The sequence below is a fragment of the Sceloporus occidentalis genome, unplaced genomic scaffold (genome assembly GCF_023333645.1).
Source record: "Sceloporus occidentalis isolate IW3139 unplaced genomic scaffold, rSceOcc1.0.p SCAF_28, whole genome shotgun sequence".
Taxonomy (NCBI): domain Eukaryota; kingdom Metazoa; phylum Chordata; class Lepidosauria; order Squamata; family Phrynosomatidae; genus Sceloporus; species Sceloporus occidentalis.
This window is the reverse complement of record NW_028317008.1, coordinates 4,589,140-4,661,228: the sequence shown is the minus strand read 5'-3', so window position 1 is coordinate 4,661,228 and position 72,089 is coordinate 4,589,140. Positions and strand designations below refer to the sequence as shown.

At 39.0% G+C, this 72,089-nt stretch overlaps 2 protein-coding genes across 2 annotated transcripts; both read right to left on the bottom strand.

Moving 5' to 3' along the window:
* Nucleotides 1-12,398: 12,398 nt before the first annotated feature.
* LOC149299703 (GAS2-like protein 3) lies at nucleotides 12,399-20,691 on the bottom strand. Its single transcript, XM_089486014.1, has 8 exons — nucleotides 20,674-20,691; nucleotides 19,887-20,055; nucleotides 19,220-19,338; nucleotides 18,389-18,530; nucleotides 15,214-15,277; nucleotides 14,753-14,888; nucleotides 13,988-14,095; nucleotides 12,399-13,712 (listed from the first exon to the last, which is right to left on the bottom strand). Exons 1-8 carry the CDS (start codon nucleotides 20,689-20,691, stop codon nucleotides 12,399-12,401), a joined length of 2,070 nt encoding a protein of 689 aa, XP_089342140.1.
* Nucleotides 20,692-37,088: 16,397 nt separating this feature from the next.
* LOC149299702 (bile acid receptor-like) lies at nucleotides 37,089-69,871 on the bottom strand. Its single transcript, XM_089486013.1, has 9 exons — nucleotides 69,853-69,871; nucleotides 66,833-67,201; nucleotides 55,355-55,495; nucleotides 49,453-49,586; nucleotides 47,631-47,732; nucleotides 44,964-45,060; nucleotides 44,728-44,874; nucleotides 39,069-39,182; nucleotides 37,089-37,324 (listed from the first exon to the last, which is right to left on the bottom strand). Exons 1-9 carry the CDS (start codon nucleotides 69,869-69,871, stop codon nucleotides 37,089-37,091), a joined length of 1,359 nt encoding a protein of 452 aa, XP_089342139.1.
* Nucleotides 69,872-72,089: the final 2,218 nt, after the last annotated feature.

The window sequence follows — 72,089 nt, the reverse complement described above, 5'->3', positions numbered from 1 at the left end:
TGTGTTATTAAATACTGGAAACAAAAAAATAAAGATATATTTCTGTAAGGGGACATCCTTGGCGCATATTAAAAAGACAAATAAAGCAAACTCCAAACATTCTTAGTTTTCTAAAGCTTACATTAACAAGTATGTCTAAACCTCAGGGTGCTCTATACACTCATCCTCTTCACCCCATGCTTTCTTTCCAATTCCACTTTGTCCTTAACCCTTTCACTCTATCAGTCTGGTCTCAAGCAGAAGATCAGTGTCACTCTCATTGTCACTGGTGGAACAAAGGTAAAATCATACATGGGGCAATATTGTCATACCCCTGAGGCTCTGGCAATGATTATTCTAAACAAGTAATGAGATGCAAACCAAGAACAACAGACACTTCATAGCCTCTCCTATGGCCAGTGAAAAGGTGCCTCAAGGCATTGACCTCCTTGCTCTCTTGTACTTAAAGGGCAGGAGTGTGCTGGTTAGGTGGTCTTCATGAAGAGCTGGTCTGACCTGTATTGGACCATGGCCTTTGTGAGCAATTTTGGACTGGCCAGGGAGGCATGAATGCAGTGTGGTCAAGTAACATAAGGTTGCATGACCGAGAGTAAAAACACTGATGAGGCCCATGAAGGCCTAAATATACATCTAGGGTTGTTGGTTCTCTCATGCAGAGGAAATGTGCCCTTCCTTGTGGCAGACTGATATGTTGAACAATATTTTTCCTCTGTAATGAGAAAAATAAGAGCTAAAACTCAGGGATGCACGTAGTACAGGTTATGAAGTGGCTGTCCACTCTTGGTGAGCATCTCAAACTTGTTGTCAGGCCCAGACCCACACGTCTACATTCCCTTACCTGATGCTCCCTCAGGCAGACTCCATCGCGGGTATCCCGGAACGTTGCAGTTGTGCGATAGACCGAATCCCCCGCCTCGATTTGTGCACGCAGCCCACGTACCGTGAACAGCGCTCGCGAAGGCCTTCATTAATGCTGGGGGGGGCGGGACAGGGTACCCCAGCCACATCCTACCACTGGAGGAGGTACCCATATGGAGGTAGGAGAGGAGAGGCCTGCCTTACACATGAGTGTGAACATGTGTCTTTGATTTGGTAACATGTGTGTGTCTGGTTGTGTTAGTTTGAGTATCTAAGTACCTTAGCAAGGTAAGTGATGGGAAGAAAGGGAAAAGATAGTAAGAAAATTGACAGATAAAGAGAAAGATTTAGGGGAGGGTTAATGATAAAGAAGAGAGATAGGAATAAAGGGACAGAATGAGAATTAAAGAAGGGAAAAAGTTGCAGAGAAAACAAGAAAGGGGAGAGATAATGAATAAGTGGATATATAATGTGAAGGAGGAGAGATCTGGACAGGTAAAGTGAAAGGATATAGAGCAGGGGAACAGATGAGAGATAAAGAGGAAAGGGAGATATGAAATAATGAGAGATGGGGAAAAGTGGTTAATGGGAAAAGGGAGAGATAAAGAGAGATAGGAGGTGAGATGAAGAGAAATGGGAGAGCTGAGTTAAAAAAAAGAGGAGAGCTAATGAGAAAGAGGGGATCAAAGAAAAGGGGGAGAGATAAAAGAGAAAGGAGTAAGGTAGGGTGAAAAGAGAGAGGAGGCAAAATAAAGAGAATGAGCAGTAAAGATAAACAGAAAAAGGAGCGAACGATGAGAGATAGAGAAAAAGGTTGAAGTAAAGGTGGAGAAATAAAGAGAAAGATGAGGAGTGATAAAGAGAAAGTGGCGAGATAAAGAAAAAAAGAGTAGAAGAAGAGATAATGAGAAGGGATTAAAGAAAAAGGGAGAAATAAAGAAAAAGAGGAAAGGGGGAGAAAAGCGAGGGACAAAGAGAGATAAGAGGAGATCTTTTTGCTGACAAAAGTCCTATGTGGGCAATATGTGTACTAGTGCTGGCCTTTGCGTTGTGCTACCTGTGATCTATGCCTGCAATGTAGGTTCTGTCAACGTGGGGGGTCACGTGTGTGATGCACCCATATGATTCATTTGGCTCATATACAAGGGGCAGAGCCAACGGGGCAGCAACATGAGTTTTTGCCTAGGGTGACAAAAATCCTTACACTAGCCCTTGCAATCACAGACAATAACCAAACCTATAGGGTGTGAAAACATACTGTTTCTCTCCTACCTGACTTTGTAAATGCCTAAATTACTTGAACTAGAGTGTTTTATGTGAAACCTGTATATTGTGTCTTCCCAGAAAAGCTGATGTTGGCAATGGATTTGTTTATTTGGAAGACTTCAAAAACATAATTAAGAAAACAATAGAGATTCAACTAACATCTGATGAAGTGGAAAATCTTGCCATGATTCATGGAGACAAAGATTTATCAAACTCCTTATCTTACAGGAAATTCATTGCACTCATTCAAGACAGGTAACAATTTCAAAGCATTAAACTGTATAAAAACCAATTTGTGACAGCAACAAAAACTAATTGTTTTTTTACATAATAACATTCAGTATAAATTTTTAGGAATTAAAAGTTAGAGCCACATCAAATGTCATCGCAACATGTTCTGGGTGGTTGCATATTACCATATAGGAGTGATAAGGGGCATATAAAATATGTTTTTACTTATTTGATATTATTAACCATAAGAAAAAATGATAAATCTACACATAACAAATTTGTGTCTAAGGACTAATATGTTTTTGGGGTTTTTGCTGAAAGAAGTAATAAACAAAAATGATTATAATATGAGCTTCTGGTTTTGTAATAAACCTTAAAATTAACAAGTGCCACAATTGTAAATACCATGATATAGAGGAGTAACAAATGTTACAAACAACATTAAAAGACAACCTATAACAATTATTATTTCAGCATTATGAAATACGGTAATAATTTTACACGTGTCAAATTTAAACATTTTTGTCTTGATAGTATACATTACTGTAGGTACTGGACACCAGAAGTCAATCCTAAAAGTTTATTCACAATGGAACGTTGTGCTTTGAGTAGATGCAGGCGATATATATTTAATTTGTTTTTTTTTGTTTTTTTTAACTTTTCTATGAATATTTAAGACCTACAAGTTACGAACTTACAGAAGAGGTAGAACGATTGTCTTTTTTAGTTAAAGTTCACCACCGTGCAGATAAAATCCGATATAAAAAAACTTTGGAAATGGACTTGTCAAGATACACTCATGCACAAGTCCCGAGGCCTCTGCAAGAGGTAAGCAGAATACCCCCATTTGATAAATTAGGTCAAATTATACTTTAAGGATGCAATGTTTTTTGTTTGTCTAGACCTCTGCACTTACTGGCAAAATGAGAATAAGGAAAGTTAAACATTCCATACATAATATTCTGAACAATTTTAATCATAAGCCATAGAAGAATAACGACAACCTATATAATGAGCAGACCCTAGCCTTGAACCTCCTCTTTAGTAGTATCTCGCTAAATGCCACTGTAACCCCAACTGGTGGGTTGGGCACTACCCACCAAATTTCACAACTGTAGTCCCTCAGCATAGTGCTTTGAGCCAATCAACAACCCAAAGTGGATTAACCCGACACCCAAACCTACATCCGTCAAAGGCAGGAACACAATGCTAACAGCTGATCGAAAAATAACATAATTACAGAAAGAGTTTGTGAGTAAATAATACCAAAGGGAAGTAGCCTCTGCCTAAAAGGTCTTTTAAACGGCTCCACGCCCAACAATCCAACTCCCTTATTCCCATTTTCATCACCTCCATGTTCAGTCATGCCCTGTTTGCTTAATCGGCTCCATGGGAACTCTTTAAAAAGGTATTAAGCACCAGATAAACCTTGCTCAACTTCAAGTGGGTTTTTTTGCTGTACACTTCAACAGCATAAAAAATAAATCCTTGACCTTTCCAATTAACTTATCTCAATAGTTGAGTGGCTTCCCTACTTACCAACTTTATATGTTCTCTGTGTAGCAAAACATTATTAGTCATTGTCTTTAGCAGCTCATCAAGTGGGAGAACTGGACCAATCTGGTCCTTTTAAAACTGCAAATGTAGCCCAGGTGATCAGCAACTAGCTTCACTGCCCAGTGCAAATTCTGGTCTGGACCTTTGAAGTTGTTGGAGTTCTGGTCCATCCTATTCTCCAGGAACTCTCCCTTTGAACCGACAAAACAATCTGCATATCTCACTCATAATGCCTGTACTCAATTTGCAATATTCTTCCCTGGTGCTTTTTAACTTTCTTAGGGCGGGCAAATAGATTTTGCGAAAGCAGATCTTATATGTTCTATTCACCACTATACCACACCTCCTGCCACACATTTATCTTAAGGTAGGATAGATCCTGTAGAGTTTGTAAAGCAGTAAAGTTGATCTTTGAAGGTTTTACAGGTTCAAAACGCCAACTTCGTTATACATAAAAAGAGCCAAACATTGCAAGTTTTCTTGTGTAAGGAGGACTGAATTGGAGCTGTATTACAAATAGTTCAATCTGTGAGGTGACTACGGTAATCTCTTCACATTGATTAATCACTACACAGAGCCAGCTCAGCCCTTCCTGTAGGAGATGCTCACTAGGTTTTTCTCTTTGCAATACACAGCAATGTCAGTGAGCGGAAAGCACTTGTGACCTGTAAGATCCCATATATTGGTGAATAAGTCACTGAAAGTTTCCTCATTCTGCTATCCATTATGATGGGACAACATTGGCAAGTTTCTCCAGGAAGAAGGGTTGGCCCAGTACAATAAATAATTCAACGGCTGAGAAGACTTTGTAGTAATCATACTGATTTAACCATTCATAATACAGGATCAGACAAGCTCCTCTGGTAGGATAAGCTTATTGGGAATTGGGGATTAATAATGTATAATGAGTAAGGAGTTAAAACCACTACTCTCCTGCCAGCTCCACCTTTAGTCAATAAACCCTTCATCATGAATGTCACTGAAGAAAAAAAGATTCCCACCTGAAACAAAAGTATCAACGATTCCACCTTCAATTTTTTGTAAATATGTATGTATAATTATTTGTTTACACGTGGTAAAAATTGTTTTGGAAAAACAGGATTTCACAGACAGATTACATTTCTAAAATTGTAAATGTCAGCTAAACTTGTAATAGCCGTTTTATAAGAACTAATATATATATATATATAATATTATCTTCATGAAACATGAGATTGCTAACATGTTAAGGAATACACTGATTAGTCAAACATAATACAAAGTGTAACATTCTGAAAAAACTATGTTCATCAATACAAAATATTTCAATGTTTCATTACAGCTGCAGTCAATTGTCTGGGACCTTCTACAGAATAGATTTTGGAATTTCTGCAAAGTTTTTATCAGCATTTGTAGAAATGATGACTGCTCTGCAGACAAGGAGAAACTGGATGCTGTATTTGTACGGTAGTTGTTCACACTTGCTTATATCCTTGATCATTTTTACTGTCTCTTGCTCTCTAGAGAGGATTTTAATGTCAGCTCGGTCAAGGAGACTGTACAAACATATGCTGGTGTATGTGGATCTGAGATGCAATGAGAGGCGAAATAGACAGGGTAGGAAGATTAGGGGCAGTTCAGCTGTTACGAATCATGGTTCTTACGCTCCTTTACCATTATCAGACCATGATGCAAACTTAGTGGAAACTGGTTCCGTTTAGAATATTTTACCTTTAATGATTACTGAGTACAATAGTTACTTTGTAAAGACAGGGTGGGGATGCACTCAGAACCAAGGTTTTAAAAGTAATGTTATATTCTGGCCACTAGAGGTCAGTAGCATCTAAAATATTCTGACTATTTTAAAACGGTACATGTCATAACGGATCAGCATAGTCAATGTTCTTTTATTTTTTATTAAGGATGAATATTATTCTTCTTCCGGAGGAACTGGAAAATCTGTGGCATAATTTGCCAATTTCTTCCCCTGTTGAATCAATTTCCTTACGAAAGCTGCTGTCGTATTTTGTCAGCATGAAAAAGCCAAAGAATCGTGGTAAGGTTTTGCGGGCAATGTTGCTGTGTTGATACCATTAATTATTAGTTAGCCTGTGTTTTAGCCTGTTGGCACCTTGCTGGAATATCTGACACACTTAAATCTTTAAGATGCACTTTACTTTCCCTCACCAAAGAAAATAGCATATTAAAGCACAAATGAAGACTGGAGCGGTAATTTAATTTTTTACCAACAGCAGTAAGCAAAATTATGTTTGTTTACTAACACGGGACTCGATTTGGTTACCTGACTAAGCCTTAATTGGCCTATATAGTGGAAAAAAACCTTATGGAACGATCATTTTACTGTACATGAATATGGTACATTGAAACCATATAAAAACCCTGCGAGTGAAGCTATTTAATAAGGTGTGCAGGGTGTACAAGCACCTAAAATAAATACATTTTTGCCTGTGGCTTTCAGACCATCAAAATCTTTTGTCTAACCCCACTTGACCGAACTGAAATAAATGTACACAAAGTACAGGAACCCAAGACTGCCAAGGATGTTTAACCTGTTCAATGTTGACATATCAACCCCACCGCTACCCTTGCACTACTTACACATTAATAAGCATGCTTAAGCCTCACTTACAAGTCCCATCATGAATGTAAAATTCATTGCCACTCGTTTGCACATACATATTTCACACCCATGGCTGTTTTCATTTCATTTTCATCACCCTAGGCAAAAACTAATTTTGCTGCTCTCTTGGGACTGAGTCATATGAGTGTATCATACACATGGGCCCCTCATGTTGATGGCACCTACATTGCAGGCATAGATCACAGGGCGCACACCCTAAAGGCCAGACTGCACACATAGGACTTGCCCCAGCACAGAGATTGCGGCCACAGAACAGCCCAGCACCAATAGGACTGGCTCAGCACCCACATTGCACACACAGAACTTGCCCCAGCACCCAGATCTCCTCCTATTTCTCCCTCTTCTCTTTATCTTATCTATCCTCTTTACCCAACCCTTTTTCATTTTCGGTTTATCTATCCTTTTTCTCTCTCTTTTCTCCCTACCTTCCTCCTTTATCTTATCCACTCATTTTCTTAGATCCACTTTCTCATTAGCTCTTTTTCTTTACCTCCTTTCACTTTATCTCCCCATTTGTTCACATATCTCCTCTATTCCTTATCTCTTCTCTGCAATTTATCCCCACCTAATTCCCATTCTCTCCATTTCCTCCCATCTCTCTTCTTTATCATTATCTCTCCTACTCTTCCTTTTTTCTCCTCATTATTACTTCCCTACTCTTCCTTTTCTTTCTCCTCATTATTACTTCCCTATTTCTTTCTCTTTATCTCTCCATTTTCTTACTATCGCTCCACTCCCCCCCCCCCCCCCCCCCATTACTTACCTTGCGGAGGTCCTGTTGTAGGAGTGAGGCTTCTTTCTCACTGCTCCATCACGGTGCACGTGGCTTCACTGATGATCCAGAGCCTGACCTATCAGGCGCACTCACGCTAACACACAACCAGACACACACATCCAGACACTCACACCAACACAAATAGACACTCTACACTAACATACACATGCAGACTCTCAGCACTAACAAACACAGACACTCGACACCAACACCCACACAAGCATACTCAAACACAACCACGTACATATTAACATACCCAAAGGCACATGTTCACACGCTAACATACCCAGACACACATACTAATGTACTCTGGCACACACCTACATGCACACACACATACATACACTGGGAGAAACACAAATACATACCCAAGCATACATTAATATACAGCCACACACACTAACATACCCAACCACCCAGCCCAACACACATTAAAGTACCCAGGCAGACACACACCAACATGCCTACCCAGACAGGCAGACACTGACATGCATACCCAGGCAACCTGCTGCACAATCCTCGTGGCGTCAGCAGAACCATAAAGGAGCAGTGAGAGCTGGGTGCAGGGAGATCCATGATCTCTGCTTCCAGCGCTGCTCCATCAGTGGAACTGCGTTGAGGTGCCACACATAGATCTGCTTCCCTTGGCCGATGCTTACCTTGCCTATATGTAGCGCTGACACCTTTAACACCACCAATCACAGTGTTTAAATAAAAGTTTAAGATGTGTAATATGCTAACAATTGTGGGGTTTACAGGCGTTTATATAGAAACGCTGTTGCTATGCTTCGAAAGTTTTGTATTTTTGCACAGATTGCTGTGTGATTAGGTGATAATGTTGTTTACCGGTTATGTGCATTTTGGCTAAGAACGGTCATTCATTTGCATTTAGTCAGGTCCATTGAATAAAGGCCATTGTGTCTCACTTTAGTGCCAATAGTTTCTGTTTTGCACCTTTCACACCTTTATAATAAATCACCCCTACTTTTAATAAATAAAACGATTTAGAAAATGTGTGTTGTCAGCCCATAAGGACACAGATAGACAATGTCTCACCTGTATATTATTTCACATCAATTTGTAATTTGTCTTTTTAATGTGTTTTATAAACATAGAAAAGTATAAATCATTATCTGAAGAAATGCTCATATATTTCTGTGTGTATTTCTGAAGGTTCCAAAAAAGCTAGTCCTGTGGAGAATATTCAGAACAAGATTGCCAAAGATATCATCAAGTACTGGAGTGAAATAAAAATGATCATGAAAAACAGAGATCCATCTGGCACAGGTTGTGTTTCATTCACGGAAATCTGTGCAGTGTTCCAAGCACTAAAGTTAAGTGTGAGCCCAATGGAATTTGACGCTTTGTGCCAAGCATTTGATTTGAATCAAGATGGCAACTTCCATTACATTCCTTTTCTAAAATTCTATGTTCGGAAAAATAAAACCTAATCCACTTGACTTTTAGTTATTTTTCGCAAACAGCATAAAATTGAAGAAGTCATTCAAGAGGAAAATAAAAAAAAGTTAATGAAACATTGGAGAAACTATGGATATCACATTTTGACAGTTTAAATGTATTTATCTATTTTTTAAATGGATTCAGGTAAAGACGAGTTTTGGTTTTTTCCTCCAAACATTTTATTATTATTAAAGTGCAATTTACAAATGTTACAAACACCAATGCAACGTAAACAGTCGGGACTCAATAACCCACACCAATAAAACAAGATAAAAATGCAAAACTTGTAGTGTATGTACAATATTGTAAACCAGACAAGAACAAAAGGAAACACATTAAGAAATTATATATATATTTCAAAAGAAAATACATTTGAAACTATTGTTATTCAGTCTTCGCACAGTTATTAGACTAAACATATCTTTCTAAAAATGGATAAAAGATATGATGGAAAGTCAGGACAGCATAAAATGTCAGTTTTGATTCCCAATATAGTGACAGCTTAAAACAATTGCTCTGGTAGATTATATATCAAAGACAGCCATGTGAAATCACCAAAGTCACCTTTATATCCCAAGCAGCTGGTAGTACACATCTCATTTAAAAACTTCTCACCTTCTTGTTTGAAACACGGCAATGTAGGTCTAATCAGAGGCAATCTTTGTGCTAGGTGATTAAGGCAACTGCCTGGAGCAGGAAGAGGGCGCTGCTTGCTACCCCCACAAAGTCTCCAGCACGTGAAGGTAGACCTGGCGCCTGCATTGGAACATGCATTGGAAGCCTCTGCAATGTATGGTGGTGGGACATAAGAGGTAGTAGTTTGGGACAAAGATACCATTTGTCTGCTGTGCTATTTGGTATAGCACTGGCCCAAGGCAAAATGTAATTGATAGATGGAGGAAAAGATTACATGTTTAAGGCACAGTAGCAAACCTGCCGCTCTTCAGTTGTTATGGAACTACAACTCTCACAATGCTAAGTTTTAGGATCATGGGTGCAGTTTGTAAATAACAGATGGACAGTGTTGTAAGGCACCATTAACATAGCATTTTCTGGATAAAAAAAAACCCAACATATTAGAAATGTCTCAACAGTTCCTAGTCTCTGCCCATTGACAGAAATGCTAAGCTTTAGACTAGATAAGCACTATTTTAATCGAATCACCCAAAAAATAAGGCAATAAACATTTTTTAAACCCATACATAGGCAAAGCAATAAAACAAATGCATAGCCTGCCTAGATCTCAGTCCTGACAACCTGGGATGTCACTTGTGGCAGCTGACTTTAGATCGGACGCTTGTATGTATGACCATATATAACATTAGTGCAAAGACACAAATGGGCATTACGGTTAATGTAGATACAGAACAGCTACAGGAAAACACTGCATTAAGTATAATATATACATATACACATATTTTACACACTTTCTGTAATTTGTTTAGTGCAGCTTTCTTAATAACAGCATTACCATACCTCTGTAAATTAACTCTTTGGTTTTCAAGCACAAAAAATAAATATTTCTTAATCAGGCATGTATTACTTCGCACATCTGTGTTCAATACACATTGTTTTGAAAATAGCACATGCACGGATTGTTCCTCACCAATAACAACTTTGAAAACAATTACAAAAACTAATTGTGACATTACCACACATTTCTGGTTAACTACTGTAAGTAACTAACACCACCATATTCTTTAACTACATTCAATAATATTTAAAAATTTTGAGAACACAGTTCCAGTCCTGGCTTAAAAAGACCATCCAAGCAGTTTAATGATTACCAAAGAGAACATTTTGACTTAAAATATAGAAAAGATTCTTTAAAACTAATCTGGAACAACTCACGACATTTGACTAAAGTCCAAGGCTCTGAATTCTATTCCCTCAAGGTTGGGTATGGTCAAAGATTGTCTCACTCGGGATATTAAGGGCAATGGAAACTCAATACTTGGTTACTCAGTGGATGTCTGGTGTCATTTGGTGAATGGCAAATGTGAATTCTAGGTTAAACCAAGCAAAATGCATGAATTATAATGAAAGTGACCATATGGAGCTCCTCAATTAGAGGTTTAGTGTACAAACTCCTATACAACTTATAAATGATCACATAATAAACTTTACATTTGGGGTTATAACACGTTAAGTGCATGCCCTGCTATTAGTTATGAAGGTGTAATCATGTATGTGTTAGCTGTGCACACACATCTAGCTTAAGTATGATGGCAAGAACACATGACAAACCAACAGATTGTTATTTGCATGTATATGTTAAAATGTTCTTTACAGCCTTACTTGCACTTAAGAGGAATACAGTGTCCGGCTGTTAAATGAAAATATTATTGTTTCAATTATATTTTACTACATTAAAACCTGACAGGGGATATGGAGTAATTTATGCAGCCTCTATATATACAGATTAATGACAAATTGATTATATCAAAGAACTTGTATGTACACAACACCATCAACTGAAAGACACAAATTTTAGCTGAAAAAACACTGCATTATTTGTTAAAATCAGTAAGGCTATAAGGGAAAATGTTTTTTTAAGATTCCAGAGAAAATAGGATAAGAAACAAATGGGTGAACCTTTTAGTCGATACTAGATGATGTATAGATCTGCGTATACATGCTCTCCACCTGGCCATTTTCTCTATGTGGCCAAATTCTGTGAACCATGAAATTATGTGAACATTAAAACAAAACTATGCACTATGCATTATGTAGTTCTCTAGCAGGAAGGGCACAGCTGGTCCTGTATAATTTAAGGAGAGTTGTAGTTTCAAATTCCTCACTTCACTTTTCATTTTGTAGGGTCATCACAGGGCAAGTTTCTCCAACAGGAAGGGCTGAGCTGGTTCTGAATAATTCATTGGGTGAGGAGACTTTGTATAAATGTCACTGATCTAACTATACATTATACAGGACCAGCCAAGCTCTTGCTACAACAGAAATTCACTGGGGTTGGACCATCATAAGGAGTTAAAACCACAACTCTCCCTTCATTGAAGAGAGCAAACATGCGTAACACAATTTCATGTGATATGCCATCAGGCAAATACAAGAATAGAGCAAGGACATCTAGAAACATTTAGTTAAACTGAACTTCAATAAGGCATATCAAGCCACAGTGATCCCTACATTCCGAAAAGGCTCCTACTGCAGGTTATGATCTATTTGGTTAAAAGTAAGGTTTGTTCAATATTTCCATTACACAAAAATCTTTGGGTAGTGTTCCAGTTTAAAAGTTGCAAAATGGCATGCGTGTAAAAACATGACTGCCTGCTTAGCAGCTTGGTTTAAGAAGATAATCCCAGCCAATCTCCAATAAGATCAAATAGGAACCAATATACAAAAAAAAAATAAAAAAAGCAGGTGAGCATAACCTTCTTATGAACGTATAAAAGCTATTGCACTTCCCTGGGAAGCACCCCTAACGTCTGCTCCCAGACAGATACTATAAGAGCACATCAAGAATTAAAATTAAGCAGCAGCAGGACAGCCACCACTTTTCAGTCACCAAACACAGACTTGTGTAGTAGTAGTGTCCCATATGCAAAACTGAGTGTTTGATCTGTACAGTTTTTGTTTTTAATACCTTCACTACTTTTCTTTACCCTTCGCAGGTTGATCTTGCTTTTTCACTTTGGAAACTTTTTCTTTTGCAAAACCAAGAGGCGCCTTATTTGATGCCAATTTGGTCTTTGAAACCATAGTCTTAGAAGCTTCATTGGCCTGTGCATTGTCATTTTTTAGCTCCCTGCCTCCAAAAGGCTGTGATTTTGTGGGTTGCTTTGCCCTTGGCTTAGCCTGCGTTTTAATTGCAGACTGAGGAACCCTGACCACTGCCAAAGGAGTACGTCCAGAAACAGTCGTTTTATCAGCTGCCACCTTTTTCAGGTCACTTTTCCCATTTTGAACATCTTTAACATTACTCTTAGATGAGTTGTTTGGTCGAGGAGGTGGCAAGTTCATTGCAGATTGAGAAGCATAAGGGAATGTTGGCATTTTTGTAGGCAAACGAGAAGATACAACAAATGGCTTCCTATCCATTATCTTGGTGTTGGGCATCTCGGATTTCTTATTTGTTTTCAGGTCTTTAGAGGACTGTGAAGCTGCTGGAGAAGTTTGAGTTCTGGTTTGATATTTTGAATTTGGTTCATTTTCTTTTCTTTTGGCACTTAAATGGCCAGTTTTAGTATGTGTAGTAGTATTTGGCTTCTGTGAGTTTGTAGTTCCTTTTAATTGCAGTTGAGAACCAGAGCCATTTTTTGGCTGTGTTTTGTGATGTGTCACTTGTGTGGATGTTTTAGGGGGCTGAACCTGCATAGCTGTAACTTTACGCTGTAACAAGTTTGCTGAAGAATATTGTGACACTATATTTTTCTTCCCAGGAACAGAAACTTCAGTTCTAGATTGACTAGATGTGCTGGAGTTTTTAGCAGAGTGATTATTTTGTGAAATTTTGCTCTCAAGCGAGGAATTGCCCGTTTGCGTGGGAGAACTTGACTTTTTTGCAACCTTTCTTTGAGGCTCCACAAACAATGGAGAACCTTTTCTCGGAGTAGTTTGGCCTTTAGAATGCATCACTGTAGTTGGGGTTGCGGTCTGTTTCATTCCCCTTTGAGGCAGCAAAGCAGGTGATGGTCTATTAGAAGAGATTATTGGAGTAGCAGGTCTGGAGTTTGGCTTTCCAGGAGCACTGATTGCCGATAAAGGGTTCATCACAGGTGGCTGTGGAGTTCGGCTGGATGGCAAGGGCATATTTTCACTTTGTCCTCCTTTCTGGAATTGTAAAATTTTTTGCTCTAGGGTTGTAAACTGCAAAACTCGGCAAGGGTCAAATTTCAGTAAGAAACCTTGAAGAGTATCCCAACCTCCACCAACACGGACCATAACATGTTTTCCATGCAACATCTGAAAAATAAAGGGTTAAAGGATTCAGAAATAGTTATCGAATATAAGAGTGTTTCTATCTAAAGATATTTTTCATGTTATGTTTCTGGTTTTAAGGTTGTAGAATGCCACTTTGTTAAGAAAATAGGAATTTCCGATGTTAACCCCATAAAACCCACCAACGCACCAAAAACTTTCACCAATTTTATGCCTGTATTTTTTTATACTCATCAATGAGTGGGATCGTAAACATATCATTTCTTGTGCATACTAGCAATGCCCTGCAGTACACTTACCCTGATGAAAAGAATTTTATCACCCAACCGATATCGACCTTCAGATAAATACTCTATTGAGAATCTATTTGAGCAGTTACAGGGCAGGTCTTCTGCAATGTGTTTCACCTGAAAGTGAAATAGAAGAAAACACAAAACAGGGTTGATAAGGCTTGTCGCAAATGGTTCCACATGCATCAAAGCAACACTGAAGCAATCAGCAGCAACATTTCACTGGCTACTATTCAATTTCATTTCAAGTTTAGCACTTAGTCTTCTCTGATATGTCTCTCTCACATAGCAGTAGTTCACATAGCTGCAATATTCATTTGACCTTAGTGAGTTTATGTGGCATTGAACATTGAGTTTGGGTTTGCATGTTGGTTTTCTTATTACAAGGTGAAAATGGCTACTGGTGACACTTCCAGTTGGATGCCATTTGTATTTCTGGGCAAGTCAGATGTCCAGGTCAGTACCCATACTATCACAAAAGTACCTCAGTTAGTGCTATACATTGCAATAGACTTTCAGTGTGTTTAAAAGTAGAAACACTGGCTCAGCTCAATGGTAGGTACACATGTTTCTACAAAAATTGGGGTACTTTGGCAAAGCTGTATATGTGACCAAGTCCCCAATGATGTTGTCTGAGTTAAGGGTTTTAAATAGTATTGATATGATTTGCAGTAGACATTAAAAAGGCATACATTGATACTATGATATTGTGTCATAGCTGACTGACTGGAAAATTAACAGAGAATTTAACAGAGTTAAATGAGAGTTTCTCACAGCCTCATGGAGCTCACGGTGACAACACGATTTCGGGATATCTACAGGGGTTAAAGGTCCAGACTCCATTATTAAGGTTTCTTCCAGTTCAATTTCCTTTTCTAATTTTACCAGCACTGGAGGCTCAACGCCATACCTGGAAAAGAAAAAAAAAATGACCAGAATGTAAGATTTCAATTTATTTCTGCCAACTGCCAGTTCACTTAAAAACATTGTAATCATTAGATAGAGGTATACACACTATTTACCAATTGCTGAAATGTGTGAAGACAGCAACAAACACAATTAAAAATATCATAACTCATGGAAGAGCCATGTTAATATACTAGACGTGTTTGCTTTAAAAAGCACAGATATGGTATGTTACCATAGAAAATAATATATACAATAATCCCTCCTTTAAACAGACAAAACCAATCTTCAGTTTTGACTAAGAAACTCAATGCTTCTAAATCACACACCTGGATACTATCCGGCCAACATCTAGAAGACACAGGCACACCTGTCGGGGATCTTTATGTAAAACTATAAATAAAAAAAGAAAAGCATTTAAATTAATTTAACAATGCATATGTTAGTTATAAGAAGAGAAAAAAATACTGAGCTGATATACACGGCACTCCAACTAACTTATCCCTCCTCTAAAAAATAAAACAAGGGATTGACACCCCTACTATAAAAGAATACCTATCAATTACTATGAGAGTATAAAAATTAAAGCAATAATCCGACACATCCTTTTTACAGTCATGCTGTAAAATATGCTTCCTCCATAATCCGAGATGTCTTGCCACTGATTGACAAGTTAAGTAGCCAATCAGTGGCAGTAAAATACTTCCAATGGAAGCAATGGGAGTACATTCAGTTTAAGCAGCCAGTCTGTGGCAGGGGACCACCCATCTACCAAATGTGTTAAAGTGTATATTATGACTGGCTTGTTCCTTTTACTATAAATATCTTGTCAGATAACAACCATATTAAATACATTCACATGCTATTTGAGATTTACTTTAGACACAGAAGCAGACGCATATTAATAAGAATTCTGTATTCATCTACAACAACACTACCAAAGGAAAAATGATGAAGCTGAAAATGTTAAGTGAAGCATTCAATTTTAATTGTCAAGAATGTAGAATTTACACTAATAATGAGCTGTCAAATTTCATCCATCCGAACACTGAAAACGGCATCTGTTGGTTATAAGCTTAGCCAGGAGCTTGTAGCCATGTCCAGCAGACACCATCATTTGCTGCGCACACAAAGGCTATCACGGCTTAACTGAAACTAATTGAAGAAAACTGGGAAGCCTTTATTAGAACAGTTTTTTTCCCCAGTCACACATCTTATCTATATCAAGAAGACTTTCCTTCACCAGCAGTTTAGTTCAATGGGATCCTCTGTTACAAGATATTTTTAGTTTATCATCATTCCTCGTTTGGTCATCAAAAACCACATTAAACAAGGAAAGCACTGAATCTACAAAACCAGGTCCCCATATAAGATTTATTGTAACACAGTGTTCTAAAAAGATGACTGCAAAATATAAATATGTTTCTGTATACATATTTACCTCATGTTATTGAGAGCAATATCTAACTAGGTCTAAGTTTGTTAACTTCCAGTCTCTCTCCCATCCCCTGATTAACCTGCTCCCAACCTTGCAGTCTGCAAATTAAATAAACTTCCTCCCTCCCACCCTTCGGTCTGTGTAATGTGTTGTGTAATGTTAATTTAAAGTTTACATTTTTTAATTCTGCAGTGTGTAACACGCCGTTTGTTCATTAGTTTATTTTAAATAAATAAAATGCATATTTTTTATACAATAATCAAAAAATAATTGGCCAAATTAATCGATCGCAGCCCTACGAGGATTTACCCTATTGGGGTACTTTGACAAAGTGGTGGACTGATAAACATATAGCTGTATATGTGTGACTAAATCCCCAATAGTTTAATCTGAATTAAAGGGATTAAATAGCATGTATAGGATCTGCAGTAGGCAAATAACGGTTGTGTACTGATTCTGTGACGATATGTGTCAACCTTATTCATATTCTGGCTGTAGGCAAAAAATACAGACAAATGTTCTCATAGTATCATGGGGCTCTTACCGACCGTATGATTTCTTGACAATTTACACAAAAGTTGATTCACTTGAGTCCAGATCCGACTTTAAATATGTTCAATGTATCATTGTAAGAACTAGGATGATCGGACCATTCCATTGATTACTACAGTCATAATACCGTATTTGCTCGATTATAAGACGAGGTTTTTTCCAGAGCAAATGCTCTGAAAAATACCCCTCGTCTTATAATCAGGGTCGTCTTATAATCAGACCTCAAATAGGTCTGATTATGAGACTAAGATCCAGATCCCCCGCAGCGATGCAGAGGACCTGGATCCTCCTGTGTTAATCCCCCCCCCCCCAATTTACCGGTGCTTCTGAGTCCCCGGTGCTTAGTCCGGGCTGCGTGTAGAGCTCTACGCGATACAATCGCGTAGAGCTCTACACGCTTCCCGGACTAAGCACTGGGGACCCAGATGCAGGGGACCTGGATCCTCCTGTGTTAACCCCCGACCCAACTTACCGGTGCATCTGAGTCCCCGGTGCTTAGTCCGGGCTGCGTGTAGAGCTCTACGCGATTGTATCGTGTAGAGCTCTACGCTCTACACGATACAATCGCGTAGAGCTCTAAACGCTGCCCGGACTAAGCACCGGGGACTCAGAAGCACCGGTAAGTTGGAGGGGGGGCATAACACAGGAGGATGCAGGGGACCTGCATCCTCCTGTGTTATGCCCCCTCCAACGTACCGGTGCTTCTGAGTCCCCGGTGCTTAGAGCTCTACGCGATTCGCGTGGAGCTCTACATGCTGCCCGGACTAAGCACCTGGGGCTCAGATGCAGGGGACCTGGACCCTCCTGTGTTATGCGCCCCCCCCCAACTCAGAAGCACCGGTAAGTTTGGAGGAGGGAGGGGGAGTGTTAAATGTGGGTTTGAGGCATTTCTGGAGGCAGAGTGCTCTGTGAAATGCCTTTTAACCCCTTTAATGCCACTCTGCCTCCTGAAATGCCTTAAACCTCCCTATATGCCACTCTTCCCCATAATATGCCTTTTAACCCTCTAAGTGCCAGAGTGGCATATAGGGTTAAAAGGCATATCATGGGGCACAGTGGCATATAGGGTTAAAAGGCATATTATGGGGCACTGTGGCATTTAGAGGGTTAAAAGGCATATCATGGGGCACAGTGGCATATAGGGGGTATAAGGCACTTCTGGGGCAGATGTGCATAACTGGGGGACAGGTTGGAAAATAGAAGGAAATAAAACCAAAATATTTTTCTCAAGCATAGCTTTTATTAAAAAAAGTGTTTAAATGAATTAACATTTACTGGTAAAACTTTTTTCCTATAGGGTCGTCTTATATTCAGGCTTTTTCTTTTTTTCCTAAATTAATATTAAGATTTGGGGGGTCGTCTTATAATCAGGGTCGTCTTATAATCGAGCAAATACGGTAATACTTTTCAAACTTTCCACAATAATTCCTTTTCATACATAAACCCGACTGTTTCTTATAAATAGTGCTAGATTTTTATTCGTTTTAGTGAATACAAATACATAATTTCATTACCTAAACCTTCAGATTCAAAAAGGTACGCATGATCCACCCCAATGTTCCTACACCAGCGTAGAAAGTTTGCTGTATTGTCACGGGCAAAGAAAGACCCTGAAGGAGCGTCTTTTCTACAAGGAACCCGCCTCATTGGGAAACCCTGGATTCAAAAAGAAGGCAGAAGTAATAAAACTGAAGATCTACTTTGAGTGAAAGGACAGTAGCCAAACTGAAAAGGAAAATAAATGATTAGGCAGGACATCATGTGCCCCTTCTTGAAAATGCATGAAGGGATTTGGCAGAATCCTCAAATTTGCCTCTTTCCATGCTATTTTGCCTACAGACCACCCATGTGCATATATATATACAGAAAGTACACCCATTGTTTTCACTAGAAGTGCTTTCCTGACCATGACTGCCTTCGTCAGGCAGCCAAACAGCAGTGTGGAGCATCAGATTACAGAGGGCTCCTTGCACTGCATGTTTTTTCTAAACATTACATTTTAAGGGATGCACATTATAATACTCACAACATACTTTAATATGCATTCTTTGTTAGACAGGATAAACAAACAAGTGTATAGACTACTAATTTAAGCATCTTTCCTTGTTTGTTTTGGAGTAATTAACAAAGGTTTTCTTAAATAAATAAAAAAAGGAACCCCAAGTAATTTCAGTAAAAGGCTTGACAGCATATTTCTTCAAATGCTTTATAAAATATTAAGATGAAGTGACCACAGAATAAGTAATTTGGAGGGCAATATAACAGATGCAAACATTTCTCATATGGAATCGTCTCATCATGAAAGAGCAATATTCTATTTTTATAGATGCATGCAAACATCTCACCTTTAGTTCCTCTGCTGTGCAGCACTGTCTCATTGTGTTTTGGACGACATGGGTCAGCTGACAGAGCAGCACACCATTGTCAAGATCCTTCATAAAACGTTCACCTTTAACTTCTACTCCTAAAAAGGTAATTACACAGATTATTAGTATTTCCACAACCAGACACCATGTTCATGACCATCCAACAAGAGGCAAAACCAGCAGCTGCCCTGGGTCCTAACTTAACTTAGTGGCTCAGAGCACCTGTCCCTTGGGCCTCCTCAAAAAGCTACCATGGTCTGAAGGGAGATGTCTGTGCAACTGGTGGCAAAGCTCTATCCAAAATCTATCTTCATTATGATTTGCACACCTTCTGAAAGCGCAGGGCACCAGGATAGGAAGTATATCCCTGCACCTAGAAGCAGGTGGTATACAGTCTACAAAGTCAGAAGACGAATGGGAGAGGTCTATGCTGGTAGCTACACAGACCTCTGCTTCCCCTACACTCACGTATGATCGGCTGCGGTGGGGGCATGGAGGGGACGGTTGCCAATTAAACAAAAATGCCTACCAAAGGGGCAATAAACTAACCAATATGTGCAATGTGACTGCTGTCTATTTGATTACAATTCGTTAAACGCGCTGTTCTAGGTTAACAAACGAAAGTTAACGATAACAGCAAACAAACCTATCAAGCCAGTTAGCCAGATTGCAAGGTCTTCCTGCATAGGTATCAAAGTGGCTTCATGGCGCACAGACAACCATTGATCATACTGGGAAACATCAGCAAGACCTGGCCCGTGTCTTGGCATAAGCGGGATTCTTGAACTTAATGGGAGATCATCTCCAAACCACACCTGCGAAACAAGATATAAGTTTAGGTATTAGTGCAAATTTCAGTTATTTCAGATGATATAATCAACATAGGCATTGTTGTGCAGTTAAATTATGTAGTAAAGAATAAGGGATACAAGAGGCTTAGATGTACTGTAAGCGTTTTACATATTAAGGAAATTTCAGCATACATGGGTTTGTATAGGTGCCTTTCTGTGCCTTACTACAATGAACTTCATTCATTGTATTTTATACTATATTTCTTAAATCCTAAAAAGTAAAGAACTGATTTAAAATGTATCATCTACTGGATTAATGTAAATGTCTGATATGATACAGCTTCTCCTTCTCTTTAAAATCATGTAAATAATCCACATCAGCCTCCATCTCCTGAGCACCTCTACACGGTTTAGGCATGAATGTGAGACCGGGCACATTGGCTCAGTTTAGTGGCACAGAAAGAGAGGAGGAATCTGCCTGACCGGAGTGTAAACACTGCTACCCCTAAAGGTAAATATTTTTTTTCGACTGCTAAAAACTGCATTTTAGGTACTTAAATACGCATTTGCCTGGTGACGCTGCCCATGACGGTAAATTGCCTCTTGCAATAAATCTTTCCGTTAAAAATATAAACAAATTACCTTAACTGCGTGATGCATTTTTCAAGGAACAAAAAATGAGTATCCTCTCTAGAAGAAGAAAAAATTAATCAATTAATAAACACGAGATTGCCGTGCTCTCAGCCTTATGTCACACACAGGACATCACTTTTTTTTTTGGGGGGGGGGTTCAATACTCTTTATTGTGTATCAAGCGGTTTCACAAACATATAGTATAGTGACATTTCATTATAACAGCCACTTTGGTGGCAAAAGAGAGAAAAGCATGCTGTCAGAAGACATAGATATTTCACTTGATATATAAATCTCATGTAGACCTATTATTAATCATTAATAAATGTGCATTTATGCAATCCCTCTCTTGTGCCAATATTGAGTAAAAACCATTAGACCAAAAAGGGATTGATTTTAAGGCAATCCTACCAGATATGTAACATCAACCCTGGGGCATCATTGTTTTATGTAAAGAAAACCGATTTAAGACTCACAAACACAATACAGCGAACATTCTGGTCTTAATCTCTACGTCAAAGTAAACTTTGCTATTTCTCCAACATAATATTACCAATCTTATTAATTATTTGTATATTTTCGTACACTGGTAAACTGTAAAATGAGCAATAACACTATACACTCGGTATAACTATGTGTAACGGCACCCTTAATACCCAATGTATGCACATGTATGAACATCACACCTTAAGGAACACTGGGGTAAAGAACTTTCTGATATGTTTTCTGGAAGGGCCATACCACAAAATTGTATTGTTTTGATTAAAAGTAAATCAGGGTGTTAAAATCAAAACATATTAAACAATACTATTTTAACACTTATCACTGCAAGCACTATTTTAATAAGAGGGTCTGCAATGGCAGCTTTCAGGACAAACACGACAAGGTTATCAAAGTGTTTTGATCTCCATTGCATATACTTACAGGTAAAGCAGTGGGGTCCTCCCAAGTCACTCCTAGGGCTGCACTAAGCTCGGCTCGTCATGTTCTTCAGCAAGGAAAGCTGTGACACAAAGACAAATGGTAATAATCCAATCCATACTTTGTTTTAACGTAAACATACAAATACCTGTCCCCTTCACATATAGCAAATTGATGCTACAAATGACTTGCTTTACAAGTAGGGCTAAACCACCAGGTAAGCTGTAGCTGTTCCTAAAACGCAATGCCTTTCATCAGCTGCCAGTGGCTAGCAAAGGGTAAACTGGCTCATAGGTAAACATAAAGGAGAGCTACGTGTTACTAGTATATATGTTTAATGAAAAGGCCTTTAGAGCAAAGACCACCACCGTTTAGCAGTTCAGTACCATGTTGCTTTGTATTCCTAAGGAAAAGGGGGGTCCTTACAAAAAAAAAAGAAAAAAAATAAAAAAAAAAATCAGTGGAAATTTAGTGAATAATCCTATCATTGTTTTGGAAAATGTCAAACAGTTCATTCATACATCTGAAATTCATAGCATAATACCAGTGAAAATCTGTTCCAGACTCAGGACAGAAACACCAAGAACACAAAATCTTTCATAAAATATCCTATACGAGCAACTGACTAACAGAGGGATAGCCATAACAACCGTTTCATTAGTCTCAATCCTGATTGTATATACAAAATCAAGACCCAGCACTTGTCTGCAGATGTATAAAACAGATGAATATTCACACTCCTATACAAACAGTATTTTCTCACTAACAGGCTTATCATGTAATCACGTGTAGTGTCCTTGTACGGTTTGCATTCCTTTACAGAATAGATACAGTCATGTGTAGATTTCAGAACAGATTTATTTAATTGGATGAACGGAGAGGGAAGCAATATCATAAGATCATTTTGTAATTCCGGGGGTTGCGGTTTTTGGTGCGTTATCATATAACAGGTAGAAATGTTAACATTGTGTGTGAGGAGTGTGAGTTACAAATCAGTTGCTGTACCAAACTCAGCATTTTTTAGGCATTTAAAAGGCTAACAATAGAGCCATTGATCAGTGGTGAGCTAAGGCCAGAGCGATGTATTTTTAAGTACATCACTGCATGAAAATAATTAGAATCTGTCACGCTCTCAGTTACTGCAAGTGAACATGAGGTCGGAGATATCTTAAATCCAGGTCTGCAGTAAGACCCTTGTAATGTTATTAACTTTTAATTATATAGCGCCAACAGTTTATCCAAAGGCTATGACAAAACCTTAATGCATATGACAGCGGAGTGGTTCCTTTATGGTTTTGTGCAGTGCAAAATTCTTGTAAATTCTTTATATATATAAACATAATATATTCAGATTGGTTAACTTCCCTTGTCCTGTAATTAGTTAACATATGTATTTAAAGGGCAACCGTCACGTTCCAGAGTATTCCCAATAATAATGATGAGACAAAAGTTGGCAGGGGGTGAGAAAATGAGGACAGATGGCTTGAAACATTATGCACTCTGGCTGCCCTTCAACAACAGAATAATTTGAGTATTACATACAAAGCCACACACTGTTAAATTTTATTCTTGATTCCTTCTTATGCACGGCTACTTCTTCACGCCACACACAGTTGCCTCTGCTATGTATCATCGATTGCAGACTTATGTCTTAAGTGGTACGTTAATGCTTGAATATTTCTCAAATGACTGCAATCCTGCCTGTAAGAATAAATTCAATTTATTGATGCTTTAATCTACACTTGTATATTAATAGGGGTACATTCATCCAACAAAGCTGTTTTTGGGAGATTTATGCATTCAAGTATAGAAGTCCACCAGTTACTGTGTCTGTGTTTGAAATGGAAGACTGCTTCGGTTAAAAAAGGCCAAAGAACTTTTCGCATCAAAAATTATCGACAGAGCTCAGGTCATCTTTCCATGACTTTCAAAAGACATTTGGTAAATGGTAGAAGGTGTTGGTTAAAAACGACTTTCCCCAAGATGATTTCTCATCACGGTATATGCTTGATACATCAAACCAGGTTGTGAGTCCTACCAAAAAATCAAGTACCACGCAAAAAAAAGTAGTCAATCGAACTAGGCGTTTAAAATGTTCTCATTGAAGTGTTCCTTTAATAATGTAAGAAAAGAGAATCTGTGGACAATGCTTCTGTTCAAGCACTAGTAGGACTTGAAATGAATGAAACTTTTTATATCTTGAAGATCACATCCAGAAATTGTTGTGTAACTCTGCCAAAGAATTCTTCCTTTGGATGACTCTTTGTTATGTGACATTTTGAAACAAGACTTTCTTTATGTTAAATCATAAATATATCTTAATTGAAATATATCAGGAAAAAAAAAAGTGCGTTAAATGCTACTAAACTTTGCATGTACAGTGGTAAACATTCATTTTAAGTACTTGTTCCTGTATGCATGATATTTAATTGTATAGTTCTATGCAGCAAACAAAACCCTGGTAAATTTGTATGTAGATTAATTATATATATATATATATATATATATATATATATATATATATATATATATATCATATACATTTTTCAGTGTCTACATGATCACTACTCAATCATGTTACACTATATGGACAAAAGCATGCAGGCACCCCTTCTAATTAGTAGATTTGGCCATTTCAGTTGTATTAAATCAAGCACATAACAATGTAATCTCTGTAGACAAAGACTAGCAGAAGAATGACATGTACTGCAGAGTCAGTGACATTCCAACTAAGTTTATCAAATTTCTGCCTCGCTCAGGATGGCCCAATCAGTTGTAAGTGATGTTATAGTGAAGCAGAAATGTCTAGGAACAACAAAAGTTCATCTGCGTAGTAACAAAAATTGCTAACTTCCATACTGCCTCTGAAAACAACATTAGCAAAATTGTCAGAAGCGTAATGAAATGGTTTTCATGGCTGAGCAGTCCCACAAAATGGCAAGTGGTGGGTAGAATGACGTAAGGATCATCATCATTGAACTCTAAAGCAGTGGAAAATGCATTTTCTGCATTAAGAATCACACTTCATCATCTGGCAGTCTAATTGACAACTCCATATTTGACAGATGCAAGGAAAACACTACTTCATAGGGAAATGTAAAGTTTGGTAGAAGAGGAATAATCATGGTTCAGCATAATAATGTCCGCATGCACAAAGCAAAGTTCTCACAGGGATTGTTTATCGAGATCGGTGTAGATCTTGACAGTACTGCACAGATCCATGATCTCAAGCTCATCAAACGCCTTTGAGATCTGGAAGAAGAGCCAAGCCTAATGACCCAACATCAGTGACTAACCTCACGAATGCTCTTGTTTGGAAGCAAATCCAGTAGCAATGTCCCAATATCTAGTGGAAAGCCTTCTCAGAAAAGTGGCTACTGTTATAGCATATAAAGAATGGATCAACGTCCTATTGCCGTCATGAGTTTGGAATAAGATATTATATACATTTATAGTCTTAGCCATATATTTTATTGCTCCCCTGTTATAGATTGTCGCAGATTCAAGGAGAAGGGAGAGATCTTCAGGAAAGGCATGTTAGATGATTTGTGGGCTCAGTAAAGGGTTTGTAATTTATGTCTCATAGCAAAGGTTCTTTATACCTGAACAAGAAAACCCACAAAACACAAAATATCATCATAATTTGTCTCAACCACTTAAGCCTTTATAATGGCCATGTATTTTGATGTAATAAAGAATGAAAAGGTGAACATCTGTTCTCTGGATACAATTACAGACACTTAAGTACAATCTATTGATTTCTGGAAAACCAAGATCATCTATCCATGAATATTTTAGGATTTTACATATATTGTCACCACATCTCTAAACTATCTCACTTGGGTGAACCTTATTACTGTCAAAGTTGTACACAAGTAATATAACAATGCTGACTATAGAGTCTACAGGTCATTTCATCGCAGAGGTCAGATGAGAATTACATTCTCACCACTCATTGTTAATTATAGCATTAGCTACTATTGTTTAAGTGAATGTAGATAAAAGACATCCCGAAGAAGACTGGAAATAACAATATAGCAGTCGCAGACACATTTTAAAACACATTGTCACTTCAAAAAGAGTTATGTTATTTTAGAGAATCAACAGATACTTCCACATTCTATTTGCTAAACCTTAGGCTTTAGCTACTAAGAGCTAGAAAACAGACTGGAAGCAGCAAAAACCCGTTATAATATGGCAGAAAAAGCCAGTGGAAGTGACAGTCAAACCACTCAGAGGTCTATTCACAGGGTGAGTTGGCATAATTTATCTCCATGACCTCACTATACATTATGAAGCTCCAACCACAGTGAGCTTTTGCTGCAGGAAGCACTGGTATGGCCCTGTATAATGTATAGTTAAATGCAAATTTTGCCGTAGTCTATTCACGCAACGAAATATGCATTTTGCAGGGCCAACTCTGCCCTTCTCGCAGGATATATAAAAATTAAAAAAAATGTCCCTGGATATATTTGAGATTTGATCACCACACCCTGTCCATATACACACTATAGAGGGAGAGGATATATGGATACAGGGGTGACATCATTATTGGAGGTAGAGCCAAAAGTAGGTACCTATCGAGTTATATACAATACATGAACCGCACCATCAACACAATGCACAGGAAACACAAGGACAGAGCGCCAAAACACCCAAAATCAGAGCTTCCCAGAATAACACAAATATACTGTAATATATATATACACCGTATTTGCTCGATTATAAGACAAGGTTTTTTCAGAGCAAATGCTCTGAAAAATACCCCTCGTCTTATAATCAGACCTCAAATAGGTCTGACTATGAGACGACTAAGATCCAGATCCCCCGCAGCTGCAGGGGACCTGGATCCTCCTGTCTCCCCTCGCCCGCCCCACTTACTGGTACTTCTGGTGTGTAGCTGGGGCAGTGTGTAGATGTCTACGCGATATGGGGAGCATAAGGCATTTCTGGAGGCAGAGTGCTCTGTGAAATGCCTTTTAACCCCCTTAATGCCACTCTGCCTGCAGAAATGCCTTTTTAACCCTCTATGCGGTAGTCTTATATTCAGGCTTTTTCTTTTTTCCCTAAATTAATATTCAGATTTGGGGGGTCGTCTTATAATCGAGCAAATACGGTATATTACATGAATTATTTAAAAAGTAGCAGCGTTCAGAAACAAAGCATCCATGTCGAATGGGTATGGTGGTCTCACGACCCTGGCTCACCTTTTAATGAGGGCAATAAATACACTGCAGCTATATTAACATTATGAGAATGCATCCTTTATATGCAGCCATAGCTAAAGTAATTTATCAAACTTTGGTTTGAGTAGTACTGTTTCTATTATAGTCCCTGTACAGTTAAGACATATAGACAGACAGACAGAAAGACAGATAGATAGATACCCAAAAATGACTGGGAATCAGTAACAAAATAGTGATGATTACATTGTTATAATTTAAAATAATACCGAAAATATATATATATTATAAAATCACGAAAGTATAAACAAAAATACAGATAATTAAAAACATACATGCAGAAGGCATTTCACAAATGGTAACTCAATATCCTGTCCACGTTAGCTCTTGCATAGTATACACCACAAGCAGCTGTACAGGATCCAAAGTGCACAAACTCCCGTGGGAAACATAAAAATTTACGAGGCAACCAACTCGCTTTCCACTACTATGATCGCAATGCCCAGGAGCACTAAATTGACAGCTGTTCCGTCCAATCCACATGACGCAGTGGAGAAAAGCGACCAATCACAGCCTACGAGGAATACTATACGAAATCTCGGCGACTCTCCGACCCCCGACCCCAGAAAGATGCAAAAACGGAACGCGGTAAATACCGTTAACACATAAGTATAATATAAATATAAGTGACAAAGTCCGTTCAAGGAGGTTACTGCATATTGCCATTTTTGTGTCGGCTACCCTTGTGCACATTTGCTTTAATGGTGTTTACTCACCCGGCTGCAAGTCAGGCTAGGAACTCACTCTGCCTTACTCTTGGGCGCTGTGACGATTAGTAGAATACACCATCCCATTCATCCCGTGCTTTCCCTGCGAACTGCCAGAGCCACCCACCGCCTCCCTGTTTCGGACGAACCGCCTGCCCAGCCCTGTTCCTCTGCTCTGTATTCTGATTGGTCAATATTCTGTCCTTTGATTCGAATTGCCCAATCTGGAACCGCAGAGCTGACTTCTGTAGTGGCTCCAAGAGAGAGTAAGATACTATACTGCTGCTGTGTGTCACTACTCGCTTCATGATGAGCCTAGGGCTGCAATGAGAGGAGTTGTTGCTGGCGTGCCTCCTTATGTAACATATAGCGCTTATTTTCTTTTAAATACTGCAGGGGTGCATTTTTGTCACACGTACTGACATGTTATAAAACCGTTTAAAAGTTTGGAATATTGTTTTTCAATTTTTTAATGAAAAAAATTCTTTGAACACTGCAGGGGAATTGTATTTAATTCTGACGCTCATTTGAGCATCTATTATGTAGTAAAGAACCACTACATGTTTTGCGCCTCAAACTACTTACTAATTATAAATTAACTCTACAACGTGTGAGATATATCTAAAATAGTATTGACGCAAGAAAAGGCCACATTATAAGGGGAAGAACTCTTCTCTGGCCACAAATCTTCCTGTCATCCTTTATTTCCCTGGTGTCACTATTCTTACAGGAGGATTTTATTTATATATATATATATATATATATATATATATATATATATATATATATATACTGTGCAAGTAGCATATTTCAAAAACATTTTCTTAAATTCTGGTAACCCTTTCCCATGTCCTTTTGGGGCATCTTTGAAGCCAGACAATTTAATTTGCCCTCATAATGCTGGTATTTGAATTCTTTCCATGCATGCATTTTACCACCAGCCCTTGTTAAAATTTATTTGCAGTAGTGTTTTCTGTGTGTATTTATTTCACACACGGACGTCAGGTATGCATTTATAGTTCCTGGTATATGTCGTTGACAAGCAACACCCCAATATGTGTTAAGCAACATGTCCCGAGTACCGTGATACCTCTATGCATAGGTTTGTCAGGTTATTTGGAAGCTAAAAGACCACATTTGTGATGTGCACATTTTTTTTCATTTTGACATCTGGTCAGTCTGCACCCTTGTCCTATTTGGTACATTTTTGAACCCAGCCAATTCAAGTTACCCAATCAAACCATAGATTTTTTTTTTAAATTAGACACCCCAATGTTAAAATTCCCCACCAACAAAACTTAAACTAATGACTTCCAATTCACCTAAGCAACTTACTAGCTAAAAATACTAACATTAAAATTCCCTACTCAGTAGCCCTAACACTAAAATTCCCTTAGTAACTCTAACTGTAAAACAAAAATTCCCTGCTAAATAACCTTAACCATGTTTGTATTATTATTTATTGTTTGTCTAGCCTTCACAATTTGGCCCTTGTTAAAGTCGCTCAGATTCTTACACTTGCCCAACTTTGATGAAGAAGTGTTCATTTGCTGCCTAATATATCCCACCCACTGACAGGCGCCATAAGAAAATTATCAGTGTTATTCCATTCACCTGTCAGTGGTCGTAATGTTATGGCTGATTTTTTTATTTTTTTTTACATTTTGTTGGAACTGGGTGATTCCCCTGATGATGACAACAGTGGGGGTTTATTTTTAGATGTTACAACATTTTTGTAACTATTTTTATTATTTTTTTGTTTTACTAATCACATTATGATTAGTAAGCTGGGCTCCATTGACTCGCATGGTTGAATGCAGTACCTGTAGTGTTCTCGTTAGGGTCTGGAGGGAATAAAAGATAAAATCCAGAAGGAAAAGAATCCAGAAGGAAAAGAACTGTGTGGATCCCTTTACTGCCTGCAGTGGGTTCAGAAGGAAGGCATCCTTTCGTTTACACCCCAAGTAGGCACCCGGAGCTGTTTATATAGAGTCTGTTCACGGCTCTATCTCATGTGAGTCTACTCTATACCCTATTACAATCATTACTGCATTTATGGGTTACACGATGATCTCTCTGTGTCTCAATTTACAGGGCTAAAAGAGAGGTCTAAACCACATTTTATGCAAGTATATATACATATTTACTCTAAAGTTGTGTATTGGGGCATGTGCGCTTACACCTTTATGTTTATTGTTATTTGTATTAATATGGAGATGTCTCCTCTATTACAGCTATAACAGCCCCCTCTCTTCTGGCATGTTTTTTCACAATATATTGGAGTGTGTCTATGGGAATTTGTACCCATTCAGTCAAAAAATAGTGAAGCGTGATTAATTACTCAAGAGAACACATTTCCACTGCTCCAGAGTCCAGCGATGGTGTGTTTCACATCTCTACAGCTGACAATTGACATCGCACATAGTGTGCTTGTGCTGATGTTACTTTTATGTTGCTCATCTTTTTCAGGGATCTGGGGAGTATTCTGATTTATATTTGTTGTCCACAGGTGAAAGCTGTCAAGACCTGGGTGACGGGGGTGGGGGGAATGGAATTGGGCACACAGATCTCATGTTTGCTGCATCTAAGGTGACCATATCACTGTCTACTTGGCTGGATTTGTTTCCTGGTTGGAAAAACTGTTGGTGAGCCAGCAGCATGGGTTGGCAGTGGCATGGGAGGGGGCTAAGTAGTAGTGCTCTAAGCAAAAAACTTATGCAGAGAACACTAAAATTCACTCATACATGACATCACTTCTAACATGTAACACAATCTCAATTCCCAGCAGTGTTAGAGGAAACTAAGAAATGAAAGTGACGTTTGAGCCTTAAATGGAAATTATCCTGTACATATCGATGGCAAAAATCTGTCACTTAGTGGTTTTCAGTATGCAGTATGAGTAATGGCTTATTATGCATAGACTTTATTTTGCGGGCTCTGTACTAGTCATAGTAGTAGGCAAACACTAAAATGATGTGCTCGCTAAATCAAGAGTGTCATGGAGCGAGTATGAATGTGCCTGGATTGGGGAAAAGGTATTTCCAGGATCCGCATCGAACTGCTGTGTACAATAAAGGTAAAGGCTGATCCCCACAGGACATTATGGAAAGAGAAGGCATGTTTCTGATTTGTGACCCTTATTCCTAGAACAAAATGGAGAAAGTAGGCATCCTTCTCATTGGTCTCTGTTTTCCATTGAGCTAAACAGTGAAAGTAGGTGCTTCTTCCATTAGTAATCCTATGCCCTAGCCTAGACCATACATGTTGTTCCCCTTATTCAAGATTTGTCCGTTCTTAAATTGCTATTGTATTGCTTAACACAGTATTTCAGAGACAGATATACCAGCAGAACTTCACTGGGTCCCTGGAACAGGGATAGGTGGAGACAAAAAGCAGAGTTTAATCCTTTGCACCCTGGACACCAGCACAATGAGTTTGCAGAGAAGTTGAGTATTTCCTCATCAACTTTACAATGTATTATGAATGATCACATGGTCCCTGCATAGTGCATATGTAATATGGGGGATATATTCAAACATATCTCACTGAGTAGGCATGATGGAGGGCCAGCTTGGACATTGCAGAATTTTCTCCATTCATTTTTTCATAGGCACAAGAACATTCACTATACCTACAGTCTGTATAACACAATGTTGTACTTTTGATTTCTCGCATATTTTTTTTTTACCTCCCTTTATTTTGAAACAGTTCCCCAAGAGCAATGATATGTCTAAGGAGGACATTATTAGAGAATTCTGACTGTTATATGTTTAGGGCCATTAATTGTGTACATGTGGGTGTTTACATTAGTTAGCAACTGAAATTGCAATTTCTAGTAAAAAAGAGGAAAAACAGAGGCAGAATATTGAGTCAAGAGGTAGTCACAGAGTGAGCATCTGTGTTTCAGGATGTTGGACAGATTCCACGTTCTATGGCATGCAACTGGAGTTGCACAAGTCATGTAAAAAAATGAAGCAACAGCGGTGATATAACTGTATGCAGACATTGATATGCTGTCATGCAGACTTTGATGTAAAATAATTATTCTTATGTACAGTTACAGGGGTTTCATGCAGCCACAACCCAGCAATCATGTCACATCAAGGTAAACAGGTCTTATTCTGTGACTATATATATCTATATAGGATAATGTGTGTGTACATGTATGTATATGTGATTGGTATGTATGTGTGCATGTATATGCTGCCCCCAGAACACAGCTGTGGCCACTTTGGTAGACACCAAAAAAATCTGAGAGCCACTCATGGAGAATGCGACCTGATGCATACAAAAAATGGTAACAGGAAAATACCTACCTTCAAAGCACATCAACCTGCCTGTTGCGGCACTTTTGAAGAATGTTAAGAAATAGAGTAACTAGTCCAGTGTGCCATATCGGACATCGGGTACTGAGTACATTGTACAAAATATACTTTTACATTGCTATGTGAACCAGAATGTACAGTATTATATGGCGGGTGATAAATTATTAATTATCTTGAGTTTTCTCTCCAAAGCTACTACTGGGTCTTTTAAGCAATATGCCCATTGTTGTTGAGTCTTTTTATTGCTTACAAATAACAGCAAGCAAGAAAGATTTAATGTCCTTTGATAATTAGCATGATTTACCACTGATGCCACACTATACGCATTATCATACCGGGGAATTTTCTTAATGAGCTGACCCTGAGAGTCTTGAAATATTAAGCCTTTAATAGAGCATTGTGAAAGTTTTACGTTGTGAGTCACCTAATGTTTTACCCAGATAGCTCTAATACTGCATGTGAGAGATTGTTGTGATAATATATCAGCATGGGGACAACGCATGAAATTTAACGCTTAAATACAGTTGTGCTTAACCGCTTAACGACAAAGCCAGTACATGTATGGGCTGCTGTTAAACAGCTGGATCACTGCGTTTTCGCCATGATCGTCGGCTTTGCAGCATCCACGGAAACCTCACAAGTGAGAGAAGAAAGCAATCTCAGGTTGCTTTCTAAAGCAGTTTAACCTTAATGACGTACCAGTCACGTCAATTGTCCTCAATGGGATGCTTTTCCATCTTGTTCCTGGAGTACCACTTGTTGTGAAGTGGTTAAAGGTCTGTCTAGTTTGTGACCTTAATGTAAGTAAAATATTAGATATCGGGTCTACTATTTTATCTTTATCTGTCCTAGGATATGCTTTATTTATATGTTTCCATCAACTTCCAAGCAAAAGAGCAGAAAGTATACACATAATAAAGCAATTGTCTTAGATATGAATATAATTTATACTAATAAATTTCACATGCAAAAAAAACAGTTGGCGAGGATTTTTATAATGGCATTGCATGCCATTTATAATATTTAAAATATGTTGATTTTTAAATATAATTTACCTTTAGACTTGTTTTCAGAAGAAGGTTCTTAACAAACACAAACTGGGGATGGTTATCTCAGGCAGGGGACTTTTCTGGAAAAATGAACATCTGTTTTCCCTTTTAATATAGTTAAATTTCTGGATGTATTGTTGTTCTTAACAGGATTATAAAAAATGATGTATTTATAAAGTCAATGGATAAAAACTTAAGGATCTTTATGCAAATTATTAATGTCATTTGAAATTACATTTTTGGTTAATATAGGGAAAACTTTTATGTGTATCATAGCAGTGTATTATTTAAGTTTGTTCCTAAAAAGGCAATTAACTGTTCAGTACACATTTTTAGAAAAATTAAGTATTTACAAACAGTATGTACAACAAACATACTACACAAAGTAAAAATACATGAGACGGTATCCTCATAGCTAACAACATTTACAATATTTAATAGTTTCTGGGGATTAAAAACATTTAACAATGTAAATAAATGTTAAAGGTTAAATGATATGTTACATTTACATCTCTACATGTTTTCCTACAAATCATTATCAATTAACGAGAAAAAGAACATTGAATCATTAAGAAAAAGTTCAAACAGTACACTTACTTTACAAATTTACAATATGTGAAATTTCATTCATCACAATAAATATAGTTTCTTTCCTTAAATTTGCAATCTGCTAGAATGTCAAAGTGTATCTGATGTATCTGGCTCATTACTGCAAAACTGTTTCGGTTGTCACACTTGATAAGCCCAAAATATGTTGCAAGAACTGTAGTGTATATGGAAATTTATAAATTTTTGTAATTTACATAATATAGTGGCCATATCCATTTACATAGCAAATCACTAAGCAGGCAGCACATGAATTCAGGCCCTCGTTTACTTACCAAGTATTGCCACGGCTATTTATCATTATTCATTTGTACATCAGTCTAATTGTTTTGTGTCTTTAATCATCTGAGATTATAATTCTTTACATCTGAAGTCCCTGAGCAATGACTCTGTGTCAGGCTAAAACTTTACCTACATTTGTACCTTCCTCCCATATTCTTAAATGGAAATTTAAAAGTAATTCCACTGATGAACTACAGATTATGTACATAGATGTGTATTACTGAAAGGATTTACATTGTGTAAATATTCCCCCAAACTGGGTATTTGACACCCCTGTCTACTTATAATTATTCCAATGTATTACCAAAATCGTATTATTGCTTGAGTTTTCATACATTTGTTTTATTCACCATACTACATCACATATTTCACATTGACTGTTCTCTAATACATACATTTGTCTACCTTCTGTACCCTATAAACCCATACCCTGAGCTCCCATTTCATGGTCCATGGATCTGCTAACATATATTACATTGGGATAATATATACACGACTCTTTAACTGTATTAAACTATGTTTATTTTTTCATACATCTCTTCCTTCAAACTCAAAACAAAAAGTGATACATCAAATTTTGGTATTCAATTCCCCAACAGCTCAGGTTGTTAGTAGTTCCCAAGGTCACCATGATCAATTCCATCAGTAACTGATTAAATCCAAATACTGATTAAGGAGCTATTTTTGTACCTGTGACTATATCACGAAAACTACTTTTTCGTTTTCCTTGAGGGTCAGAGGTAGAAGTCAACACTACGAAAATCTGCCAATATGTTGGTTTAATAATTTAATTGGCTGGTAATTATCTACCAAGCATCACTGAAAATGCATTTTTTATGTGTGAATGATAAATGTATAGCCTTTTTGTGACAAATCCACTTAAGGCAATGCACCATAAACCCTGCATTTTTCTTGAGGGTAATAACTGGAGCAATTAAGCACTTACAACTTGTTAGCAAATAACCACCTTCTAATGCACCGTTCAGAATCAATGCTCATGACAGTAACCAAACCTTCACTGTAGTGAAGTGATAAGAATTAACCAGGAACATAAGAAAACATCTTAACATCAAGTTAATAGTACTACAAGCACAGTGAATGGTTTAAGGTAGGGGTACCGTATGTCCCGCCTTTAAGCAGGTGTGCTTCCAAAAACATCCACCATGCTGGACAGCTTTTGATACTTCCCTGCAGTATACATTTCCTAAACATCCCTAACAAAAACAAAACTGCCTCTTCCTATTTCAAAGTCTAACCGTCACCTACAAACATCATGGAAGATAGACTGTCTATAGTTAGCTTATCAGTTTTTAATGTAATGTACACAATTTGTAAGACGATAAGTTGTTTCAGTAGCACTAATTATATTCTGGTCACTCACATAAAGTACCTCCTATTTACTGTTTTACGCCTGCTGTGAAACACATTATAAAGAGTTAAAATATTGAAACAAGCAGCCAATCAGAAAGAGGGGCCAGGTGCAGAGACCAAGAAATATATCTGCAAATTATCTTAAGTACAGTTTAGTGACCACCAACAATTAACACATATTCAACTACTTTAATATGCATTATTTAACCTAAAAAAAAAAATGACAAAATTTAAGGTTACAATGATTTTGCTGTAATTGGTGTAAAAAAACTACTTTAGGTAACTAACTGAATACTCTGTTGACCTTCACATGCTTTTTCTAGCACACAAAAGCCCAACGTTTTAAATGGACTGGTGTATTTTTAAAACATACTTGAAAATAAATAATGTCGCTATATTTGGACAATACTTCACCATTCGCACTGTTACAATTGATTTTCAGTAGTGCACCATGGATATTTATACAATATATACATACTTGAAACTCAATTATCATGTTAGAGCTTTTTTTAACCCCTTAGGTACAGAGGGCATAATATTACATTCTGCAAAACTGACACTAAGTACCAAAGTTATATTTTGTCCCTACTAATTGCAGCCACGTTCAGGAGTAGTTGCAAGACTGGAGCCCCAGACAGACCAGCTGCGGCCAATAGGAACCATGTTAGTTAACATTGCCATTGGCGTGATCACTGCCTCTCTCTGTCTCACGTTCATTGCGAAATAAGACAGCTGGGGTGAATACAAAATACATTTTTTATTTTTTTTTCTAGTTGATTGATCACAGCTTCTCATTTTTTTAGCCGTAAAGAGTTTAGGTTTTTTTTTTACACTTAGAGTTGAGGGAGGGTTCATTCATAACATGACATACCAAGGTATACTGAATGGTTCTAAAATCTGGAAACATTTTGTCCATTAAAATAGCATCAAATTCTTCAGAAATACAGTGTAGACGTTGTAAATGACTATTGTAGCTGGAAACGGCTGTTTTTTAATGGAATCATCACTCCTGTGTTCCAATGGCAAGTTGTGTTAGCTAATCCAATTTTAAGTTTAAAAGGCTAACTGATCATTAGAAAATACTTTGGCAATTATGTTAGTACAGCTAGAAATTGTAAAATTCATCTGCATTGGCTATGTATATTTTTTTTAGGTAAAATCGTGACAATTTTATTGTTTCAAATTTTTTCCCATTTTAATGGAAAAACAATATATAATTTGTGTGTTAAAGCTAAATATTAGAGGGGAAATAATGCTTGAAAACTAGACAGTAGTAGAAGCATTATTAAACACTCATCGACAGACACCAGACAACCCAGAAGGCGTGTTTTTTCCCTCAGAAATATCATGGTGCTGCCACAACGAAAAGAGATTCTGGGTAGGCGCATGCAAATAAGGTCAACAATGATCACCTTTTGCCTCTATATCCACTTTATTCTGAGGGGAAAAAACAAGCCTTCTGGCTTGTCTGCCGTCTATAGATGAGTGTTTAATAATGCTTCTACTACCCCCTTAATTTTAAGTGGAAGGGTTTTCCATCACCTTTACCCACCATATCTTTTGTTATTGGCAATGGTTTGAAAGCTGTAACACTGTCTAACACCACTTTGTCCAGACATTACCTATTCATTATACAGGCTCAGGTTCATAATTCTGTCAGTTTTAAATGCCAAAGGCTTAAACAGAATATGGATCTTATTACATCCCTAACTGCCTCTTTTTTGAGTGTGCATTTGTCTATATCTCTGTAAATTTCAATAATGATGTAGTGTGATCAATTACTTAAAGTATTCCTTTCCGGTATATTAATAATACAAATTTAGACATTTCAATAAAAAAGTACATGTTTAAAATGACACCTAAAATGAAACGCTTTCTAAATTGTGGCTCCAATTTTTGACACAAAGCAAGCTATAATGATCAAACATCCCAGATTTCACAAAGGAGCGGGGTAAATTTGTGCTCATTGACTCTCCATGACATCAACATGTCAGTATGGTGGTGACTAAATGTCCTTAATTCAGTCAGCCGGCCAAGTAGCCGAGCAAAGTGCTGCGGATTGTTGGGATGATGTTGCTTACAAAGCTTCTCCAAAATGTTTAGGAAGGTTTCCTGAAGTTTCTCCACAGACTCTTTATCTTTGATGTATTGTCGATCTGTGTAGGTTTCATGGAGAATAAAAAAATACAAGATCAACATTGTTATACTTTTCTTGACAAATTAAAAGCCCTAGCATTAGAACACCCTCTAAGTATATTCAGACTATACATTTAAATCAATGTTAAATGGGCAGCTTGTAAGGATATATCACCATCATATCAGATACGATCATCTTCCCAGCAGAGGAGACAAAAATCCTTTTTAGTTGCTAATGCACCTTTCTTTTCCTGACCTCTCTTGTTTCTAATTTGCCCCACTAATGTCTCATTATCCTTCTATGCCTAGATCTCCATCACAGTTGAGAATTTGCGAATATACCAAACAGCCTTTGACTATAATACACTCTAATCTCTCGGTTACCCCTCACAGGCAGCTGTTTACCAAATCTTGCTGCCTTCACTTAAATATGTTCTTCTCACAACACATTTTTTAAATACTAATACATTTCCTTGTGATATCCCCTCTGCATTATTACAGCACTAACTGGCTTCCTTGTCTCATGCCTTTTACTCTTCAAATGTGCAAATGGGCCAAAAATGATTCAGACAAATGTTTTGCGGTTTTTTTGGCCCATTCAATTTCAGGAAATGTGTTGCCCGGTGCCCACATTCACTCTCACTCACTCTCTCTCTCACTGTCACTCAATCTCTCACACTCTCACGCTCTCTAAATAATGTCCTACTTTCTCTGCCAATTACTTTCGCTTCTGCTGACCACTTCCGTATCTTCATCTTCTCCATTTTCTTCCCTATTCTATCTTCAATTTTCAACCCTTAATCTTTTTCTTTGTCCTCATCTCAGGGGTCATAACCCAGCAACTTCTGCGGTGGTGTCCTCCCCGAGGACCTCACCGAAAGCGCCAACGTTGGGGCAGAGGACGTCACTGCAAGCACAGCCATATTGCCCTCAGTTCCTGTGAGGGCAAAATGACGGCATTTCCAGTGAACTTCCTCTCCGCCAATTGGAGGATCAGGGTGATGACGTCACCATAGCGCAGCAATTTTGGCGGAAATTGACGTGTTATGAATGCTGAGATAAAACCGAAAGAATATTAAGGATTGAAGATTGAAGAATAGAAAAGAAAGTAGTAGATGAAGAAGTTGCAGAAGAAGATGCGGAAGTGGTTGGCAGAAACAGAAGTGGTCGGCAGAGAAGGCAGGGAAACCTTTAGAGAGCGTGAGAGAGGGTGAACGAGAGTGAAGTGAATGTAGACCCACACATGTCGGACTAAAATTCTGACCTTTTTGTAGTAAATTTCCAATTCCTCCGATACATTATGTATAACTCTGTCTAATTGTCTTTTCCTATAAAGCCTTATCCGATACCCCTCCACTGGCTCCCTCTATCCTCAGAATTAAACTAAATCCCAATCCCACTGAGCACTTAACAGTGTCCCCCCCATATCTCTGCTCTTTCGCCAAATACTCTTTTAACGACCTACTACACTTTGACTAATACTTACGTATTGATTCCACTCATGTCTCCAGGATTTTTCCTGCTTTTTACCTAGTCTCTAGAATTCCTTCTAGCAGACTCTGCTCTACTTATTCTAATCCAAATATTCAGAGAAGCATACACTCCACCCTCCTGACAGCCACAATCAGAGTTCTGAAAATAAAACATCTGTTCTCTCTACCTTCAAGATCTGAGGAAGAATGTGTTTAACTCTCATTTTCAGATAGAATAGTTTTTCACTCAGCTATGTAGAGGAATACATTTTGATTCTTTACAGTAACAAACCTGGAGTTAGGATCACTATTGCTGATAGAAGAGCGTATTCTTCTTCTGCCATATTTAGCTCTCCAACACTTTTGTAAAAATTAAACAATGGATTAATGTAGTCATGCGAAATACCTAGAAAACAAAAGGGAATGATGTGAAAACTTTTCACTAATTCAGCTTCTTTAAATGACAATATAACAATTCAGATGCTCCTGGAGACCAAAGGGTAAGCTAATCTTAGACCTGTTGGCACTATTTTGATGACTTCTCGCTCTTAGGAAGTCTGAATAGAAAAATAGCTGAATACTAAAAAGAAACTAAACCAACAGCCTTCTGCAAAAAACACAAAATGAATGCCCTTTGTGTGAGTTCAGGATATCCTGAGAAAATGTATTCTAACTTAGCATGATTAGTAAAATCAAAAAGCAAAAAATTATAGGTATGGCCTACCTCCCAATATTTCCCTCAAACCATTAAATTACCAATAAACAGAGTTAAAATGTATTACATGAAAGTACCACACCGATATTATTTTACTAATCAGCAACTAATTGTCTATATTTGTCAGGACCCTGGTAAGCAGGTCGGGTAGGAGCCCAGTAGCAGGGGATACAAGGGGTTCTGTTTGCACCCCACGATGCATGACGGTATGTGATGTGGTGCGGACAGGCGAAATAACACACGGCACAACAGAATACGAGGAAAGGTACTGTATTGATGAAGGATATCACCAGCAAGAAAAGGCAGTAGTCCCTAGGCAGGAAGCCCACTGGCAGGGCTGACGGGTACGGAGGCTCACTGGGTGGGCTGACGGCAGGAAGCCCACTGGCAGGGCTGACTGGTACGGAGGCCCACTGGGTGGGCTGACGGCAGGAAGCCCACTGGCAGGGCTGACGGGTACGTCAGCCCACTGGGTGGGCTGACGGCAGGAAGCCCACTGGCAGGGCTGACTGGTACGGAGGCCCACTGGGTGGGCTGACGGCAGGAAGCCCACTGGCAGGGCTGACTGGTACGGAGGCCCACTGGATGGGCTGACGGCAGGAAGCCCACTGGCAGGGCTGACTGGTACGGAGGCCCACTGGGTGGGCTGACGGCAGGAAGCCCACTGGCAGGGCTGACGGGTACGCAGGCCCACTGGGTGGGCTGACTGGTACGGAGGCCCACTGGGTGGGCTGACTGGTACGGAGGCCCACTGGGTAGGCTGACAGCAGGTACAGGCAGGTAGCTCAGGAACTAGCAGGTAGCTCACGGTACAGGGCCAAAGCAGAGCGGTCCATGCACTTCAATGCAAAGGCCGTGACTACAGGGCAGGGCAGGTTAATAAAGACAGGTACCACCCCGGTGATCAGACCCAGCTGACCTGGTAATCTGATCCTGAGCACTGCAGAGAGAGGGAGAGGGTGGCCACTAGTGGTAGCAGCCGGACATAACGGCAAAAGTACTCATACATGGTCCGGGCTAGCAGGGTGGAATCCTGACAGATGCCCACCGCAAGGAGCAACCTCTGGGTGCTCGTAGGACTGTGTATGGCAGTAGTGTCACCGTCTGTGGCGGGACAACCTAGTTCTGGCACGTAGCGCTTCCTCAAACACATGCTGATCTTCACGGCTTATGACAGTTCCATTGGAAGCCACTACACGGTCTGGTGGCAGCGCCTCAGGTGTGCTGGCCTGGGTGTTCCGGTCCTTAGCCACTGGTGGCACAGATGCGAACGTCGCGGTAAGGACAGAAGTCGGACAAGGCAAGCATTCGCCAGGGGATAGGAATACCCCCTGTACACTGTATCCCTCTGAGTGGTGTTGACCAATACCGGGACTGGACTGGGTGGAGACAGGAATGGAGGAACGTCTACCAGCCGTTTGATCACGCAGATGTTGCTCATAAGCTTCCAGCTCCTTTCTGTGCACGATTGTCCCATTGGTTGCTAGGACATAACCAGGAGCCCCAAGGGAGTGTCTTGCGGTTTGGAGTCTCCCGTTCCTACTTCTGTGAGTGGTAGGAGTGGTGTTCCTGACCGCACAAACAGCCGGGGGGTTCATATCCATTGGTGTGTCTGATACCTCTGCCTGAGATGACATACTGTCCATATCAGACCACTCGGGGGCGTCAGACAAGGTCTGGAGGTCATCTGACATTACGATGGAGGGCGTAGGATTCTCAGGTGCTGAGGACTGGTTAACCCCTGCATTACCTGTTAGTGATCGCGACAGGGAATGCTCCTGCTTTGTGACATTGCTGGCGTCATATGCAGGTTCCTGGGCATGGGGTTTCTCGATGTGGGTAGCAGACGGTTTGGCTGGTTTTAATGGACAATATGAAATCCTATGACCAGTCTCTCCACAATAATAGCATAGGTTATCTACTTGCCTTCTTTGTTTTTCCTCTTTGGTGAGTGGCTCACGCTTGTAGCTCTTCTTAGGAGCCTTCTTGCTTTTGGTCTCTGTCTTGGTCTTGGTATCACCATGGTCGGGTTTTAAAACAGTCCGTACGGTTATACATATCTGGAGAAGACATTCCGCCAGCAATTCCAGTACTGCCGGTATCCCCGCGGACTCCTTGTATTGGCCTTTGCATTCTGTCAGGACCCTGGTAAGCAGGTCGGGTAGGAGCCCAGTAGCAGGGGATACAAGGGGTTCTGTTTGCACCCCACGATGCATGACGGTATGTGATGTGGTGCGGACAGGCGAAATAACACACGGCACAACAGAATACGAGGAAAGGTACTGTATTGATGAAGGATATCACCAGCAAGAAAAGGCAGTAGTCCCTAGGCAGGAAGCCCACTGGCAGGGCTGACGGGTACGGAGGCCCACTGGGTGGGCTGACGGCAGGAAGCCCACTGGCAGGGCTGACTGGTACGGAGGCCCACTGGGTGGGCTGACGGCAGGAAACCCACTGGCAGGGCTGACGGGTACGGAGGCCCACTGGGTGGGCTGACTGGTACGGAGGCCCACTGGGTGGGCTGACGGCAGGAAGCCCACTGGCAGGGCTGACTGGTACGGAGGCCCACTGGATGGGCTGACGGCAGGAAGCCCACTGGCAGGGCTGACTGGTACGGAGGCCCACTGGGTGGGCTGACGGCAGGAAGCCCACTGGCAGGGCTGACTGGTACAGAGGCCCACTGGGTGGGCTGACGGCAGGAAGCCCACTGGCAGGGCTGACTGGTACGGAGGCCCACTGGGTGGGCTGACGGCAGGAAGCCCACTGGCAGGGCTGACGGGTACGCAGGCCCACTGGGTGGGCTGACGGCAGGAAGCCCACTGGCAGGGCTGACGGGTACGCAGGCCCACTGGGTGGGCTGACTGGTACGGAGGCCCACTGGGTAGGCTGACAGCAGGTACAGGCAGGTAGCTCAGGAACTAGCAGGTAGCTCACGGTACAGGCAGGTAGCTCACGGTACAGGCAGGTAGCTCACGGTACAGGGCCAAAGCAGAGCGGTCCATGCACTTCAATGCAAAGGCCGTGACTACAGGGCAGGGCAGGTTAATAAAGACAGGTACCACCCCGGTGATCAGACCCAGCTGACCTGGTAATCTGATCCTGAGCACTGCAGAGAGAGGGAGAGGGTGGCCACTAGTGGTAGCAGCCGGACATAACGGCAAAAGTACTCATACATGGTCCGGGCTAGCAGGGTGGAATCCTGACAATATTCTTGCATTTTTTTAAAAACATACTTTGTAATATTTTGTATAAATATTTTTGATTTGGTATATTCTATAGATTGATTACCTCTACAATTTGTATCCGAGGAAAACTATGGAAAAACTAGCATTACCGTAACCTGTATAGTAATTTAATTTTCCCACTAGAGGGGACTATTCTCAAACGTATACAGTGATTAAGTGTGATAAAATTATACAGCCTGTTCTCTGTCAATGTTTATTATTTTAATAAAAATATCGGGATTGCAAAGAAAAGCATTCTCTTTTTTGATGTTACATATTTTCATACAGACTGTTGAAGTTTTAAATATTATTATTATTGTAGTTACTAAAGTTGAAAAAAAGAAAAACACAATCCATTAAGTAACTCTTCCAGGCAAATAACCTCAATGAGACACTTATCCAGCCTAGATCATCACTTGAATGCCTGTATTCACAAAAGCACCCAACTTAAAGGGACCGTTTAATGTCCTTGACAACCCCATTAAAAAAGATGTATAGTAAATTGCTATGTGTGGAACAAAATAAAATAAAACACCTCATATACAAGCTGCAGCCCTGCTGCTGCAACTGCCCTCCTTCTCCATAGTCAGACATCTCTTACCCCTGATTAGGTACTTGAAGGAGCCAGTCAATGGCAGAAAGAGCTCCCATTGAAATTAACCCTGCCCACAACGTTTGCCACGTCAAAACCGGAGCTGACAGGGACATAAGTAAATCACATGCAGGAATATGTCTCCAGCACTGAAAATAGCTGGAGGAAGGGCATAATGCATAAGGAGGATTCTGCAAAAGTAACACCATCAAAATTTGAAGCGACCATGCAGCTATCCTACCCAATAATGTGCATATCAAGGCTGGAATGTCCCTTTTAATTATTAACTGAATATGTCCAAACCACTTGGCAGTGCATTCCACATCTAGACCCCTTCCTGTACCAAAATTATCATGTGTGGTCTTACCAATGATGTGTAAAGAGGCAATAAAAATAATACTAATTATTACTATTTTTCATATAGTCAAAATTTGTATCTAATAACTTTCACTAGTACTAATATAAAAATGTAAAAATATTGGGAATTGTAGAAACATCATCATGTCACAATTACTGTGCACATAGAAAAGAAGCCTAATTAATATTTATTCTGTGACAGTATCTCTGCATCTATAATTAGATAAATTAGCAACTATATTAAAAGATTTGAATTTGAAAGCTTCTGAACAAAAGCATGTTTTTATTATGAAAAAGAGCCACACATGAAAGAGTCAGACAATGTAAACAGCATTATCACAAGCACATGAGGACAACAGCTGGAGCTCCAAAAAAGATATTATATCATTTACTGATTGCACTTATTATCATTAGACCAACAGCACAAGACAAGCAACAAGGAAAAATGTAATCAGATTGGCAAAAAAGGTCTTCTTTGTTTCATGTTAAAGTAAGGCAAATGGTATGTTGGGCCTTTCACATGGTCAAATACAAAGTGATAAATGTTATACATGAATATTTTTTTTTATAGGGCCATTGGATCAGTGAATAAACTGGTGATGGTTATCAGTATTTCTTAATGAATCAATATAAATGAATAATGTTGAATTCTTATCAATCAACATATTATGTAAGGTGTATATACCTTTTAAGGCATGAGAAGCATAAACGTGTATACATGCAAAATGATGCAGACAAGATCTACCTAAGCGCAGAGCACAATTCAGCCTTCCTGGAGATAGTATTTGCTAGTATCAGATATCTTGAATCTTACATTTAATATGTGCTGCTATGAGCATATATTGGAGAAAAAAAATATGCATAGATTAATTATATATTTAAATTGTTTATGAATTTATTGTTTGTGTTAAGGTTATTTTTTAATTGTATTTTTTCCCAAGGGTTTGTTGTAACCATCTCTCCTCTGGATATGGAGTGTATTGTTAAATAGCTACTCGGTGATAGCCAGTATTTTGTATGCTACCTGTTGGAGAGCTCTACTACACAGAAATTGAAATCTTACCACTATTCCGAATTCTCTCTGCTAGTCGATCTGTATGTGTGTCAAGTAACTTCCTGTTAAAAAGCTCTGCTGATCGAAGGAACATTGCTTCAACTGCAGAACCTTTTAGCAGAGCAATCTGGTCTTCATGGTCCAATGTTTGGAAACCTAAAAAATATAACAACATATTATAAATGGAATAGTGTGGTCTGTTGCAAAACTATATAATTATTTTCGTGGATTGATATGAAATTTACCTGGTAACTTCTTTGTAAATTCCACAAGGAGCTGTACATGACTTGTGGCCATATTTGTCAAAAACACAAAGTTGTCATCATTTGTGACAATATCATCCTGCACCTTTAGCCAAAAAATAAATAAAAACATTAGTGCATGTATCTTACATTATCTGTTTGACTTATCTAATTTCTCCAAAAAGAGATAAGCACAACAATTAATTGCCTGGGAAAAATAATGATGTATATACAGATATCCTCTGAACATTTTAAGGAAGCCAGGGATCAAATAATGATTGACTGTGAACTAAGTAGGGCCAAACTAGCCCAAGGTTTTCTAGCACCTTAGGGAAAATATGTCTATTCCTCCATCCTCCGTTCATTTGGAGATCAGAACCTGGAGGAGCCAGCTGAGTGGCATAGGAAACTGCTTGTATGCATGTCATAAGAAGGTAGGCAATTATGGCTCTGTTGCTACCATATAAGCATATGCCCTTGCTTGTACCACACTGTGTCACACAGTACCAAGCCTAGCACAACCTCTCTTCTTCATAAATTGCACTCTCACCAGTCTACAAGTCTAAAAACAATAATAACAATTATATAAGTATATACATTGTGACATTACTATAATATTTATAGTAAATGTATAGTAAAAAATGTATAGTAAGATAGTAAATTGTATTACTATAAAATGTAATTAAAAGAGGGTTGTATAAAATACAAAGGGTTAACACGGTTTCCTGACAATTTGTTGGAAAATCAACATAAACTGTAATAAGGATTTAACTTTTGTTTGTTAATATAATTGTTTTGTACATATTTAGTTGTACTTAACATGTATTTTAGGCAATATAATATAAAATAGACTTGTGCATTTAAATTCATACAAATTTCAATGTTAACAAAATTTGCCAATTTAGTCAATTCATACGGATCTCAGAAAATGAAAAAGCTCCTAATTGGTGGTTAAGTGGTTTGGCCGTTTTCACGGCTTATGTTGCTTACTGTTTACATGTAATATAGGCCATTTGTATGTTTTTAGTCTGGGGCACTGAATTACCACATTTATACTGTGTATAGAATGGCCGTTCTGTATTTTCTGTAAAATTACCTGACTTGATTTAGTCAGGTCATTGAATCAAACCTATTATGCATAGGCTACCTATGTGCTGCGTTTGCCTCTCCAATCTATTTAGACCTATATAAAAGCGAATTATATATTTTTTTTATCTTACTTTTACTTTATATACTATGTTTCAATAGAAAGGTCTGCTTAGGTGACAGGTCTATCCAATTACGCTGACTATCCAATAGCAATAGCGTAAAACTATTATGCGGCTAACCAGTTCACAGTAGTGAGTTTAAAACCTTGAAATCACCTCATAATCCTTGGAGTAATGTCTATAAGGAGATCACTAGAGATTACATTCTTATCACAGGCTACAATCCACATATTATTTGGAATGACACCTTTATGATATGCCACACCAAGGTAGATATGAATCTATGCTTACAAATCTGTATCTTATCAGTATCTTTATAGTCACATTTTCTTACACATCTTACATGGCACAAGGCCACTTTAAAATAAAATATTAATCAGGCTACTTTACATGGATACAATAATCATAGAACAACAATTTCACAATACCATTTATGCCAAACTGTTTTATTGGTAAAAAAAAACTTTCATTTCTTACCGTTTATTAAAATTTAACATAGGAACCAGTCAAGATGTACGCTCTGGCTCTCGTACAGTTAGAATAGGAACTAGATAAGAAGGTTATCACCAAGATCTGAGACAGATTATCTATTTTATAACATCATTCAAATTCCTAAAGGTTTTAACAACCACCTTAACTTAGTTTCTTTAAAAAAAAAGAGATTGTTTGGCTCTGATTTCAGAGCATGTGAAATGTCAGTTTTCAGTGCTTATTAAATTATAATCTGGTAGATTTTATAAATGTCCCCCAGCATTGTAAACAGGCTGATGTACCAAATATAAATTGCTGAGGATCATTATTCTTTGTAAGATATTAAGTGTGATTGGGCATTATTTGCCACCCATCACCCTTACTACTACAGTGATATCAAAACCTCCTAAAGTATTTCTGCTAATACCGGGAGTTTTTCAAAGAAACTGGTCACAAATATTTCCTTTTAACCTCTTTATAACCAAGTCTGTTTTAGGGTTTTGTCTGCTTTTTTTGTTTGTTTTTTAACCCCTTCACAACAAAGCTCATACATGTACGGGCTCACAATCCATTGTCCTTCAGGGATTAAATACTTTTGCTATGTCTTTGTTCAACTGTGATTTCTCACTCACTGGTTTAAGGTCTCCATATGTTTTTTCAGGAGAATCATGGCTTTCATTTCAAACCATATACATACATATAAAATAAGCATTTAAACATTACTTGATGTATATAAAATGGGTGCAGATCACGCAGTCGTCTCCATTTGTGATCAGCAGCTGAAAGGATCATCAGAAACACCAACGAGTCTCTTATTATGGCTAATGTTTCCTGTAGTGTCAGCTTTGATAATGCAGAAAACGAGCGCCCAACCTTCTACAGTAAATGCTGTTGGTGTAACAGCACTCTTGCTGATCGTTGTTACGTCTGCTAAGAGCCATATCATTTCACAAGAACCCCAAAAAAATTACTTAAATTCAACAGTACTCACTATTAGTTTAGTAGCCAGCTCCTGAGGCAGGCGATTTTTATTATATGCGTCCATCACAAACTGTAAAAGTTCCATCTGCTCTGATGTAAGTTCTGTGTTTCCCTGTAAAAACAAAAATCTCCATGTTCACTACATCATGCTGATCTGACATATTGTGGCCCCTTAGTTATATCTGCTGTATTTCAGTTGGTGAACCTGCAAAATTAGCAGTGTCTCATGACAGGTGCATTGTCTATCTGGCATGGAGATAAAAGGTTCAGTGTTATTGAACACTGTGTCAATTTATTTTGAGGCAAACTGTAACAAAATATATGAAGCAACTTATAGAACATGTTAGCATAAACTTGGTAACTGATGTGATTTTAATGAATGGCTGGGGCCCCTGAAAGTACTACCACTGGTGTAACATCCACTGCACTGCGGATACACTGCTTATCACTGCGATTGGCTACTTGCTCATGTGAATCAGCCATACATCAAAGAGCTAATTCCTATGCCATTCATCTTGTCCTGAAACAAAGAAAAGTGGGGTGGGGGGGGCAAATCCTTACTTACCTGTACCCTGGTGTATATTGAGGATATTCCATACCCAGTCAAGCAGTCCCTTCATTAATGCTGCACCATGGGGTGCTATCTAACATATAGCAACAACCCATATATTGATTATAGGAAAAGGAAATCACGTCTCACAACTTGCATAAATGTTTAAAGCCCAGGCTTACAGTTATCTTCACTGAATGTCATGAATGTATGGCAGAAAATGTGAAGGGATTTCCAGGGAAAGAGGTGATTATGTGAGGGAGTTCCAGATAGTGGCACTAAGCTTTCTAAAAGACCAGCCATGGTGTGTCCTAATGCTTTAGTATTGTATTTTTTGTGGATTTTTGTCGTTGTTATTGATTAACAGTGTGCATAGTCTTCCCATGATGGTTAAATGTTTTTTTGACATATATTCTTTAGCTTTATTGTTACTGTGGACAAACAGCAGCTGTAAAATGCATACCTACAATGTTTACCTGGCATTGGTATTGATTATATCTAAATGTCAGGTGCCACTTGTTTTTTTCACTCACGCTCTTAAGTATTAACTAGTCAGTGTTTAAAGAAAAGTCATTTTTTAAAAGCTACATATCTAGTTTAACGTCCTCAGTGTTAGTTTTATGAGAAGTGGCAGGTGTGTATGTGCATACTGTGTGTAAAAATAGCACAAAAGATATTAAAAAGCAAACAGATCACCCTGTAATATATGTAATGCAGCCAATGATATTTTAAGACTACATTTGTAGTGATTTAAAATAGAATATTATATTTTTTTCTATAAAAATTTACATTTCCAATTATTTCCTATACAAACAATGCACTGTAACTTATTTCAGATCAGCTCCAATTTTTTAATATTCATTATGGTGAAAAAACAAATGACTGCAAGTCCAATACCTCTGCTCCCTGCATAAGAATAAGGGATCCGAGGTTTTCAGTTATACAAATCTCCTTTAGGGTATAATTCATTTTTAATAAAGTTTCATTTGCAACTGCCAACAAAAAATCCATATTGCTAGACTTACTCGCAAGGACTGGACTGAGCCACAAGGGAAATGGTAGTTATAATGAAAAGTTTAGAATCATGTGCTTGACTCACCAAAAGTAACATGCCTTCTTCTGAGTGAAACAAAAATAGTTATATAAAAGAGCCAGGTTAAACAAAAACTCTGCTCACGTGACCCAGTGCCCTAATTCATTCTACCCTTAATCACGGAAAGCAAGAATTCCGCTCAAAATGAAAAACAATGAATGGAACTAAATAAGTAATATATAAGATCACCTTGTTTGATTTTGTGGTGGAGGATACTTGCTTCAGCTCAAGTCCGTCATTATCTTCAATGAAACATTTTTCTGATGGAAGCTTCATGTTTTTACGAAGGCGTTTTGACTTGCATTGTATTTCAGTTAACAAACCTAAAACATTAAATATATTTAAAAGTAAAGCATATATTGTTTTATTGTGACTACATGTACTATAAACAAAAGTACAGAAATCATGTAAGAATATATGGGGCAAAGGATTAACTAGGATGCCTCTGTCATGCATTGCCTTTTATGTGCCTCAGTCCAGTGGGCACTGTTATGAAAAAGTTGTGTGTCCAGAGTCACTAAAAACAAGCCCATAGAAATACATAGGAAATAATCTAACAGGCTAATTTAACAAACTCTGGCCTTTTTTTAATCTACATTTTTATTAAATTGTAAAAAAACAGTACCAGCACAACTGTCTTTATCTACAGTATACAATTTCAGCAGATCTGTATATCATGTTAAGATGCATGCTAGTTAAAACATTTGTTTCCTTTTGTAATGTCAAGAGTGAACAAAACCAAAATAAACCGCAAACAAAGGCAAACATAAATACTGTAATAAGTATCTGAAGAGCAGCAGCCAAGAACATGCAAATGCAGATTTTAAGGCAGACTAGTGACCATAACAGTACCAGTAAAGAACTTCAATTAATGGACAAACATTTCCTCTAAAATTGGTCCAGGCGTCTGCAAGAATGACATTTTGATGGCCCATCAAGGCTATGCACGCAAATAAGGCCAGCAAATGACTCCTGTGGCATGTTTATGGTCTGGGTCAGAATCACTGTCTTGAGTCAGCCCTAGGTCAGAGATTCCTGTATACTCAACTGTCTGCATCCATAGGCCATGTAACTGAAGACTTGACAACCTCATGTGATATCAAATGTAAAATATTTAAGACTTAAACTTAAAAGATATTTTAATTCTTCCACACCCAAAAAAATTATTGAGTGATTGAGGGACCCAAGTAGAAGGAGTGAAGTTGGGTGACGGTGCATTCATGAGGTGGTAAAGACATGATCCTAGAGGTGTAGGCAATATTTTTAACGATGTACAGGGATTACAGAGGTGGTTTGTGCTGTGGTGGCGAAGTTGTTTGATAGTCTGGTGTTTTTAGTGCTGGCAGTGCATCTGTTGAAGGAACACAAGTAGAGCGCTATGGTTCCAGCTTACTCTTCTGCATCACAGTAGCAAATATATCACCTGCATGTATGAATAGATAACATATATGGATATTAGAAGCTAGAAATATTACATACATCCTTAATACATTTTACTTTTTTTTCCTGACCACTTGGCTAGACAGGTCATTGAGACATGCATGGGAGAGATAATAGATATCTAATATACAGTATATAATAGCCCTGGCACCATGGGAAACGTCTGTCACGCTGAGCGGGGCTTAAATTAAGGTCCTGTCATAGCGCATTCTGCTTGCCACAAAGTGTTTGAATTCCTACAAGGACATATGTTTTAGCCTGTCTCATCCATTTTGATCTGTCCTGTCACACTGTCACTGATGTTAACCAGAACTTGGAGATATCCTGCAGGTACCCTGAAGCAGGCATGAAACATAGCAGTAGAATCATGTGCAGGATGCTGCAGGCTGGGAGTGTGTAAGCTAAGCAGAGTACAGGTAAAACATAGCGAGCAAGGAAGACAGAGCAAGGGGACTTGGAGACCGAGCAATAAGCATAACCAGACAAGATATACATAATACAGGGCACAACAGGGAACAAGACAAGGAATACTCAAGATGCGACATGAACAGGACACCCCTCTACCGTGGCTTCAGGACAGGATACCCCTCTACCGGGATACAGGACAGGAATACACAGAAACCACAGGACCAAACAGGACTAACCTAGGACTACAAGATAACAATTGGAGATTCCGTCACATTTTATGGCCATAGTATGCTTAGCCCACCACTAAGCCAAAGTACTCCAATATTCGGTGGGTCCTAACGCTAAACCCTGCCTACAGATGTACTAATAAACTGAACATTGAATCTATACACAAAACCAAGAAAGACATACCTTTAGACTGCTGACTGAGACAAACAGAACACATGGGTGGGGCACACCTTACAAAGGAAACAGAGCTGAAGCAAAGAGCAGAACAAGAATCCAGGAATCAGGCGGTTCAGGACAGAACATACGGAAATCCAGAAATGGACCACAGCAAGACAAGGAAACAAAAGACATGCAGCTCCGCAGCCTGGATGGAGCCTGACACACAATCACCTGTGCTCTGACTGGCTTCCCTTTGCTTTGGACCAACCTTTCACCCTCTGCTAGCGAAACAGAGAAAAGATGGGAAGATAGATCTGTGCAGAGAAATTGGGGTACAAGAGAGAGGAGAAGAGGGAGAAAGAAAAAGAGAAGCAGAATGATTTTTGGCCACTCCATTTTAAAAATGGACCTATACACTAGCCTCAAGGAAAGTGATAGAGCTCAGTAGTGTAAATGAATAGGGAAATGTTTGGGGCCTGTTAACTGACATCCTAAGGTATAGATATTTAAAGGGGATCCATTAATTTTCTTATTACTAGCATTAAATTAAAATCACTTTTCTTATAAAAAAACATTGTGTTGTTATCTGTTTTACGATTCTAGTTTGCAGATACAGTTTACACAGCTGTAAATTTGGCATCTGTATGTGGTCTAGCTCTGTTATCTTATCCTAATCCACTAGTAAAACACCCTGACTCCTTATCATACTGCCTGTGATAAACACTACAATCACTAAATCAGAGTCATCACACAGAGGGACCCTTCAACTTATGAAACTCTATGGAATAACAACTCTTTTAGCTTTGTAGTAAAGATTCATCTCGGCTTAGTATTTATGCAGGGATAGTTGCACAAAACATTACATGGTTGACTTGCACAACAGGCTTGTGGCTTTATTGTATACATCACAGTATTTGATGTTCAAAATTAGTTTTAGACAGGAGGTAACTTTGTGGGCTTACTGGTTCTCATCTAACATTCTAATGGATATTAGTGTGACCCCATGGGTGTATATATATATATATATATATATATATATATATATATATATATATATTGTGATTAACTAATATCTTGGGAGTCAAGAAAGACTTTAGAGTAGGACGTGGATAGAAGTTTATATTACCTGATGCAGATAGGATTCAGACAACACCAGTGTCCACAGCCTCCAGACATTGTTATGGATATCATCTTGATCATCAGCATCTCTTTCCAGCTACTGAATGCGATTGCTTAGGGATGCTGCACCCACTCTCTGGGGTCTTTTAAGTTCAGCTATTTTCTACTTCACCACCCACTTGCAGTTTGACCACCTTTTCAAGATGGCGTCCTTGGACGTCTCACTGGTAGGAAAGGTCCGAGGAGGACATGCTAGCAAAATTTCTAAAACTGGTTTGATCCATATTTAACCAGCTAGATGGAATTTTCAACTGGCACATTTTAAAAGACTTGCACTCCTGGGAACCGATTATTGCTCTCTCTCACTCCTGAGGGTCCTGTCCTTGTAGTGCTACATAACCCTTCACTGTGTGCCAGTTTCGCCAATCTTGCTCGCCTCTTCATCCTCTTTGCATCAATCCAAAAGGAAACATTTTGCATCTGAACAGCTATAAGCATCTAAATGGGATTAATTGTGTAACCCCTCAGGGGATTTTAGTGATTGCTGCTGTGTCACTGACTGACCTGCAGTTCTTATAGAGTGACCAGCAGATAGCGAACTGCAAAGCACATGGCATGAGGTAAAAAAAAGGTGTCCATTGGAGTTTTGGGTAGAGGAGTTCAGAGTTGGATGCCGGAGGTGAAGGACCTTTGCTGAGTGAGAGAGGCCTAGGAACAGAGGCCTGCAGAAGAGCGCTGCAGCATCCTGACAGAATCTTCCAGCAGACAGTCCAAGATACAGAGCTGTTTGGCACAGAGTTTGCAGTGAACAGTGAAGAGATTTAAAGCTGAACTGACCTGACTGCAGACTGTGGAGTGGTAAGCCTAAAACCTCTCCTCCTGTTTCCACAACAGGGCACCCTGAACTTAGTCACACAAATCAAAGACTTTGATCTCCAGTTTTACTGACATACTGTAAGTCTCCATATAATTCAAGCTAAACTGTAAAGTAAGATACTTATGGGCCCCAACTATGTTATGTGCACCAACTAAAGGTACCCAGTGGCCACTAGGGCAAAGATTAGGGTGGGTCGCAGTGATTGTTGTGGGTGAACCTCATATTGTGTATTGCATATTCTGAATATTTCATTCTAATGATTTCATTTGTTCTGTTACATGTATGCATAGTGTTTTGCTGTGCAATACAAACTTAATTTTAAGTTAGCCCTGTGTCAGTTTTATTAATCACTCGCCTATGTTCCCCACGGGACCCCACATCCATACCCTGGATGCTCCGTTGGGTGGAGGCACTGACACAGTTATGTACCTCCACTCCCAGGTAGCAAAGGCTCAGGATTGGCCTGCAGAGCGTTAAGAGGTAACTGGGGTAAGGGACCACAGAGATATTGGTGGGCCTATCCAAAAACCTGTTACAATTGATATTTAACAATTAACTAAATTAACATTTGGCTATGTTGGACTACTTAGACACTCTCACACATATGTTTGTTGACATGCAGAGATATTACATTATTTTTTTGTTGCTGATTTTACAAATTATTTATCATATTCACAACTATATATATATATATATATATATATATATATATACGGTAATTCATATTTGACACTGATTATTCCCCTTGTTGTTTACCTGATATATTTCATTAGTTATCACAATGCATAACTATATATTTCTCATATTCATTTTATAGGTGTATTAGGGTGGTAAACCTTTTTCATATCAGGTGCCTGATTAGTAGAATTTACTCATATTGTGTCATTAGCAGTTGTCTTTATACATATAGCCTTTTTTATTTTCTTTGTAGTTTTTGTAATTTTTCAGACTTCCACTGTGATAATTCATTTTCCCTTTAATGGCCCCTACAACTGGACCCTTTCTCCTTCTCTTCCCTGAAGAAGACTCACTTCTGGCACATGATATAAGTGAACCAACTCCCTCACCTCATATGCCAGACGCATCCCCTAGGTCTCCACAAACACACTGTATCAATCACATTTTTTCCGAAAAAAAATAAACACCCAGTGTTTAAAATAAAAGTGTGGTGTAGATGGAAAGTATGTGTTTTGTTGCCTAGCTCACTTTTAGAAATTGTTAAGAGATGGTTTGATGAATCACTTTTTTTCTTCCCAACTCCTGTTTGTCCCTAGCGCCTTTTCCCCCTCCAGAGCGTAGTGTTGTCTCTCACTAAAGGCAATGGTATATTCCTGGAATGCTAGGCCTGCTGCAGCATATCCAGGGTGCAACTGCTACTCATTACAGAAGACAGATCACCCTTGGGCCAATAGGTTACTCAGTGTGCCGCTGAGCCATTTACATTGTTAAAATTATACTACAGAGGCTTGTGTCAAGCCAGCACAGCCTCTAGGGCAACCTTACCCAGCACCGGACACCCTTAAAAGGCAGAGAGCCAGAATATGAAGTTATATCCCAGCACCCAGTGTAGATGACAGTGACCACGAGCCAGTGAGCTGCCTAAATATGCCACTGGCTAAAGGTCCAATTAAAGGCAAAGTGAAACGCTGTGCAGTTTATTTTTAAATATACATTTGATAATCATCTGTATAATTGTGTTATATCGTTTGTAGGATATGATCAGGAGGAGTAGGTTTTGGTAGTGGTCATTTTATCATATAGCTGATAATTTGGAAGCATAACACACTTAGAACCTTGAATCACATTTATAGACAAGCAACAGATATTTATAAATTACTTCATGCTATCAGATTTGCTTACATTCTGCCAGCATTCCCATCTGTTTGCATTTGCGTAGACGGCATTCTTGGCACTTTCTTCTCATGTACATGTCCATCTCACAGTTACCTCCATTCTTACATTTGTAAACCGCATTCTTAGTAATACTTCTTCTGAAGAACCCTGCAGATTGTAATAAGTAGATTTAAAACACAACCTTTATAGATGCTGGATTGTCATTTGTGTTGCCCATATAATAGGGATATGCCATACTAAAGTGTTCCTGGAAAAAAAATATTCATTTCAAAATAGGGTTTATACATCCAACTCTACCAATAATGATGGTTGGAAAGGGGGAGAGAAAAAAGCTGGTATTTTTCATAAGTCATTTTAGTGATGAACATACCCACTACTTTAGCTATAAAAGTGTTGAACTCCGTAGAGTAGGTGGAACAGCATCTTTAACTATTATGCATTTCAAAAGGAAAACTTTATTTTGGCCCTCAGTGAGACTAAGACTACAAATTAGCCAGTGTAAAAATGTTCAACCATGTCATACTCTTCCAGAGGGTTCAGAACATGAACTTTGTCCTTTTTAACCCATGAATATTTAACCTAGTAGAACTCAAACCCACTATCAGTTTTAATATCTTGTGTACATAAAGCACATCAAACACTTAGTAAATCCATATAAAGCAAAGGAGCAATTTCCTGATTCGGTGATTGAGCAATACAAGTAAACAGTGTGATGAAAACAGGTTTCTGTCTTAAAAAATACCATAAAGCTTGAACTTCCAATATTAATTACACAAATGTGTCACACACAGCATAGCAAAGGAATAGCAAGTGGAGGGTATGATGGTGTTTCCCCTCACAGGAGAAAGCCCATTAGCCTTAGAATAGTTCTTCCCCCTCCAACTCGTTCCCCCTCAGATTGAGCCTTTTGGGTTTGAGCAGATGTGGGATTTTATGGGATGACTAACTCCAAGTCCAAGGGTGCACACACTGGTAGATCAAACATGTCTTAAGCCAGGAGTCTGTGACCAGGGAAGCTGTGTATAAATCCAAGGTCAGGAAGCTGGAATTCAGAATGGTTGAGTAACAAGCCATAATTTAGGATCAGGGTCAAGGCAAGCCAAACACAGGAGCATGTTTCTCAATTGTGGGCATCTTGTGCGTCACAAGGCTGTTTGCAAGGCTGCAGCAGGCCACTGTAGAGGGAGGGCGCCTGATGAGGATCCGTCGGTGGAGGGACCTGCTACATAGAACTGGCTGGGGGCTATCCTCATCGGTGCAGCGGATGGACCGGCCACATGAGGCCTGCTTGGGGGCCTTCCGTGTTTGAGTGGGTAAGTAACAAAAGGCTAGAAATATTGTACTAATCAACTTTAAGTATATATCTGACTAATTAAATCCACCATGTATACAATTTTGAAACTCAAAAAGCCCAGGACAAAGCAAGTCAGTTTCACCAATGCATTATGCAGGAGGTTGTGGTGCTTCATTTAGCTTCCAGTGATAGCCCATCTTAATGCTCAGGATAAGCATTATATGGACAAAACTATTGGGACACACCTCTTAATTATTGAATTCAGGTGTTTCAATTAGACTCGTTGCCACGGGTGTATAGAATCAAGCACTAGCCATGCAGTCTGCATTTACAAACATTTGTGGAAAAAATTGGTTGTTCTGAAGAGCTCCATAAATTCAAGAGCGGTACTGTGATAGGATGCCACCTTTGCAATAAGGCAGTTCGTGAAGTTTCAACTGTAAGTGGTATTATGGTAAAGTGGGACAATTTAGGAACAGCAGCAACTTAGCAACTGGACCACACAAAGTCACAGAGTGGGGTGTATGAGTGCTGAGGCATATGGTGCATAAAAATCACTAACCATTTGCTGATTCCTGGCTGAAGAGTTCCAAACTTCCATTAGCATTAATATCAGCACAAAAAGCAGCTGCATGTAAGCCTCACATCACCAAGTACAATGCCAACTGTCGGATCATTTAAGTAAGGCAGTTAATGTGTCAGGCCCAGAGGACCACTCCTAGACTGCGTCTTACCCTCACAGGTCTCTTATCTGGGGCTGCTCCCTCCAGGCCCACTTCCTTTCACAATGGGACTGTGGAGTAGGCCACATTCTAGGCATGGAGGAGCATGCATGCCGCACTTAGAGGTGTGACTGTGCTGCAACTGGTGGGGGACATGTGCTGCAGCCCAATGGGGTGCCCTCATTGGTGGGGATCCTGGGTGAAGCGGAGAAGGGGTGGATCTGTTAGACCTTCTCTGAGGGAAGTGGCCCATGAGTAGGAGGATCCTCAGGCCTATATAAACGAAGCACTCATTTTATTCTACACTAGAATTTGCCAAGCTGTGGTATCTGTCTTTGCACAATCACCATTCCCCTTGTGTTCCTTGCTACAGTTTGCTAACCTTACTTGACCTTATTTGAGGCTTTCTGCCTTTGGCTTGCTCCCTGCATAATCCTGTCTGTTTCCTGTCCCACGACCTTGGCTTGTAAATCTGTGCTGCCTGCCCTGACCCTCTGAACTGCATCAGGACTTTGCTTTCTGGTGTTACAGACTACCTGCCTCTGGCTGACTGTACATTCTGTCTTTACGCTCCCAACCCAGCCCTGACATGGCGACATGATCTAAGAAAGAAGGACTCCTGGAAGTGAGAAGGCCTTGAAACGAAGCGATCTAAAAAGATATTAGCAGGGCCAGGAGGATGGTATACAACAGCAAAAACAATGTACAAACAACAAATAAAATGTAACGCACATGCAAGGTTGAGTAATAACAAAAATGCATTGCACAGAAATTCAGCTATTTTTTATGGCCATATTGTATATTGCCAGTAAAAGCTACATTTTCCATGGTACTGAACAGCACAGATTCAAGAAATAACTTGGGGAATGGTCCTGCTAACAAGAGGGCAAAGTACCTATTATATTGTTTTAGGATATAATAAAAGGAGAAGAAACAGCACCAAAGCAAAACCAAAAATGTATTTAACAAAAGGTAGGTGCAAAGTAGCTGTAATACAACATAGGGTTATACATGTACGTGGTTGTATATGTATTCCATCTCTGTTATCAGCCTGATCTACTAAGAAAAGTGGATATAGCTATATTAGCTCAAGAGAAAGTCTTATGATGACCTTTTAATGAGCTAACAAAAAAAGATTTAAAGTTACACAAGTTTTGTTTCTTTACATATTTTACATAATTTTCTGCTCAATAAAATTTTGACTAAAGACCAAATAGAAAAACAGACTAAGTATTTTATTGTAAAATGTCTTCGTGGAAATCATCCTGGAGGGCATCTGGTTAATATAAGTCAATAAGAAAGGACTTTGGTAGCGTATCAAGGACCTAATTAGCTGTGACATAAAGAAATTGATCAGTATGGGTTGTGAGTAAGAAATGCCACTCAAATTCAGCATGTAAAAATATTTTTTATACAGGACTTTTACTTTTTATCATGTTACTTTTTTGACATGCTAAATGAAATGTTGATTGGATTCCTTTGCGTTTGTCCGGTTAATGCATGTGAACTTTGTTGCACCAGGAAGGATTCCATTATAGAGTAAATGTCACAAGCATTTTGTAGGAAATGGAGAATCCAGGAAAGGACAATTTACCTTTGACTTGAAATTAGACTAATTTAAGGATTGTAGTAAGGCAGCAGAATGAATATGAACTCCGTGATCTTGGGACATATTGCTATTTAGACTCATGATATCCCATGGACTTTGGCACCTCTATGTGATAAGATGCACAATCCAGAGTAGATAAAAATGATAGGACATTGCTTACTGAAAGTATGTGACCATGGTAATATGAAACACTGTCTAAATCACAAAATAGGAAAGCAAGTGATACTCAATAACTTGAATCCCAAAGTTAAAACAAAGCCATAAGTTTGTGTGGTGATATTTGGAATACCAAACACTAGTTATTTTATAAATAAGTCCATGGGATATCATGAGTCCAAATAGCAATATGTCCCAAGATCACCGAGTTCATATTTATTACAGGAGAATGTAAAAACACACCATCATTTAAAATGATCTTTAAAAAAGTGGGAAAGTTAACAAAAAAAGCCCCGTTTTCACGGCTATACATAGCGAAACACCTCTTACGCTTGGCATTTTCATCTATTTTGGTAGTCACAAGGCTTAAATATGAATGATGTCCATCACTGTTTGCAAACAAGATTAAAAAAGAAAAAGTTGGGTCCCAACAGCGGCCAGAAAAAGCAACACTGCTGAACAGATTTTTATATTTTTTGACATCCCAAAATTATTTTACTATGGGCACTTTAACACTGGCAATCTTTGCAGTAAAATGTATTTTTTCCATAATTTTATAGCAAGACAGCAGACTTCACACAACGTAACAACTGTTGCAACAGCTGTTACAATATGCAGTCTGCTGATACATAGCAATTAAATACTACAGGCACAGTATATAATATATTATAGCTTATGCTTAATTGCAACTCACAAGGCTATTTTGCTTTATATTTATTGACTCCTTTAGCGATCATTGCAAGTGTGTTAGATGTGTAGCCTGCGCATGTGCAATACAATTATTAGTGATAATAGGCTGTTACCCTGATTATCCATCATTTCATAGTGGTAAAAATGTTATATATTTGCTAAAGGTGGCTAAACAATATTTTACCCCTAATCTTAAACCCAGCTCACTTGCAGGATGGTTGTTTAGATACCCTCACTCACTGACACTGCGTGCCAAAAAGTAAGGTAATTTCCCAGCTGCAGTGTCAGTGAGGGAGGATGATTACCATACATCACAGGACCTGATCGGATTGCCGCTTCTTAGGACTGATGAGAGATATGGACCCATAAGAACACTAGGTCCCTGGAACGATTGCTCTGTTAAGTCCTTGATGACAATTGACGGTCCGGGCACGTCACGTGAAAACAAACGGTTAATGACAATTGACGTGCCAGTATCATCATGACTTCAAACGGGTGCAGAGAGCGATCTACGTTCGCTTTCTGCACCCAAACACCAAGGTCCACATCCGCCATACACTGTATGGCGACGGACACCCGTTTTAAAAGAGTTTGATCACCTCCTAAACTCCACTGAACACCCACCCCAGGATGCGCTGTGACCGTCGCTGCGAGTGATCTTGCCATTCGCAAGATGGCGCGTCCTCTCCAGACCCTCCTGAGAACAGGTACCGCATTCAACCATGCAAGTCAATGGTGCCCAGCTTTCTAATTACAATGTAATTAGTAAAATAAATGTAAAAAATAAAAAGCTTAAAAAAAAAAAGGTAACATGAAAAATTATTTTCCCACTGATGTCTTCCAGTTCCAAAAAATGTTTTAATAAAAGGCCAAATATATATATATATATAAAAAATTATGAGCAAGTCCTAAAATTAGCGCTTTATTTTCTCACATGGAAAGAGTTAAGATACTGGCATGTTAAATGTCCATGGGGTGTCTACTAAAAAAAAAAATTAATGATTTGATGGGATAAATTGAATTGGCCGGATTCAACAATGTCCCAATTAACCCATGGAGAAGAATGATCACATGACTATTTTCCAATTTGAAAAATGTACACATCCCAAAGGTGGCTTTCAGCCCCCAAACAACCCAACAAACCCATGCATGTTGGGTAATACCGTACTCACAAGATGCTGCTGAACGCATATTGGGGTGTTGTGTGACAGGACCGGTTAATTCATACATGAAGTAAAATGTGTGTGAAAAAAACACAAAATGATGGCTACTGCAAAGTTTGACAAAGACTGGTGGTAGAATTAGTGCATAGAAAGAGTTAAAATACTAGCAGATATGGAGAAAATGGTTTTGAAATAGCAAAATGCTACCTGTACTTTTTGCCCCATAACGTGCAGAAAAAGGAAAAAAACAAAAACATTGGGTTATTCTCAACTAAGGACAAACAGTAGAATCCTATTTAGCAGTTTTTTTCTTTAGCCTTTATAGGTGAGTAAAATATTTTTTAATAATAAATCAAAATAATGACATCTAAAGAAAGCCCTTCTTGTCCTGAAAAAAAAAATATATAACTTGTGTGGGTTCAGTAAACGGGAAGGAAGAATAGGATTATCGCTAAACACAAGCAGCGCAGAAATGTTAAATCAGCCATTGTCACGAAGGGTACAAAAAATAAAATCAGCCATTGTCAAGAAGGGGTTAATCTGGCCCTGTGTGAGGGAACTGAAGACACAAACATTAACCCATAAATTGGTTGCGTCATAGCTGAAGCAATTGTGCACCAGGGGAGGGTCAGGTCCGGTCCTAATCATGTGACTGAGCCTGCACAATCGCTCCTGTAGGTTCAGGGGGTCTACCTCACTGTTGCTGGCCTGCACTTAAACTGTCCCTTTGATCATACAGACAACCATGCACCCTAATTGTCCCTTTTTAGGTCCTAAGTTCCTAAACTGAGTATTACAGGAGACAAGTGGAGTTTGAATGATACCTTTATTGGCTAACTGAGTAAATATAGATTGCAAGCTTTCAAGACCTCTCAGGTCCCTTCAATCTATATTTACTCAGTTAGCCAATAAAGGTATCATTCAAACTCCACTTGTCTCCTGTAATTCTACGGCTAACACGGTACCAACTCTCATCTTTAAACTGAGTATATAAAAATCACACTAATGCATGTGTTTATACATTCAAATGTGTAAAGAAAATACATTAATTTTCTACTAAATAGTATATGTTGACATGAATAACATAATACATCTTATTTACTATGATCTTACCCTGTAACAGGTTTTACAGATATATTAGTTTCCATATGGAGCAATGAAGGTGAATTTAAAGTAATATATTAGGGAAACTCATTTTGTTTCAGGAAACAGCTGTGGAGATTTGACATTTAATTACCTCCTTATCTTTTTCATATTCTAATCTTACTATAAACATATCAAGTCACTAGGCTGAAAAAAATATACTAAACTTGTGTATTTGGATTCGTATGAGCTTTATTTTTGGCAAAATTTGACAAATTTTTGTGTTCGTAAGAATCTCTGATAACGAGGAGGGTCCCCAACAAAAGAAATGAAAATGAATAGCAAATCCTCCAATATTTTGTTAAGATTTGTGACCTTGTTTGCCACATTTTGCCGCCATTACAACCTGTTTTGGTGCTCTTTGATGAGGTGAAGTGCAGGGCCGGACTGGCCCACACGGATACTGGGAAAATTCCCGGTGGGCCGGTCAGTCCGTGGGCCAGTCGGCTAGCAGACCCACCTTCAAAAGAACCGATGAGCGGCTGCGAGCGGGACTAAAAGCAGAACCTGGGTCACCTCCTCCCGCCGCTGGCGCCTAATGAAGTTAAAGGTCTGCACACACCGCGCTGCCCAATGGCCGTACCTTTAGCACTTTGTCCCACGTCTTAAAAGGGATGGGACAAAGAGCTGAGGCACGGCCATTGGGCGGAGCGGCGCAGTGCGTGCATACCGGCCCCTTTAACTTCATGAATGTCGGCCTCCACCCGCTGCCCTCACCAGACGCCAGAAGCAGTGGTAAGTCGGGGGGGGGCAGTGTTATATGGGAGCTTAAGGCTTTTCTGAAGGCAGAGTGTCCCATGATATGCTTTTTAACCCCCTTTATGCCACTCTGCCTCTAGAAATGCCTTTTAACCCCCTTTATGCCACTCTGCCTCTAGAAATGCCTTTATGAATTAATGTGTGGATGAATTGTCTGAATGAGAATTTGTGAGAATGCATTAAGTAATACGTGTAAATGATTTGTGTGAATGAATTATATAAATGAAAGTGTGAATTAGTGAGTGACTGTAAAAGAGCTTGTGTGTATCATAGATGTTAAATTGACTTGTGGAAAGGCAAAGATGGCACAAGCAGGGTGTTTATGGGACACATATGGCATAGGATGGGCTGTTTGGGGACAAAGTTGACTCATGCTGGACTGTTTCGGGATAAATATGGCAAGTCCTATGTGTGTTATCTGGGTGCTGGTCAGGTTCTGTGTGGACATCAGGGCTGGTTTTTGGTTGTGCAACCTGTGATCTATGCCTGTAATTTAGGGCATTTTATCTATACCTTTAATGCTGAGTTTTTATGTAAATTCCAATTGATCTATACCTGCAAAGGTGGGTTTGTGTGTTATTCTGTTGATCCATATCTGTTATGCTATGTGTCCATACATTATTTATGTATACCTGCAAATACAGGGTTTGTATGTCTTATTCAGCTGATCAATACCTGCAATGCTGTTCCCATGTGTTTATTTGATCTATACCCTCAGTGCTGAGTTTACATGTGAGTTCCAATTGATCTATACCTGCAATGCTGGGCTTGTGTGTTCTGTTGATCTATACCTGCAATGCTATGTTTCCATATAGTATTATTGTATACCTGCAAATAAAGAATTTGTATGTCTGATTCTATGCCTTCAGTGCTGACTTCACATGTGAATTTCAATTGATCTATACATGCAAAGATGGATTTGTGTGTTAATGCGTTGCTCTATAACTGCTATGCTATGTTTCCATACATTATTTATGTATACCTGCAAATATAAGGTTAGTATGTCTTATTCTTATGATCTATACAAGCAAGTGCTGTTTTGTGTGTTGTCTATTTGATCTATACCTATTTTTCGGTGCAGGAGCGAAGGCAGTGATTGCATGCTAGGGAGCATGGAGCGGGGCCCATGGAAATGCTTGCGTAGGGTCCATTTTTTTCAATATAAAATGTATTGGCAGCAGGGTCTAATATTTACATATATTACATTACAAATACATTACATTTATTTATAAAGCGCCGGCAGATTCCGCAGCGCTGTCACAGTCAGTAGGACAATTTAGAATCACACACAATAACAAACTGGTACAAAGGAGAAGAGGGCCCTGCTCTTGCGAGCTTACAATCTAGTCATATATATATATTGGCAGCAGGGGCATATATTTATATATATATATATATATTGACAGCAGGGGCTAATATTAACCCCTTAAGGACAATGGGTTGCCCTTAAACTCATTAAAAACAATGCATTGTGAACCCATACATGTACAGGCTTTGTCATGAATGGGGTTAATATATATTGGCAGTAGGATCTAATATTTATTTATTTATATATATATATATATATATATTGGCAGCAGGGGCTAAGATTAACATATATCGGCAGCAGGGGCTACTATTAAAGAAACTGCCCATTCAGCTGTTATTTTGAAATCATATTTCAGTCACAGTCTTTACTTCAAAGAGATAAGTACATATTATGTAGTACATATTATGTAGTTAAACGCATATATACACTATCTCACAAAAGTGCACATTTTTGTAAATATTTTATTATATCTTTTCCGGAGGGCAGTATTCCAACATAACGACCCCAAACACACCTCCAAGACGACCACTGCCTTGCTAATTGAGCATCTGTGGGGCATCCTCGAACGGAAGGTAGGGGAGCGCAAGGTCTCTAACATCCACCAGCTCCGTGATGTCGTAATGGAGGAAAGGAAGAGGACTCTGGTGGCAACCTGTGAAGCTCTGGTGAACTCCATGCCCAAGAGGGTTAAGGCAGTGCTGGAAAATAATGATGGCCACACAAAATATTGACACGTTGGGCCAATTTGGACACTTCCACATAGGGTACTCACTTTTGTTGCCAAAGTTTAGACATTAATGGCTGTGTGTTGAGTTATTTTTTAGGGAACAGAAAATGTACACTATTATATAGGCTGTATACTCACTACTTTACATTGTAGCCATTTCTTCAGTGTTGTCACATGAAAAGATATGATAAAATATTTACAAAAATGTGAGGGGTGTACTCACTTTTGTGAGATACTGTATATATATATATATATATACCGTATTTGCTCGATTATAAGACGAGGTTTTTTTCAGAGCAAATGCTCTGAAAAATACCCCTCGTCTTCTAATCGGGGTCGTCTTCTAATCAGACCTCAAATAGAGTCTGATTAGGAGACTAAGATCCAGATCCCCCGCACCGCTGCAGGGGACCTGGATCCTCCTGTCTCACCCCCCCCCCCCCATCATACACACTTACCGGTGCTTCCTGCTGTATTGCCGGGGCAGCGGGTTGACGTCTACGCGATCCGCGTAGACAACGTCCGCTGCAGCCGGAAGGAGGTGTGGCTAGCAGCGGGGGTTGTCTGCGTCCGTCGCGTAGACCTTCCCCGACTGTCAGAGATCTCTGATCTCTGACAGCCGGGGAAAGTATACGCGACGGACACATACAAACCCCCGCTGCCAACTCCACCTCCTTCCGGCTGCAGCAGAAGGCGACGTCAACCCGCTGCCCCGGCTGGAAGCACCGGTAAGAGAGGGCTGAGAGGGGAGACAGGGGAGAGGGGAGAGAGGAGAGAGGAGAGAGGGGAGGGGGGGAGAGAGTGTGTGTGTGTGTGTTAGTTAAATGGGGGCATAGGGCATTTCTGGAGTGGCGTTAAGGGGGCATTTAATAGAGCACTCTGCCTCCTGAAATGCCTTATACCTCCCTATATGCCACTCTGCCCCATAATATGCCTTTTAACCCCCTAAATGCCAGAGTGGCATATAGGGGTATAAGGCATTTCTGGAGGCAGAGTGCTCTATACAATGCCTTTTAACTCCCTTAATGCCACTCTGCCTCCTGAAATGCCTTATACCTCCCTATATGCCACTCTGCCCCATAATATGCATTTTAACCCCCTAAATGCCAGAATGGGATATAGGGGTATAAGGCATTTCTGGAGGCAGAGTGGCATATAGGGGGTCAAAAGGCATACCATGGGGCACAGTGGCATATAGAGGGTTAAAAGGCATATCATGGGCCACAGTGCCATATTGGTGTGGCAAGCCTGGGGGCAGATGTGCGTAACTGGGGGACAGGCTGGAAAATACAAGAAATAAAAACAAAAAAAATATTTTTCTCAATCATAGCTTTTATTAAAAAAAATAGTTTACATGAATTAACATTTACTGGTAAAACTTTTTTCCTTTAGGGTCGTCTTATATTCAGGCTTTTTCTTTTTTCCTAAGTTAATATTCAGATTTTGGGGGGTCGTCTTATAATCAGGGTCGTCTTATAATCGAGCAAATACGGTAATACCAAAAATCTAATAAACTGTCACTAATGCAACAATTCTGAATTATAATAATACAAAATTAAATTCATGATCTGGTATACCATTCACTAGAACCACCTGGATTATAATATAACATTATCAAGACAAATTACTTTTTTGGTTTGTTTTATAAATAATCTATTACAGCTTTCTACCACATAATCATACTCAACTTCTGTAATACATCTCCTTACAATATTGTAATTAAAATTTGCAATTATGAAAAGTACACTTTAAAATGTTATGTAATAGTAAAGTGATTAAGGTATTAAATGCATTACAGGTAAGTTTGGTTGGACTGTACCGTGGTCATGTTTGCTTGTGTGAGTATCAGTATCATGACGATAACACAAAGCCCACACCTGAAAACGCCCCAAAATGTACATTCTTTTCTTACCTTTGCATCCTTCACAGGTTAGTGCATTGTAGTGGTAACCAGATGCTTTGTCGCCACACACGACACACAATTCATCTCCTTTCACCCTTCCAGAACAGTGGTTGACCCTGCTCTTTTTGACTGCTGGAAAGTCCACAATATCACTGTCTATTGCAAATAGGTTCTCTGAAGGTATTCTATTTAGCTCATAAATCCCACTGGAACACCAGTCTTCTGAATGCTGAGAGTAGTAGCTTGAATTATTGTGGTACGGAGATGATGTAATTGGTTGATGCACTGTCGGGAACTGCATGTGGTTGTACTGTGTAGAGAAGGATGAAGGGCCTTGTGAATCATGATCCGGTGAACTTGAATGTACTGAATGCAGGCCTAAGAAACATACAATACAGGGCAACAGTTATTTATTCCAATTTTAGATAATCAACTTTTATACCAATACATTAATGGCATTAGCACAGGAGTAGTCAACCTATAAGCGATTAGTTGTTGAAATGCAACTCCACCTTAACTACAGATGAGATTAGCCTATCATTATCTAGAATGATATAGATTTCCCAGCATTGCTTCAGTGGTACAGGCTAGTTTGCTACAATACAGATACCAATAGAGCACAGCATCTTATCACAGTTTATAAAACAACACCAAGGATCCTAGACTGAGTTTAATTAATATTATTTCCAGAAACATGTAGAAAAGACACAGTGAATCCTTTTGTAAAGCTATAAATGTACCAAATGTGAAATGTAATTCTTCACTAATTGTCCTCAGAACCAATAAGTGCTCATCTTGCAGTTAGAAATCATGGTAAGAAAAGTTGCTAGCTCAGTGCAGAGTACTCGTAAATATATTATATATATATATATATATATATATATATATATATATATATATATATATATATATATATATATACGGTATTGGTTAGATTATAGCCGATTATAGGCTACACTCTTAAAGTTTAGGGCTACTTTAAAGAAATAAATATTTTTAAAGAAAAAATGCACATTAGTAGAATGGTAAAACAGTATTTTACCTAATAAACAGGAATACATGTATTGTAAAATTTTTGGTGTCTATTATGCAGTTGGTCAGCATATGTTATACCGTATTTGCTCGATTATAAGACAACCCTGATTATAAGACGACCCCCCAAATATGAATATTAATTTAGGAAAAAAAGAAAAAGCCTGAATATAAGACGACCCTATAGGAAAAAAGTTTTACCAGTAAATGTTAATTCATCTAAACTATTTTTTTTAAATAAAAGCTATGATTGAGAAAAATATTTTGGTTTTATTTCCTTCTATTTTCCAACCTGCCCCCCAGTTATGCACATCTGCCCCAGAAATGCCTTATACCCCCTATATGCCACTGTGCCCCATGATATGCCTTTTAACCCTATATGCCACTGTGCCCCATGATATGCCTTTTAACCCTATATGCCACTGTGCCCCATGATATGCCTTTTGACCCCCTATGTGCCACTCTGCCTCCAGAAATGCTTTATACCCCTATATGCCACTCTGGCATTTAGAGGGTTAAAAGGCATATTATGGGGAAGAGTGGCATATAGGGAGATTTAAGGCATTTAGGAGGCAGAGTGGCGTATAGAGGGTTAAAAAGGCATTTCTGGAGGCAGAGTGGCATTAAGGGGGTTAAAAAAGGCATTTCACAGAGCACTCTGCCTCCAGAAATGCCTTATGTCCCCCATTTAACACTCCCCCGCCCCCCCCAAACTTACCGGTGCTTCTGACTTCCCTGTCATGTAGCCGGGGCAGCGTGTAGATCCCACGCACTTAAGCTGCAGCCGGAAGGAGGCGTGGCTAGAAGCGGGGTTGTCCCGCAGACCTTCCCCGACTGTCAGAGATCAGAGTTCCCCGGCACCGGTGCGGGGAACTCTGATCTCTGACAGCCGGGGAAGGTCTGCGCGATGGACGCAGACAACCCCCCTGCTAGCCACACCTCCTTCCTGCTGCAGCAGAAGTTGTCTACGCGAATTGCGTAGACATTTACACGCTGCCCCAGCTACACACCGGGGACTCAGAAGTACCGGTAAGTGGGGTGGGGGGAGAGGGAGACAGGAGGATCCAGGTCCCCTGCAGCTGCGGGGGATCTGGATCTTAGTCGTCTCATAGTCAGACCTATTTGAGGTCTAATTATAAGACGACCCCAATTATAAGACGAGGGGTATTTTTCAGAGCATTTGCTCTGAAAAAAACCTCGTCTTATAATCGAGCAAATACGGTATATAAGCAGAAATTTGGAAAACCAATAGCCATTTTAAGGTCCACCTTAATTCATAAGATATTCCCCTCTGACCCCCAGATATGCCACTTTGCCCCCTCCGGATATGCCACTCTGCCCCCTAGAAATGCCACCCCCAGACTTACCAATGCACCCCCAGACTCCCTGGTGTCTAGCGGCGCCAGCCGGTGGACGTCTGCGTATCTGCACCGGTGTGACATAACCTTCCGGTGCTCCACCATAGAAGCACCGGCGGAGGTGCCGCCATGGGAGGTTGTCTACACACAGACGTCTACCAGCTGCCAGAGAGGCGGATCCAGGTCCCCTGCAGCACTACGGGGACCTGGATATATATAGCAACAGACCTAGGTGTAAATAGTTTACATGGTTTATCAATAATTTGAAGACTGCATGTGTTAGCGTGTAATAGTGACAAATGTGACTGTGTTGCTTCAGCAGGGGAATATTAATCATGATGCAACTGAATGCAGATAAATTAAGTATGTGCAGTGCATGTATTTCCAAATTTTGCCCTCTTAGGTGCACTGAATGATGGGGCTCAAGTCTCCAATTGAGTCAATCTGACCAAATCCACTACCTGACCCATACAAACATGTACACTCTCTTGCCCTCATACATAAGAGACCCATGGCATAGCCTCATGTGCAGTTGGTAGCAATTTGTTTGATAATATACTAGTTCGGTAAACACCTAACAATGTGACATCACTATTTTTGTTTATTTTTCCATCCAGAAAAGATGGCAACCCTACTTACTTTTGATGGCATAGAACATGTTACACATTCTTATTTTTCCATACTTACACACCATCCCTCATTCACACATACCTATTTTCCCCATCCCAACACATAAATGCATACAATCCTGAAACAGGATTCATAATATTTGTATCAACTGCCAGTACTCTTCCTATTGAGCCTGCGAGCAACAGAGCAATGTGTTGATTTATGTCTTCTAGCGTGATACTTATTTCTAGGTATAATTTTTAACAACCGGCATTCAAGGTATATTTGAACAAGAATCCCAGAAGAAAAATGGTATCATTGTTTTTACACCATTATAGGTACCCTATGTGTGTTCTATTTCTACATTGTTTTGTGCAGTCTATATATTTTAATTTCACGTTGTATTGTAAAGTATAAGATATATGCAGTATTTCTACCACTCCTCGGTCACTATTGTTGTTTAATAAAAAAATGTAGACTTAGGTAATTTGATTTTATCAAAATGTGTCTTTTATTTTGGTAAATAGTGTCTTTTATTTTGGTAGATATTAAAGTGACCCGTAATATGTATTTATTCAGAAAACGTTCAGGACATGAACCTTGAATGTTTTTTTAAGTGGTAAAACTGGACATAATATGGTAATGTTAAAATATGTAATATACAATGAATCTAAGCATGTTAAGTATTGTAATGCTCATAAAATACGTACACTATTACATTACATTTTTTATATAGCGCCTGAAGATTCTGTAGCGGTGTTACAACAGAGTCAGTAAAATAAATTAAACAATAACAAACTGGTACACTATAGAATATTAGAAAAGTAACACAAAAGGTAACATGTTGAAGAATAAAAATATACAATACATACATATATTGCATGATTCTTACTTCCATACACAATATATGGTTATTTGTGGCTGAGCATGCTGTGTGGCATGGTAGTGATTATTATTATTAAGAGGCAAATCCAATCTTTACCGTGACAACTTGGAGAATTTCCTATAAAGAAAATATACAGCACAACAGTCCTACCTTTCGTTTTGTTTATTCTCACAACTTCCATGGTAAATTCAAGATACTATATATGTCTCCTGGGTTTTTCTAATCTTTGTGGTGGATTAAAATGCCCAAAGAGATTTTTTCAGGGGACTGATCATTGCCCTCGAGTTATAATGTATATCCGAACAAAAAGGAGAGTTTCCTTGTACAACATGCTAAGGTGTGACAGAACAGAGGTTAAGTGTGGCTTACTGATTAACTGATTACTGATTCAGTACAATACGTCAAATTGGAAATGCTGATGTTAATAATTTATTCTAGTTAGAGAAATACTGTGTTAGATCTTTTTGTAAAAAATATGTATACATTTTCTACAGGGTCCAGTAATATTTGCTTTGTGTTTATTTCACAATATATGAAGTCAACATTATTCCTTTAGCCAATGAAAGGTTTTGATATTACTCCTAGTGATTGTTGATAATCTGTATGTTTTCTTTTGAAACCCAATATCCATGCCAGTGTTTTGTTTAATTAATATAAGTATTACAGAACTATCCATTTTATGCTAAATGGTAGAAATTAAGAAACGGAATTTTTTGGAATAATCAATTATAAATGGACTCTGACTTGTTCTGGGAGTGACCTATTCAATCTATTTATAAACTACTTTATAAGCTAATGTACAAAACCAAATGCTTTTTAATCTCACCACTGCGGTAGCTGTAAGGAATGTTTAACAGAACATGTTATGGGATAACTAGACGGCTTGTTGTAATTATCCTCTGTTAAAGTGATGAGACCTTAAATAAAAAGTCAGATTTCTTATTCATGGCTCATTTGTGAACAAAAACAAAGTTAAGGGGGCTATCTGTAGCTGAGTCAGTGACCTATAAACAGCCACTTCCTGTTTTTCCTTCAAGAACATTTTTTCCATACTGAATAAAGTGTCATTTAAATGATTGCCACAACATTTGTACATAATTTTGTTTTAGATTTTATACCAGGGAAGAACCGGTCTGAAAGCAGACCTCATAGTATGTGTCTGTCACGGATCTGGCTTGTCCGACCGACTACCTCCACTGACTTGTGCTCCCTTAGCCTGGGACACCACACACTTTCCCCGGTTCCCCAGTCACTCGCCGAGACTCAGTGTAGGGTAAAACCAAAATGAAGACTGATTTATTTTAGACACACAGGGCTGGATATATCAAAACACAAATTAACATAAAACAAGATATTGAGATACAAACCACCTCCCAGAGAC

Bases quoted from the DNA above. Each gene is read 5' to 3' on its own strand.
- LOC149299703 (XM_089486014.1), bottom strand. The intron at 19,339-19,886 runs GTTTGTTTGCTG...TTACCTTTTTAG, and splicing joins CTGGCTAACTGGCTTGATAG to GAGTAGAAGTTAAAGGTGAA. The intron at 14,096-14,752 runs GTGAGAAACTCT...TTTCACTTTCAG, and splicing joins ACCGTGAGCTCCATGAGGCT to GTGAAACACATTGCAGAAGA.
- LOC149299702 (XM_089486013.1), bottom strand. The intron at 49,587-55,354 runs GTAAGCAAATCT...TTAATGTTTTAG, and splicing joins GATGGGAATGCTGGCAGAAT to GTTTGTTAACTGAAATACAA. The intron at 44,875-44,963 runs GTAAATTTCATA...TATATTTTTTAG, and splicing joins ATTTACAAAGAAGTTACCAG to GTTTCCAAACATTGGACCAT.